At 35.5% G+C, this 72,089-nt stretch overlaps 2 protein-coding genes and 1 long non-coding RNA gene across 3 annotated transcripts; 2 read left to right on the top strand and 1 right to left on the bottom strand.

Moving 5' to 3' along the window:
- Positions 1-15,214: 15,214 nt before the first annotated feature.
- On the top strand, positions 15,215-19,342 carry TIP1 (Ankyrin repeat family protein with DHHC zinc finger domain-containing protein). Its single transcript, XM_078969008.1, has 13 exons — positions 15,215-15,658; positions 16,186-16,326; positions 16,420-16,532; positions 16,618-16,697; positions 16,782-16,945; positions 17,023-17,161; positions 17,317-17,416; positions 17,512-17,569; positions 17,663-17,740; positions 17,853-17,951; positions 18,027-18,105; positions 18,559-18,707; positions 18,793-19,342. The coding sequence occupies exons 1-13, from the start codon at positions 15,383-15,385 to the stop codon at positions 19,171-19,173; spliced, it is 1,857 nt and encodes a 618-aa protein (XP_078825134.1). The 5' UTR covers positions 15,215-15,382; the 3' UTR covers positions 19,174-19,342.
- A 4,039-nt stretch (positions 19,343-23,381) lies between these two features.
- LOC145011045 (protein PHOX1-like) lies at positions 23,382-26,544 on the bottom strand. Its single transcript, XM_078969667.1, has 2 exons — positions 23,899-26,544; positions 23,382-23,802 (listed from the first exon to the last, which is right to left on the bottom strand). The coding sequence occupies exons 1-2, from the start codon at positions 25,781-25,783 to the stop codon at positions 23,654-23,656; spliced, it is 2,034 nt and encodes a 677-aa protein (XP_078825793.1). The 5' UTR covers positions 25,784-26,544; the 3' UTR covers positions 23,382-23,653.
- Positions 26,545-37,618: 11,074 nt separating this feature from the next.
- LOC145012317 (uncharacterized) lies at positions 37,619-41,197 on the top strand. Its single transcript, XR_013664445.1, has 3 exons — positions 37,619-37,696; positions 37,824-37,901; positions 40,083-41,197. It is a non-coding gene; the product is annotated as an uncharacterized LOC145012317 (long non-coding RNA).
- Positions 41,198-72,089: the final 30,892 nt, after the last annotated feature.

Genomic DNA, 72,089 nt, shown 5'->3' with positions numbered 1-72,089 from the left:
GGGCTTTATGACTCTAGAACCCAAGAAGGGTCCAGATCTGAAGTTACAACTTCAGATCTAGCTCATATCCCACATTATCATCTCAACCAAACCATAAAAACCCTTGATCTCAACCAAAAGAGGTCTAAAAGAAGAATGAAGTAAAGGTGACGACTTGATACCTCTAAATGATGCTATCTGAGGTAGATTCCTGATTTCCCACACCTCCTTGCCCCTAGCATTTTGTCCTCCAAGCTCTTCTTCTCAAAAGATCTCCTCTCGAAAACTTTAGACACACAAGGATGAAGCACCAAATGAATTAGGGTTTTATGAGCTCTCAATGGACTGCAAAGAGGCCAAAGGAGGCTTATGCTTCCTTAAATAGGGTGCAAAACCATGGCATTTAGGGTTTCATCTGCCAGCTCCTACTCGTCGAGTCCCTTCATGGAATCGACGAGTAGGTCACTAAATATGTGTCCCCAACCCGATGCTACTCGGCGAGTAGGACAAGCCACTTGTCGAGTAGACCTCAAAAACAAAGAAATTCATACTTAAACAATACCTGAGAATCGGGGCGTTACACTAGTTGTCTTTATAACTCTTGTATGTATTTATATGTATGTTTGGGCAAGGCCCATTATGAATATCGGGCAGGGTTTGATAAATACCGGGTGGGGCCCGTATGTATATATGGTATGTGATATTTTGGGGAACTCACTAAGCTTTGTGCTTATGGTTTTATGTTTATAGTTTTAGGTACTTTTCGTTCCAAAGGGAAGAGCTTAACGTGATTACATTACATCCGCCGGTATTAAGCTTTTTTGAGATGATTTGTACTCTGATAATTATTTTATACATTTTCATACTCTGATGGGTTGTGAAATAAATGATTAGTGGTTTTGTTTGACTTAAAAACAAAAAAAAATTCTTAGTAATTTTTGGGATGTTACAAACTCTTCATTCATATACAAAAGCTCAATTTTTGAGCCTTGAATTCACTCTAAAGAGCTATATAGGCAACTAATAACTAGCAACAACAATGTTAACTACAACTACAAAATTTATTGCTTAATTCAGTTCATACATATATAGTCATACTTATCTTGAACACAAACCCAACCCATATGATTTAAACCGATGAACACCCTTAGCCACAATGATGAGACCTTTAGCGACCCTAATTTGACAACTAATATGACGTCATATCACGAAGGGTGGGCGAACTGTTTTACCACCAAAAATCTCATCCCATACAATCTGAGTCTTTTACTTTTATTTATGTGGGATGAAAATTAGGCCATTTAAAGTCTTTTTTAAGTTTGATTACTTATCACATTGTTTTGGGAAGTCAAGATCAAGAAGAAAGAGTACCAAACTATGATTTTCTATAACTATGAATACTCATTCTAGTTTCATCGATACATCATGCCAACCCTTATATGATCATGGTGGTTGTTTGAGAAAATATTATACGTTTGTTTCTATTATGGTGAAAATATAATGACATGATGTTGTTTTTATTAAATAAATCTAATCATGTTGCTATTTTGTGTAAAATAACAAATAAACAGTAACTAAAATAGCCAAAATACGGACCGTCGTATTGTAGATAAGGAAATGCTTCAAAAAAAACTTGTTCATTACCCAAGTAGTGAAATCTATCCAATGTGTCATTGCAGAAAGATATTTACTAGGAGAAGATTCAGAGGAGGACCAAACAGCGTATGATAAAGACATCCTGATTTTTAAATTTAGAATTTTATATCACAAAATGTTTTTGGCTAGTTCCCAATAATTCATAGAGTCATAAAATTTTGGCTAAATAACAACCTTCTTGGATCACGAACCTGCAAAAATTTAACCAAATCCAGTCATTGTTCTAAACAAAAAAATGTAACATCTAATTATTCATGTATTCGTTTTAACCCTTGAGCTGTGCTTTAATTGCAAGTTTAGTTCCCAGTGGCAATTTTGTAATTTTGGAGTCAACTGGAGTACGTGGGGCGTACACCTTCGTACGCTGAGGTACTCGGGTTCGCATTAGTACACAGGACATACGCAACCAGGGTGCAAACATTAAATTTTAGGGTTTGGACCCTATTTAAACGCATTTATGGTCGCATGCACCTTTTTATCTTCAGCCTCATTCCTCATTTCAATACCCTAAAGAGTGTTAGTGCATTGTAAAGCTTATAAAGCCATTTTTGGTGCCATTTGGAGCTTTTGGAGTAGAAGGAAGAGCATTAAGGTGGTGGTGTTTCACTCAAGGCTTTGGATCAATCATCTTGTTCCCCTTGTGCACCTTGTGGAGGTAAAAAGCTTTAACCTTGATGTAGAAATCTTATGGATCTAGTTTTAGCTCAAAGTTGTTCCCCCCCTTTTGTCCCAAACTTGGTCCTTATGAGTAGAAGGTACTCCAAGACATTTGATTTGTCCTTTTAGAGGTTTTGAGGGGTGTTAAGTCATAAAGTTGGGTTTTTTGTCATTAGTTTCTCTCCATGCAAGTACTGGATGGTCTTAATGAGTTAAGAGACTAGGGTTTTTGGAGTTAAGGTCTTAATAGCCATGCTAAACCATAAAGTTGGAAACTTTATGGTTAAGAACATCTTTTGTTTCCTAGATCTAAAATTTGGACGTGAGTGCTTAAGGAATTAAGCAGTTAATAAGAGGGGTGGTGAGTAGCAGCGTATGTTGAGTGTACCGAGGCGTACGCTACATGTATGAGGTCAACTCCTCGATCCTTGGTAAACTGTGAAGTACATCCCGCATACATAAGGAGTATGCCCCACGTACTGACTGAGTTCACCCGGTTGAATCGGTTGACTTTGATAAGATTTTCCAGGGTTTGACCTAGGGGTGTTTTTAGGTATTTTGGCCTATAAGCTGAGTTTGTGTTATTGAATCTATTAAGGTGATTGGTAGAGTTGATCTCAGAGCGGCGTGCTATCCAGTTTTCTTATTTATCTGTGAGGTGATTTTTCTCACTATATCCAGGGGTCAAAGGCACCAATGTCGACACATTATTTGCTATGTGGTATGCTAGTTGTCTTTGTAACATCCCAAAATCCAATACCAAAAATTTCATTTTTAAATTTAATCATTCATAAAAAAAATTATTGAAAACACCATTGAGTCATCCCATGTCATAAAAACCATAAGTCATATGTCTCAAAACAAGGCATAGTAATGTCAGAGTGCAAATCCCAAGAGCATCATACTGCGGAAAATAGTGGTGTGATGCGCTGCAATCATGCTGACTCCTTTCCTTTCGAAGAAGAAGTACCTGAAACCAAAACTAAAAACCGTAATCACAAAGCTTAGTGAATTCCCCCATCATACCACATACTATACAATAAACATACTACCAGGCATATCTGGGTACCTGGCCTACCCTGCTGAGCATATATGGGTGCTTAACCTACCCTTGTCAGGCATACCGAGGTGCCCAACCTACCCCTGTCAAGCATATCTGGATGCTCGACCTACCCTGCAAGACATATCTGGGCGCTCGACCTACCCTACGGTTTATTTCAACCGGTTATGGGGACTATTTCACCCCTATCACAACCACATAATAACATAGCATAACATAATGTTAGGTATATCTGGGTGCTCGACCTACCCTGTCGGTCCTTACAATCGATAATGAGGTCTATCCCACCCCTCCTACCACTATCACATAATATCATAACATACTAGCACTTAACTCATAATAGATAGTGGCATACCAGACAATTATCACAAAGACAATCATCTTAACTATAATCAACTACTAGTGGGCCGCATTGGTGCCTTCGACCCACTTCTACTGGAAGGTAACTCACCCACTTCTACTGGAAGGTAACTCACCTAAAAATTTCCTTTAATTACCCTTTTCATACTAATAACCCCTTAAGGGTCAAGTTGGTTACAGTCAAAATCGAAGTCAACACTCTTGTCAAAATCAACATCTGGTCAAAATCAACATCTGGTCAAGTCAACATTTGGTTGACTCAACTCGCCGAGTTGATCCCTCAACCCGTCGAATTCCCTAAATCAAAGAACCCCGAAATCACGATCCAACTTGTCGAGTTACCCTCTAACTTGTTGAGTTCTTCCTTATGATAGAATCGAGACTTTTCACTTCAACTCGTCGAGTCCTTCCTTGAACTTGTCGAGTTTGCCAATCTTCAAAACCCTGAAAACTTAGCCAACTCACCGAGTCATCTCCTAGACGCATTGAGTTTGCTCAGTAACCAGAAAAGGTTAGGGCAACGATCCAACTCGTCGAGTTGCATGAACAACTCGTCGAGTTCCCCATAGTCTATATCCATTAAGTCACTTTCTGTTGGGCTCAACGCTTCCAAACCATAGATATGGTCCCATAGGGTCACTATTGATGGGTTTTGGTCATAAGACATCCTATGTGCTCATACAAACCCTAATGCTTGGATCTAGGTTTCTCTATTGTACATGCTTTGAATCCAAGACTATAACCCCTAATACTAGCATTCAAGTAATCATATTAATATGTAATTAGGTTTAAGAACATACCTTGATTGTTATAGAATAATAACAATCGGTCCTAATTCCTCCTTGAATTGACTTTGGAATGCTTAGAGTCACAAGTGTCACACCTCTAATGGCTTACAAACACCAAGAGCAAATGGAGAAGGTATAAAGAGAGAGGAGAGAGGTAGGAATTCGTCCTTAGGACTTCTTGGGAACAAGTACACGAATTCTAAGGCCTTAGGGTCTTTATATAGGTGTAGAGATAGGGTTTCAGTCATTATCCTTATCTAGTTGCTTATCCACAAAGCAACCATAAGATAAGCCTTGAAAACCCTTATCCTTTATCCTTTGGATGATTTCAAGGATCCTTATCTCCTTGAATTCGTTCAACCCATATTTAGGATAACCATTACCATATTTTGTAACTATCACATAATTACAATTCAGCCCCTCTAGTTTAATTAATTACACTTGATCACAAAATTAATTCCTAATTAATTATTGACCAATATTAATTAAGCAAATATGATCTCTCCTTTAATATATTATTCTTATAACATATTAATAAATCATAATAACCTCTCTCTCTTTATTTATTTCTCCAATCAAGTTGCTTTGGTGAAGGCAACCTAAAAGGACCATGCACCATCGGGTCAAGTACATACCAAAATAGTTATGGACTTAGACACTAATCCAACAACTATATCCCATAAATTTGCTAAATTTACATCCATGTATGGGTTATTTGGCTCAAAAGACCCTAAAATGTGGTTCACAAGTTGCATGGGACTCCCATGGCCATAAAGTTGGCACCTTTATGCCATGGAGTCCCTCAATGGCTCTAGATTTGAAGGTTCTTTCCACAGGGGACATCTGAATCCCAAAGGCCACCATTATTGAACCAAAACATGGAGAAAAGGCCATAAAACTAGATCTAAACACTCAATAAGCAAGGTAAGAGCTTTATACCTCAGGTAAACCAGAAATGAAGCTCTACTTCTGGATATACTCTTCTCCTTAACTTCCTTGCTCATTCCTTAAGTCTCTTCTTCTTCAAAACTAGGATCCGGGCATTACAGTCTTTGTGATAATTGTATGAAAGACCAGGATCTGGCCCCTGACACATGTATGTAAGACCGGGATTTGGCCATCAACATTGCAAGGAAAGACCATGGGGGTAACATAGGGTACTTGTATGTAAGACCAGGATTTGGATTTCGGCATTGCAAGGAAAGACCATGGGGTAGCCCATGACACTTATATGTTTGTGTATGTGGTATTTTGGGGAAATCACTAAGCTTTATTCTTACAATTTATGTTTATGGTTTCAGGTACTTCTGATTGGAAAGGGAAGGGCCCGACGTGATGACACTGTTGGGTTTTGTATACTACAACATCCTATGGTGCACATACAACCCTAAATGCCTTGGATCTATGTTTTCTCTAATTATACATGTAATGGTATTTCCAAAGCATTAAGCCTATAACTAGCATGCAATTGATATAAACAATATGAAATACTAGTTAGGATGACATACCTATTATGTAGTTTGAAACCTTGTTGTATTTGGCCTTAAGAGCTTAGCACCAAAAGTATGAATGCCTCAAATGGCTCACAACTCACCTAGGACAAAGGTGGCTCTTGAGAGAGAATCTCCATGCACCAAAAACACCTCATGAAATCCAAGAATACGTGTGTAGTCATTTTTTGGCTAATGAGTACATATTTATATGTTGGATTCCAAGGGTTATGGGTATAACCCAAATCCATACCCATGGGTATTATGATCCATGGTTCATGTGGTCCAAATTTTTATGTGTCCATTCATAAACTTGGTCCAACATGGATCATAAGTATAACACATATAAATATAACTAATTACCATAGTTAGTCCCCATAGATTTAATTAGTCACTTTTTATCACTAAATTAATTCCAAATTAATTATTGATCAGTACTAATTAAAACATATGATTTCATATTAATATATTAGAACTTATAATATATTAATAAATCATATATAACCTTCTCTCAAAAGTCCATCCTAACAAATTGTCCTCGTGTTATGCAACCAAAATGGACCATGCTACTCTCAGGTCGAGTACATACCAATAATATTTATTGGCTTAGACATCTAATCCAATAGTCTCCCACTTGGATAAGTCTAAAACTATTATTGCAAGTATGACTCCAAAATCCCGACTAGCAATCGTAGCTTTTAAAAGTCGTTGTCGAACTCTGACCTAGTCAATGACGCGTCCATTAGATAAGGGATCATATATTCCTCCATTCTAGATATCATATCGACTAAGATATGGATTATAATCATTTTCTCTGTCCATCTATTGTTTCCCGATTTCTGATTTATGACGACCGACTAATTGAACAAATCAGATCAGTCCAGGCCCGGCCCGACCGAGCACTTAAGGTTGTCATCACTAAATTATCGAGGGGCCCACATATATCATTTTTATCCGCATAGGGTAAAAGGAACGGATAAACTTCGACCAAAATGCTTGCTTGTACTTACTCATCAAATTACACACAACGATATGGTTTATAAAACCAAGTTATTGGTGCATTTACATATGTCAATGTGCAATCGACACACAACTACAACTCACACGTCTCTGTTTGAAGAATATAAGATATTATCATCTCATGATCACTCGTGATAAAATCCATAAAGTGATTCAAATAAGTGTGGGTTTAATCCAATACCCGAATCTTATTCCAGGAGCACTCATGAATATTGCAGCTATGTCTAGGCCACATAGACAAACTACAGACCCATTCATGACAGTCTTGCCTCAATACCTACTACCAAAGTATGATCGACCGTGGACGGTTTAAATAACCTAGTTATTCGGGAAGTTAAAACATGCAAAGTGAAACACAAGAATAATCAAATCCAATATGGTCTCAGAAGTTATAATATATAAATAAAAACACCTTTTATTTAATCACCATGTTGATTACACATTATTCATTGTATAATGTTTCGATTTATCAACCTAATTCTTAAATTAAAGCAATAGTTATGCCATGCTCCAAGCATGCACACCATGTTTGTATATGGTCCTTACTTTGTGAAATAGATCAATTGAAAAACATTTCAATGATGCTCATTTCACATTTCCAAATCCTTATGATAAATGTAAGAATACAATATTCTTTGCCATTTACTGAAACATGTTGGATTCTAAACTTATATGCAATGATTGTCTTGTAATGACTATGCACAAAAGTTACAAAGTCTCATCAACAGACATTACAAAGTATTCCAATGGAGAGCAATTCCATGAAAATGAAGTCTCATATACAAAGTACATTCCTTTGAACATACTTATTGCATTAAGTTTTTCTAAATTTCTCATATCCCAATATGGAAACATTCCATGTTTGCGATGTGACAACTCATTATTAATAGACCCATGTCTATTCATAATAATGTCAATATGGTCCATCCATTTATACTTCCAACTGTCCTTAAGCGACCAATCATTGGTGAACCTTATATTGTCCTTAATAGTTGCTCAACCACTTTAGTCATAACCGGTTCTAGTCCTCTTTATCTCTTAATGCCCTAGGCATTTGGAAAAATTTAGAACACGAGAATATTATAGCATATGCAATCGATCCTATACCCGAAGCATATGGGACACGATTCATAATGTCTAACATAAAAACATGATACTTGATCAGTCTTTTGCTATAATATTTCTATTTGCCATGTTCTCATAATTTTGATTATGAAGAGGGATGTCGTAATCATAATCAAATTTTGAGAATGCAATTAATATTTCCATATATATAATTTCCTTATGTTGAACCATTCCAACATAACATTCATATATATATATATATATATATATATATATATATATATATATATATATATATATATACACACACACACACACACACACACACACACATATATATATATATATATATATATATATATATAACTAAACGTGATTAAAATCTCAACCTAAGCTTTTAGAATTGAAATGAAGTATAATTTCCTCTCCTTTAACTATAGGAAAACATTTTTTCAAACTCTGCAACTTGCAAATTGAAACTTTTATTTTCTATAATTAACATAGCTAATTTGCAACATTTACCATAATTGATTATGCTCCCACTAACGTAATAATTACATCCTTGTTAGCATAACACTTATGATCCCACTAGCTTTGACATGTACTTAGAAATCAGATGGACTTCTAGAAATCAACACTTTGTTGACTTTCTTAGCAAAGTTCAAACTTCTAATACGAGATGCTTCGATAAGACTTTATCTAAGCTTCCAAAAATCATGCACATTTCCTTAGATAGCTCACATGTGTGTCTAAACAATTATGAAAAAGGGATGTCGTAATCATAATGTTTAGACCTTTTTGCCATTTCTCACAATTCGAACTATAAAGAGTGATGTCGTAAGCATAAACGAATTTGAGAAATGCAAATATCACAATTGCTAACTATTCAAAATCTACTTAGTGAAAGCGTTTCCTCACCATCATTTTCATGAATCGTAGAGAAACCTTATAACTCTTAGGTTTTATGGTGTATGTGTTCCTATCCATGTGAAATTTTCATAACCATAATCACAAGACAAGGTTAGTGCCAATCCAAGCTCATACGAGTTGAACTTGTTCAATCTTAATTTTTTGCCACCTGGAAACACAAGGGCCTACCATTGCTTCCAGGTTGTTATGCAAATAATTAAGAACTCATAGAACTCACAAACATAGTCAACTTTAACTGGAATGGGCACAGAAACAAGAATATGTCAACACGATAGGTTACAAACCTCAAGTCGTGTGCTAGTGATAAACAACAAGTTTTATTCTTGATTAGCTCTTGAGACCTTCTTCAACATCATTAAGACTCCCACTGAATCCATGACATATGAGAGTCTCTTGTCAAGAACCATTCCTTGACAAACAAATACTCAAGAGTTATTGCAGATTCTTATCAAGAAAAACACTTCACACTATTGGTCTTAGTTAGTCTTTGTTTTATCCAAAACATCACAACTTACCAATTTCAAATGTACAAGAGTAGAAAACATTTACTCTACATTTGATAAGTGTATTAAACCTTTATTAAGATTATGTTACTCAATGTTACAATCTTGGAGTGTTACTCTAAGACTTAATTTTGGAACGAAGTATGATTCATCTTTTGATTTAACCATTTCAACGATTCATGATTCCTCTTATTAGTTAAAAAAATGCACTAAGATGTCCTTAGATGATCAATTGGGATATAGTTTTTCATAATCATTAAGATGATCATAAAATATGATACTGAAGTACTCTCCCATCTTTTCAAATTGGAGAAACTTTTATCTTTCTGCCTAATTTGATTCTTCTCATTCGTCCTGTCATACATTGAAACTTTTCCAATATTTCAGAATTATACTTAAAATTGTAAGCACAACCATATTTACTAAACTTTAGTAAATCATGATGAATAGCCTTATCGTTCTTTGTGGTGGACCTGATCAACGCACAACCAAGTGCACCCGATCTCATAGTCCTTTACTTAACACACATACACATGTGAACAATGAATTAGTCTTAATTTCCCAAAGATGAAAATTCTCATTCATCATATAATACAAGTTACATGATTCCAAGTTTTTATCCAACTGAAACTTGGGTGATGAGAACCTTTCCTTAGTTGGTAAATTATGACACTACCACAAATGAAAGAATCAAATCCATTTTCCAATATTGCTATCAATGGAATCATATAAACAATAATTTTTTCACAAATATCATTGTAAGGAAACTTAAAATAAAAAACTTTTCTTTATTTGTGAAATATTTTGTGGAAAAACTTATCCTTACAATGGAAATACATATGAAAAACATGTTGTTATCTATTCCTAAGCAATCTATCATAACTCTTAAGCAGCAACTCAAAATTATGATCATTGAACCATGCGATCAAAATCCATCTCTTCACAATCAGAATCAACTTACTCTTTCTTTAAGCTTGCTTTGATTCTCTAAAACATCAAAATGTAATTACATTACATCATGTATTAAGAATCTCCAAATAGGAACTTAATAGAGTTAGAAAGTGGACTTTACCTGAAGCAAAGTTAAACTTTTGACTTTACCATCCTTATGATCTTTCAGGTAAATAGGGCAACTTCACAACCAATGCCCCTTCTTTTGGAAATAGAAATATATGGACACTTTAAAATGGTACACGAGACTATCTCAGACTTAGCATTTCTCTTTACCATTAGGTCAAATGACTTGACCATGGTCGATCCCTTTCCATTGGGAAGATAAAGCTTTTTTGGACTTCTAATGTTACCATTGTTAATGTCCATGGAAGTTTGGGAAGTAGATCTTCCAATCAAATTTGCTTTACCAGTGCTCCAAATCATTGCTGATTCAGCAGCAACAAGCAAACAGGTAAGATCGATAAGGGTCGTGTCGTGATCTGTCATCAGGGAGTGACTAAAGAACCCAGTCAACAACCAACTTCCTCGAGACTTTGACACCCAACTCTCCTAGCTTGTCAATATGTGACTTCATCTCCTAGATGTGAGCACATATAGACATTGCTTGCCAATAGGGATTGAGTGACCTTGAACTTTTCAAGAACTTGTGGGTTAGGGAGAATAATTGGAGGAGGTGGAGGAAATGAAGTATGATTTCCAGTCCCATTAATACGCAACAAAGGGATTAATCTTCCACCTTGATCGTCATATGGGATATCATCTTCATTAAGAAAGCTTTATCCAAAAGGATATGGAAGACCATAGTTGTCTGAACTAGACATCTATGAGGGAGAAATTTAAGCAAGTTGATTTAAGTCCTTAATATAACACCCAATATGAAATATTAAGGCTAGTACCCAACACAATATTTTATAGCTTGGAAAAGGGATGCCATCATCCAAGCTACAAAATATTTGAAGGTAAGTACATGACGATTTACCAATTTCCACCATGAAAAACGAAAAAGAATTTTAGGTTTTAAGTGAATTGAAACTGCTAGATCATTTGAGATTCATTGAACTATTCAATGGCATGTTTAAATCTCGATTGTACCCTTCAAGTTTGTGACTGGGATGCCGAGGATCACAAACAAGGAGTGAAAAACCATGCAAGTTAGCTTGGTACACCTAATGTTACAACCACCTAATCAATGTGCCTGTTAACCACACACATTCTATTGATCTATGATTAACATCAAGCTACCCTTTGCCACGCATTGTCAGTCCCACATTAGTATGCCAGTTAACCACACACGCTCCACTAACGACTTAACAAGGTGTAAAGTGCAATTTCATGGGTTAGCACCATATTCATATTTTCCTAAAGTAACTAAGATTTGGAATTTAATAAAGTTTAGTTACTTTATGTTTATCATTATACTTTTAATGAAGGGATATAGAGTTCTATCCTACCCGTTTGGCTAACGACCCTCCACCAGTCAAGGAAGCGGTGGGTGAGAGTGGACACCCATTAAACTGCCATTTTATAGGCAGTAACCTTATACCCTCCTTATAGATCGACTTCGTGAATGAAGCCTACTAACGGTAAGACTGACTTTGTTCTTATATATATATATATATATATATATATATATATATATATATATATATATATATATATATATATATATTAAACCTATAATATTATAATAGTATAAGGGTAGAATTTTAAAATTTAAAATTCTAGGGTTTAATTTGGAATTAAAGTATTCATGAGGGGAGAGTTTACAAATTCCAAAACTTGAGGGCAAGTTTTGAACAATTCAAAAACTTTTGGTTTCCATAACTTATGAGTTTAATATGGTTTTTATGGAAGACTTTTCAAATTCCATAACTTGAAGACAAGTTATGGAAGACATAAAACATTTTATGATGACATTAAAAATAGAGACTCTTCCATTTTCATAACCTATGAGACTTAATGTGTTTTTAAATGAAAAACTCTTCATTTTCCATAACTTGAGGACAAGTTATGGACTTCATAAAAACCATTAAGATCAAATTACCAATTAACACAATAATCAAGTAATTTTTCTATGAACAAGATCAAACTCATAAGCAAGGATAATTCATATCAACAATTTTCAAGAACTTAGCTAATCAAAGGAACTAACATAAATCTTGAAACTTTGACAATTATCCTTTATTTGGATGAGAATAAACATTACGCTAACATCAAAATCAAATTTTATGAACAAAAACACTTTGTGGTAATGATTCTAATCCAAACAAGCCAAAAAACTCAAAAATCTGCATCCAGGATAGCCAACTCGTCGAGTGCATGAGCTGACTTGTCGAGTTGGTCAAATATATAGGCGGAATCGACGAGTCACTCATCCAACTCGGCGAGTCCAAGGCTAAAAACATGCGACTCGGCGAGTTAAGCATTGGACTCGGCGAGTTTTGCTGTCAGAGTGCAGAAAATTCGATTTTTTAGCTTTGAAAACCAATAAAAACATCAAATTTAATAGAAAAAAACCCATGGCTCTTATACCACTATTGAGTTTTGTATACTACAACATCCTATGGTGCACATACAACCATAAATGCCTTGGATCTATGTTTTCTCTAATTATACATGTAATGGTATTTTCAAAGCATTAAGCCTATAATTAGCATGCAATTGACATAAACAATATGAAATACTAGTTAGGATGACATACCTTTTATGTAGCTTGAAACCTTGTATTTGGCCTTAAGAGCTTAGCACCAAAAGTATGAATGCCTCAAATGGCTCACAACTCACCTAGGACAAAGGTGGCTCTTAAGAGAGAATCTCCATGCACCAAAAACACCGCATGAAATCCAAGAATACGTGTGTAGTCATTATTTGGCTAATGAGTACATATTTATATGTTGGATTCCAAGGGTTATAGGTATAACCCAAATCCATACCCATGGGTATTATGATCCATGGTTCATGTGGTCCAAATTTTTATGTGTCCATTCATAAACTTGGTCCAACATGGATCATAAGTATAACACATATAAATATAACTAATTACCATAATTAGTCCCCATAGATTTAATTAATCACTTTTTATCACTAAATTAATTCCAAATTAATTCTTGATCAATACTAATTAAATCATATGATTTCATATTAATATATTAGAACTTATAATATATTAATAAATCATATATAACCTTCTCTCAAGAGCCTATCCTAACAAATTGTCCTGGTGTTATGCAACCCAAATGGACCATGCTATTCTCGGGTCGAGTATATACCAAGAATAGTTATGAGCTTAGACATTTAATCCAACAAACAAAACATCCTCCCATCATGGTTTCCGCATTTGAAATAATTTGTACTATGATGTTTTAATACTATGACTTGATATGTGTTTTGAACAACTAATGAAAGATTTGATTGACTTTTAAATGAAAATTTTTATTATGATTTTCGGGACGTTACAAAAAATCACTCATTCGGGAGTAACACCCATTTGAGGTGGATCCTTTTGCGCTTTTAACATGGGACAAGTTCACTTTGCATGATTTTGCAAGGTAGTATTGTCGTTTTTGCCAAAAAAAATCATTGCACGTTTTACACTGAGTTTTTTACATACCGCTAAACATTTCACATAAATCAAAATATTCCCTAACATCCTTTGCTTGAGGCGTCGGTATAAATTTCATGACAACATTGTTCGATTCTCGAACGTAAAAATATCTATATCTTGATGTCATTTTTCACTGAAATCGAACTTTAGAATGAAAATATAAGAAAATAAGTTTAAATATTGAATACTAATATCTAACATCTATTTATATGTGTTCGGAAGGTAATGATAGTAAAAAAAAACCATACGACACAGTTAGCAAAGTTCACTAATGGTTTTATATATTTAAAAAAAAAAATTGTAGCTCTATCGTAGCTCCTACGGAAAGAATTTGGATCTGGATATAATACATATCGATTTTTTATTTGCAGTCTAATATGATATTAGGTTTGGAATATGAATCTTTGAGGGATCAAATTTATCCGATATAATTTAGATAAATTCATTCTATGGATACAATCAACTTTTTTTTTACCTGTATCTCGTTTTTGAAGTGCATCTCTACTTATGCACATGTTCAATAAGTATATCCACACACTTCCATCCTCTTTGGAATCAATAATATATCATTCATGCAATTTCTTTGTGCAAAAGGACGTGCAACTCTATCTTTGAACACAACAATCTATATTAAGATTGAGATGTTAGTGTTCTTCTCAACTCCACCATTGTTTAGAACTTGGTTGACAAGGATATGTTAGAACTTCTATATTAATAGGTACCATTCAATGAGTTGTCGATGTAGGCTAAGACATATTTGTCGTCAAACACACGCATAAAGATTTGATAGAACCTTGAAGTGGAACTCGTCATTAATGGCCATGGTTATGACCTTATTGGCTACTTGGCTTACATTGTTCATGACTCTTGACCTTATACAACCACCGAGTTTTGTTCCTTAGTTGAGTATTACTAAAGTCTAAAACACACAAATGAGATGGTAATCCGCTAAGCGGTTTAATAGTCATTTGGTTGCATAAATTAGTTATATTTTAAAAGATTGTTACATAAAAACATGGTTCAGTAAATAACCTATTAACCCGTTTTTTATTAATTGGGACTTGGGAGTTTATAGATTTATATAACATGTATAAAAGTTTATTCTAGAATGTATTATTTATTTATTTTTTTGAGATAAAAAGTCAAACCTCAATTCATAGGCGAGATAGAGGAAAAAAAGAAGGTTGACTCCTTCCCCCCTCTTGCCCCTTCCTGGAAAAACCCTAATCCGCAAGAAACCATCGTGTCATTATTCTAACATTCAATTTGATCTGATTGTAATTCATATCGACAACCTGTAAGTGTAAACATAAACGATGTCATCGGAGATCGAGGTTGTTGACGAAGTCCATGAATCTAGAGATCGTGATGCTGCCACCGGGAACGGGAATGGAACGACAGAGGGAGGAGTAGATGAAGACAGTTTGAGGGACGATGTTTATACTGCAGCTGCGTACGGTGATTTGGAGAAGCTTCAGAGATTGGTGGAGTCGGAAGGTTGCTCCGTTTCACAGCCGGATAACCACGGGTATTACGCTTTGCAATGGGCAGCCCTCAATAATCGTGCTGCTGCTGCCCAATACATCATTCAGGTTTTTCTTAACACTCACTAATCACAATTTTTTCTTTGTTCTACCTAGATGTATATTAGATGATTCATATACTTATGTTTTGCTTCATCATCTACTTCATTCCTAAGAGTACATAACTCTATCTGCCACATCTGAGATCCTTATGATAAACAGCAGTTATTGTGCGTTGTTAAGGTTCAGATTTGGAAACGATTCCTCTCTCTTTCCAAACAATACGCTTCGACTTTAGATATCAAACAAGTTGCTGCCTTTTGTTGGAGCCCTCACATATATCAAAAAAAAGTTATCTGAACAGAACTGACTATAACCAACATGTTTGAAACACTGAGTTGCTGAAGCCTGAATGTGTTCATGTTGAGAGAGTATATCTTGTATTAGACCAAAACCTCCAATCCACCATATATGTAACATTTAGAGTTGAGTGCTCAACTGTGAATCCAACCATTACATATATGGATTGAGGTTTATTGATATGAAGTAATTCATGTGGTAGTTATTTTGTCTTTTACTTTTTATAAAATCTGCAGCATGGTGGAGATATAAATGCTACAGATCTCACTGGACAAACAGCATTACACTGGAGTGCTGTCCGAGGAGCTATACAAGTTGCAGAGCTTTTACTCCAAGAAGGTGCTCAGATTAATGCTGCTGATATGTATGGATATCAGGTTTGTATCTTCTTATCACATTATTCAAAAACAAAAAATAAATCTTACTCCTAAATCCTAATCATTTACTAAAATTTGGGTTTTTTCTTACAGACAACTCATGTTGCTGCTCAATATGGTCAAACAGCCTTGCTTTATCACATTGTCACAAAGTGGAATGCAGACCCTGATCTTCCTGATAATGATGGAAGAAGCCCCTTGCATTGGTACACTTAATTGGATGCTTTACATTGCTTTACATTTAACATTTCTTCTGACACTTGATACGAGGGTATTTGCATCATTTTGCAGGGCTGCATATAAAGGCTTTGCAGACTGTATTCGGCTTCTTCTATTTCTCGATGCATACAGAGGTCGCCAAGACAAAGAAGGTATGATTATTATAGCAAATGAAAGTTATTTTTTTGTATTAACTTTTTTTTTTTAATTAAATAAATTATATTATATTATTATAGGATGCACACCTCTTCATTGGGCTGCTATAAGGGGAAACTTAGAGGCATGTACAGTTCTTGTCCAAGCAGGAAAGAAAGAGGATTTAATGGTGACTGATAACACAGGTCTCACACCAGCACAGCTCGCGTCTGATAAAAACCATAGACAAGTTGCTTTTTTCCTTGTAAGGGTATTTTTGTAAATACACATTTTTTTATTCTTACTATTTTAATAACATTTTTTAAATTCTGATTTTATTAGGGTAATGCTAGGAGGATGTTGGATAAACGTTGGGATGGAAACAGTACAATAGGGAAACTTTCAAAACTAGGATTAGCACCAGCTCTTTTGTGTGTAATATTTGTGCTAATTTTGACCTATATTAATTCCGTTATTATGGGTATATTTCTAATCTTTTAATAGTTAATACTATATATATATATATATATATATATATATATATATATATATATATATATATATATATATATATATATATATTTCATATTTATAACTCAAGGTCAGTTTTTATAATTTATTTTTATAAATTTGCAGCTCCAAATTTACCTAAAATGACAGCTGTTTCTGCATTAATTGCATGGATTGCTGTACTATTGGCAAGTGCAGGATTGGTATTGTTTTATCGGTGTAGTTGGTATGTCTTATATTTAGTTTAAATATTTATCTTTTTTATTTTTTGGATATTCATTTTAATATTTCGACTTATGGGTGGTTTATTGGTTTTTGTAGCAAAGATCCAGGTTATGTTAAAACAAACAGACATGATTCACAAAATATGAAAGATGATGTAAGTCATTTGTTGATTTTTGTTATATAACTAAATTCTTTATTATTATTGGATGTTTTTTTTTTAATTATTATTTCTTTTCTTTTTGTTTAGGAGCCTTTACTGAAGATTGAGCTTGGTGATCCTGCTTTGTTAGCTGGTAACTGGTCTCAACTTTGTGCAACTTGTAAGGTAAATGCTGCAGTATAAAAATTAAAAAAATAACCACATACTTCTATTAATTTCTTTACTATTTTTTATTTTTAATATAAGTTTTTTTTTTTTTTGTTGACTTATTTATTAGATTGTACGACCTGTTCGCTCGAAGCATTGTTCAACATGTGACCGATGTGTTGAGCAATTTGACCATCATTGCCCCTGGGTGTCTAATTGCATTGGCAAGGTTTGTTTTTGTTCATATTTCCATTTTTCTAATAATATAAATAAAATTTCATAACAATAGTTTTTCATGAAACAGAGAAATAAAAGGGATTTCTTGGGCTTTCTAGTTCTTGAAGTTTTTGCCATGCTCATAACTGGCACAGTTGCTCTTACAAGTATTGCTCTTTCATTTCTTAGTCTTTGGTTTGATGATGGAATCGGAATTCAAGATTCCATTCCATGGGTATGTTTGATTTGATGATGGAATCGGAATTCTCAATGCATTGGAAAATCCTTCAATTTCCACGTTTGATGGATTTCACAACATGTATACGGGAGACCAGAAGGAATTCGATTCCATTCTTCCTTTTTTTTTTACTAAAAGACCAAAATACCCTCGTTACGTAAACATTAAAATGAAAAATTCAATCATACTTTTTCTCAACAAACCAAAAATATCTTATAATATAAATAAAACCACCATTTGAGTTCTATTCCATTTCCTGCGTACCAAACGCGTATCAGATTCCAATTCCTTTGTCAAATTCCAATTCCTTTGTCAGATTCTGATTCCTTTGTCGGATTCCATTCCTTGGAAAAACATTCTACAAATTAATGGTTTATTGCAGGGGTTTTAAGCGACCCAATGGCTCCATCTACTTTTGGAGCATGGCTAAACCATGCTGGCAACCAACACATGGGTGCTTTAATATTCATAATTTCAGATGGTTTTCTCCTCATGGGTGTTGCAGCCTTAACATCTATGCAAATCTCTCAGGTACATTTTTCTGATTTTCATTCTCAAATTCTACAAAATTCATACAAAACAAGTATCAATTTTGAATTTTTCATCATGTTTCCAGGTTGGTAGAAATATAACCACAAATGAAATGGCAAACATGATGCGATATAGCTACTTAAGAGGACCCGGGGGTCGATTCAGAAACCCGTATGATCATGGATGCAAGAAAAACTGTTGGGATTTATTTGTGAATGGTTACAATGAAGACATAGAGTTGATTGAAGAAGTAGCTCATCGATCGGATGAGATTAATATGATGCCTATGACAAGAAATTTGGATCAACAAAACGGGAATGGAAACGAGCATTCCATTGATGTGAATAACAACATGAATTCACATGTTCATTCTTCTAATTGTTCGCATGGGAATCAAGGGAAAAGTAAAACCGATTCTGGCCCGTTAGGGTTGGGGTTAGGGTTAGGGCGGAATTCGCGGGCGTGATTTTTATATATTGGTTTGGAGACATATGGATATGCTGTATCATTATTTGATGTTATTTATGTTCATAAGATACAATCCAAGTTTTGTAGATTGATTCATTTGCATTTGTGCCTTTTTTTAAATTTGTACAGAGACTAGTTATATTGAAAAATTACGTGGGTTTCGTTTCTGATGTTAGAAGTAGGTATTTGTTGATATGTTGTACATGTATAGTTTTTGAAAGTATGTGGTATTCACATAGCAACGAGGTGGACGAGAATCAACATATATGAAACAACTTGGTTCCCATCTTTTTGGAGTTGAATTGCATCAACTTTTAGTTCATAAAGAGTGAGAAAGCATTTTTGTCGTCTTAATAAAGCATAAGCTTTTAGCCAAAGAATGACTAATTCATTAAAACATAAAATTTACATTCCAATTCTTCGAATTCCTTTAAAATCTGCGAACCAAACATGTTTAAGGTGTTTGGTACACATAATTTTTTTTTTTGAAAGGAATGAAATTTACATTCTAGTTATTTATCAACAAAGCACAATTTTCATTAGAATTTCATCAAAATTCTTCGAAATCCGTGAACTGAAACCTTGAGACTTCATTAGAACTAACCTCCTCGTCATACAATCATACAATATCATCATAACATAGTAGACTCTAGATAGGGTCATCGATTATTTTATTCAAGATAGAAACATGATGTGAAATAAATCACCAATCACAATCACCCCAGAAACTCCAAGCCCGTTCCAACCGTCACAAGACACTATGAAGACACTCCATTTGTTCACCCACTCAATTTATCCTTTGGTGAAGCATTAGTTGTCGATGCAACATACGAGATTATGGGTAACAAGGATAAGGTGAAAGTACAATGTTCGAATAGATGCCAATAAGCCAAACCATTGAAGTCACATACGACAATCTTATAACAAAAAAAAAAAAAAAAAAAAAAAAAAAAAATGAGCAAATTGGATCCACCATGAACATCCGTAAGGCATGGCTATTAGGATCATAAAGAAAACTTTGAACATTATATGATAACTTATATGAAAAGACTATAGCCTAGATAGATTAGGATCCGTCTTGACAATTTGTAAAGGCATAGCCACCAAGATCAACGATGATTGAAACTTTGAGCCCACCACAGGAATCCGTAAAGACCGAACCATTGATATTACTGATAAAAGAACTCTTTTGAACCCACCACGACACTATGTAAAGGAACAAGCCATTATGAATGATGATTAAGGGCGTTTCGAAGCCACCATGAGTGTATATAAATGTTTAGCTAGCGTGACAAACGATAGGTCTTCGAATAAAGTCACCATCAAGATTCGAAAGATAGAGTCACCGTAATCAAGGATAAAGGGACCACTCTAAGCTACCGAGATTAGAGGATCCGTAAATGATACTTTTTATAGTCTACATGTTGGATTAATGCGTCTAATGTCCTAATTAATTGGTGTAATGTTGAAGAATAAAAACAAAGTCCTTTTTAGGTTGCCCTCATAAGGAAATGACTTGGATTGATTATAAAAGAGAGAGATAAATGATTTGTTAATATGTTATATAATTAATATATTAATTAAAAATAGTAATAATTAATTAAGATTAATTCAGAATTAATTTGGAATTAATTATGGATTAATTAAAATTAGTTAAAGTTGCAAGGACTGAGTTGTAATTGTTCAATAGTTGAACAAAAGAGGGGATCTAGAACCACCCTATATGATGGACGATTTTAAGGTTTTTGGAAGCCTCCAACTGATAAAAGGAAAAATAGATAATTATTGAATTATAATACTATTATTTTGAATTCAAATCGTAGGTTTTTAGGATTATCAGACAGCTATATAAAGGGGCATACCTCTTGTGTTTTCGTCCTAACCATAACCACAAGAGAAATCCAAAAATTTTCCATCCTCTCCTTCAATCTTAGGGTTAATTGAGTTTTTGGTGTAACACATTAGAGGCTACCATACTTTTGGAGCTAGTTTTCCAAAGACTTCAAAGAGTTTTGATTAGCTTGATTCGATTCAAGTAAAGGTATGTAGTTCTACTCTTGATTTCGATATCATAGGGTTTATAGTTTTTGTTTCATAAGTATTTTGATATTAATTGAGAAAAAACATAGATCCAATTAGGCTGTATGTACCCTTAAAAGTTAAGTGAAATTACACATGTAAAGCATAATTGTAACCTAAAAACCCTAATAAATGTTACAATAAGTACCTTTATTAAGAAGAGGGAAAACGACTAGCCCTAAGGAAACTAATTAAAAATTGAGATTTGCTACGAGTAGCAACTCCTAGAAAATCTTACCATTTTTTTAAGTCGATTAGGAGTTGTATTTTTTCCATGTCTAGCACTATTTCCATGAAGTCTTGGTCTATATCTAAAAACAATGTTGTAAAACTCGGCTAATTCGGGCGAGTACTCGACCGAGTACTCGGACTCGGCCTCGACCTCTTATTGAGACAAATTAAGCTAACTTAGTCAAATAACTCGGAAATCGATAAAACTTAGACCAAATCGGTTAACTCGGGCAAGTACTCTGTCAAATGTTCAAAATTGTCTTAAAAAAAGAAAAAATCAAGAATTTCAAGATTAATATGTATAATACATTTAATGATTTATTATTTAACATACATATGCGATTATTACTACATATATATCTTAAATTTTCAGTAATTATTTACGTTTTTCAGTAATTATTTACGAAGTGAGACATTGTGTGTATTATAGTTTTTGATTCACATGTATCTAATTTTGTTATATATTTCCATCGATTTATGATTTTGACATATATAATTTCCCTAATAATATTGCTACATGAATTACCAAATCCGAGTATTCCCCGAGTATTCCCGAGTACTTGTTACTCAACGGTCGGCCGAACGAGTACCGAATAACGAGTTCTACAACATTGTCTAAAAGGTACAAGTTATTACTGACATTTTATTATTTAATTATATAAATAAAATCTCCCAAAGGAAGAGTGACTCCTTCGGAAACCATATACACGACTTCGGGGATTCGTACCTTTTTGTTTGGGATCATGAGATGCTCATGATTATCTTTTTAGAGAAGTTTTCCTCGGATGATTTGTTGCTTTGGTTGTGAGATTCCTGATAGGCTTGACACGTTGGAAAATTTCAGATGAGATGACAGTGTGTGAAGAGTTATGGATGATTAGAATCGCTTTAAAAGAGAAATTTTTTTGGAAACTAGAAACATCCGATAATTGTTTTTCATGAGAAGATAATATGTCATTGTTGCTAAGGAGGTCTGAAAACATCTCTCTCTCTAACACCCTGTTCCCGAGTTCAATTTAAAGAGAGAAAAGAAAGGAAATTGGTGGAAGTGAGAGGAAAGTAAGAGAAATTGGTGTTCCCGAGTTTCATTAAAGGAGGGAAGTGCAAGGAAATGGAGGGATCACTTTCCCTCCTAACTTTCCTTCCGATTTGGAAGGATTTGAAGAGAAACAACAAAATGTTTAACTTTCCTTTCATTTCTCTCCAACTCGGGAACACAAAACACAAATTTCTTTTCCTTTCTCTTCTCTTCTTTTCTCTCCTTACTTTCTTTTATCTTCTCTTCTTTTCTCTGCTACAACTCGGGAACGGGGTGTAAATCCTCATATCACGAAGCAATTCATCCGGAATTTGCAACCCCATGGTCCCACAATGCATAAATATCCACATCAAATTTCACAAGTCTTAAACCACTGTCTAAACTCTTCCTATGAACACAAATACTACAACCTTGTGCTTTTCAACATACTTACAATTTCACTACATTCTACAAAATCATTGAATTCAATCCTCATCACATTGGTCAATAAATATACTAACGAATTTTTGTCAAAACAACCCGCGTAGTCCAAGGTGAAAACAGGTAGGAGGTGAACTCTATTTTCAAATCTAAGAGGAACGAAACAATAAACATAAAGCTCCATAAAAATGGAACAAAACCCAAACTTGAGTTAAATTTTGCTTTCAAATTTCACACGATTGGAACAAAAAATCATATAGATACATAAAAATGTAACATAAATAAAACTTGAGTCATTAAACCTTTTTGAAGATGTTTAAAGTACATAGGTGGAAGTAGGACACATATGAACCTTGGTTACTATTCAATCTCATTGACCCATAGTAGATTTATGTCCAAAATATACCAAGGGAAAAAAGCATTAATGATTCCAAACATCCAACAAACGATTCTCTGTATATAATATTTGTATTGATAAAGAATGAAGGAACATATACTCATGTCATTTCATGTCCAAATGAATCCATATCACAACCCAAAAAAAAAAAAAAAAAAAAAAAAACAAGACTCCATATGAAGATAAACAAGAAGCCACACTTTGTTACACTCCAAAAAGGGAGAGAAAAAAAATGTGTGTAAGGTTATAAAAGCATTATAAGAGGAAAAAAATGTGTATAAGGTTATAATAGCATTATATAAACCATAGATTTCAAGCATGTTCCAAGGCATGAAAAATCTTAGAAACTCTTCTTCTAAGCAACGGCTCTAATCTGAAAGAAGCAACACCCGTTTGCCACATTTTCGCTTCATACATATCATTCCATGCCTCCACAATCTCATCAATATCAAATCCCACACCTAAAAACCATAAAGAACGAAATTAAAAACCAAGATTTCTTCAAATTATGAATATCAAAAACCAAAAAAAGTTGAAAAAGAAAATCAAGAACAAACCTTCTGGTGTGGAAACATTAGAACAATGATTCTTTATCATGACACCAATATCATTACGCGAAGCTCCTGCTACTTCAAATTTCTCAACACCCATCTCCAAAGATTCATGCCAAACAGGATTTCCAATCTTATATTCCATTATTGATCTTTCATAAAGCATCCTCCCCCATAATATGTTCATCTGTGACCTCATATTTGCAGCCCTTTCAGCCACTTCATCTTCTTTAACATCTTCAACAAATTTACCCAAATCCGATTTCTGAAACTCTAACTTTGGCTTCGAACCTCCATTAACACGCTCCCTTTCCATTTCCTCCCATATTTTCATACCCTTTTCCATATTCTCTTCAGCCTCATTGTAAAGATTCACTGTTTCTGTTGAATCCCATGATTCAAGATTCACATTCTTGACAACAACATAACACCATGAAAGTTTTGCAAGTTCAAATTGTTGTTGACTTAAAGCAAGAAAACCCTCGTAGAAATCAGGTTTAATTTTGATAGCTTCTTTGTATCTCTCACCAGCTTTCAAGTACTCCATTTGTGCCCAATCATACGAATCTTTGATCTCTGAAAGTGAATCATCATCTTCCTTAAAGTCTACCCTTTTTCGTGCTCTTGACATATGAACATTTCCCCAATTAAAAAAAGCCAAAGATACCATTTCTTGAAACTTATCGGCTGCCATTTGAAAATATTCTTGAGCTTTTTCACTTGTGACAGTTTCCTCCATAGCTTCTGAGTATAGCTTGATTCCAAGCTCATGAAGATCCATATATGAATCCGTGTTGAACCCGGTGTAATTCTTGAAAAGATGAGCAAATTCAAGAATCCAATCATCGATACAAGCAGAAGAATTTAAAAGCTTTTGTTTTTGTTCTAATCTTCTGACATGGTCAAAGAATGGATCTTGACCAGGGTTGACTTCAAATATGTAGAGTCTAATTGCATTCCTTTGATCTGAATTTGACGATTCTGCCCATCGGAGTTCTTCATTTGTGGTAATTGTCACCATATCACCTTCTTCATCTTTGTATTTCATAAGAACTGCCTTTGAAATGGGAAACCTTTCATCTACAATCTCTCTTAGTTTTATAATATCACAATTAAATGGAATTTTCGCCCACCTAATATCTTCCCCATAGACTAATTTCACAACCCTTTTCGGTTCTTCTTTGCTACTTGTGTTTATCTTCTCCTCCACCACTATCTTGTCTTCCATCTTTTTATCATCCCTTTCAAAATCTTTTAACTCTTCTTTCTTTTCATCAATCCGATCAAGTTTTGTGCTTTTCTTTTTCTTTTTATGTATCTTTTCCTTCAATGGCTCCAAGATTCGAATAGAATCGATATCTAGTTCACTTTTGTGATCTTTTTCAAGAATCGACTTATCTTCCATACGGGATTTTACCCTATCTATGATCTCCACTGCCATGAGATTATTGGGCTCTAAATCTAACACCATATTAACATCTCTTAAAGCCAAATCGAGTCGATTTAAAGCCTCGTAACATCTAGCACGTTTCAAGAGTGCTTTAGTGTATTTTGGTGTGACTTCAAGTGCCAAATTGCATTCATGAATGGCTCTAGGAAAATCAGCAATACCCATTTGCATATAGCATGCGGCAATGTTACTATGAAGATAAGAAACATCTAAATGGTTTCCCGGAAGTAATTTGAGGGCTTTTTGGTACTTTAATATCGCTCCTTCATAATCTTTATTTTGAAACGATTTGTTTCCTTCATCTTTAAGTTCTTGTGCCATCGAAATGAAAATGGTAGTGTCTTTATCGTAGATCTTTGTGGTATTACCATCGTCAAGTTTGCTTTGATCCGGATTAACATTGTTTGATCCTACTTTCTTGTTTTTTCTTGATTTTCCCATTGTGGAACAAAGAAATTGAATTTCTTCTATTTGAATCTCTTTTGGAAAAATGATTTCGAGACTTAAAACATTGAAATTTTCGAATTGGATCAAGAATAACAAGTCTAACCCTAAAGATCAAATTTCAAGAACTACGAACCGAGTTCTTGAAATTAGAGGTAACTAATATGAGAACTCGCAGACCCCAAGTCCTAACCAAGATCAATCAATTAGCTTTCTTAGATTATATCTCATCGAACCCACAAACGAATTTCACCTAGGACACCTTCAGTGTGTGTAAGTTACGAATCTCATAGCTAAAAACCAAGAATGGCAATGGAATCAAAGCAACAAATATAAGGAAACTGAAACTAAAGACCCAAGTTTTGTTTTTCTCTCTGAATCAGGATTTGATGGAGTGAATTGGGGATTAACAGAGACGAATCCCGATTCAGAAAAAGAGAGATGCTGATCTTTTAAGCAAGTAGAAGCAAAATTCTCTCTTGTGAATCAAAATTCTTGAATAAATTGTGAGAAATTCGAAAGAAACTGCTGCGAAATTAAGAAAAACTTATCTGGGTTGGGATAAAAACGTGATCTTTGGTTGCAAGAACCTCAGAATTTGCAGAGACTCCCCGGCAAAAACAATTTTAGAAAAGATTGAGCTTCTAACGTTTGTGGATCCATTTACTACTATTATTAATTTGTTAGGTAATCTAATTTAATACTGTAATCTTTTTCTTTTTCTTTTTCTTTTTCTTTTCCTTTTCCTTTTTCCTTTTCAGAATCATAAACCCATGGCCTGCAAAAGTAAATTGGAAAAGCTCGGTATCTCCAATGGAGGGGGATAAAACGATTATTGTTTTTTTTTTAAAAAGGATTTATGTGATAAAAAAATAGTAATGAAATGTTTATTTTGTAACGAAGTGTTTGGCATATTAAATTAACAGAACATTATAAACGAGTTCTTTAACTTTTGATTAAAAATTTCAGAAATATTGTCATCGGGATCAACATGTTAATTGTCATCATACAATAAATGAGATGACAAACAAACAACAAGCTGTGTCGTTAAGTTTTTTTGAATGGTAAAACTAATTCTTTTAAAGACTACATCCGAAAATCAAGAGGATATAACATTACTATGCATGATTCGTTGTACTCTTTTAAGAAGCTCTACCGCATCTGGTGCGAGGAAACCAAACGTATCAAATGCAAATGGTATGAACACGTGTTGATTTTCTATGCACGATTTCTCATGTTTGGTGACTGTGCCTGTAACTGCTTTTAAAGCAGCATGTCCCGCTGTGAAACCCCCAGCCCTCAGGCCCACGAGAGGGGATACCCCTGTAAGATCCACACATGCGTGTTGCCCCCCGACCCATCTAAAAATCAAAATGTTAGAGGGTTTGAGGGTTGACCTTCTTTCTGTCAGGTCAGTTAAGAAATTAACAGGTGCCTCTTTCTTAGCGGAAACCCCGATACGCTTAAATATGTCAAATAAAACATCCTTAACCATATCGTGTCTGTATTTGAACCCCGAGAGTTCTTTACAGTGAACTGCATGCTCTCCAAACGAGTCCAAACATGCCTTGCGACACACAGGACATATATCGTCAGCTGGGAATAGGGGAATCATGAATCGATATTTGAGAATAGTACGATACTCCACGGGAGACATGTGTTGGCCAAGCCCATCTATAGGGATAGCCAGAAGAAAATATTGAGCATGTGGTGCACGTAAGCACTGGAAAACCGCTTTCTGCCGACCTGTCATGTCGAGATGCACTTCCATATCTTGGACAATTTTACGAAAAAGGGCACTCGCCAGTGTATTCTCGGATTTAGGGGGGCGGTGTCTTTAGTAGTAAAAATGTTAAAGTCAAAATCTGGAAGCTTGTTGCGAAGGGATGCCAAGGCACAATCATAATCATAATCCATACCATGTATACTGCTATCCCGTAAGATGTGGTCTTGCAATACCCAAGACTGGGCCCTTGAGGCAACAAAAGCATAAGAGGTAGCCTCTACTGCCGAGTATAAACCCAAACCCCCAATCCTAATGGGTAAGGAAGCAATTCGCCATTGTATGTCACCAAAGAAAGGGCCCCCACAAACCACAATGTCCTCAATCGCCCCACACAATCCATTGTCAAAGAATATTGCCTCCTCCTCCATGTGAACGGGTTGGCACGTCCTCAACCCAAAGAAAAGCTTAGCAATACCCATACAAGACCGAAGTAGAAGGAGCTCACTCTGGGGTTTAGACAATTATGGAAGAAGACGCATCAAATTCACAGCATTTTCGGCTCTCTTTATGGCTAAGCTGCGAATGAAACTAGCATCTATACTAACAGTACCCCCAAGAAGTTTCACCCCCAAAGGCGACCTCCCGATGTCCGCTGGAAATAGCCCTTCCTGTAACTTCCTACCATCACACGAGGGCCAAAAGAGCTCGGATATCTTGATATTCAGCTGAAGGCCCAATTTTGGACCAATCACCGTAATGATGTCCAATGCTTTGGCCACCTCCTCCGAATCTCCGATTAGTGTGCCATCATCCAAGTACGATGCATGGAGAAGAAGCTTGCAATTGTCTCTAATCTTATGCAAGAGTGGGTGCAACACAATGGAAAAGAGAATGTAACACCCATAATCAGAAAGACCAAAAAAGGAAAGGAAAACCCTAAGTCAAAGGGGTCAACTCGTCGAGTCCAGGGTGGAACTCGACGAGTCCGAGTGGGATCCGGGTCGAAGAGTAACTGACCGACTCGACGAGTCGGAAAGTGGACTCGGCGAGTCCGGTCTGGATTGGGAAACCCTAAGTTCGGGACTTGGTGCCCTATTTAAAGCACCTTAAGTCCTCTCCTTAGTCCCCCTTGTCGGCCAGAAGCTGCTATACACGATTTCAAACCCTAGTTGAGTGAGAGAAGGAAGGAAGTGGGCTTGGGGCTTTTGCAAGAGGAAGGTTTGGAGGATTGGACCACTAAGGAGCTGGAGGATCCAACCCTTTTGTTGTAAGCATCAGTTTGAAGGTAATAATCTGTCACTTTGCCTTTGTTGCTTCTAGATCTTCTCATGGATGATGTTTTGGGGCCATTTTGGTATGATATGGAGCCTTTTTGAGTCAGAAGTCCAGATCTGAGGTTGCTACTTCAGATCTAGGTGTGTCTTGGCCTAGAGATCCATAAAGTATCAATTTTTGGTGTGTTGGTTAAGCATGTTTGCCACAAACCCTAGCCCTAGAGTGTTTTAAGCCCATATCTCTTTGGTTTCACGTAAAGTTTGCAACTTTACGTGAGGAATAGACTTAGGAAGAGTGGATCTATGAGTTGGAGCCCCTGCATGACTCGAAAAGCCACTGTACTCGCCGAGTTGGATGAAGGTGGGCATGGACTCGACGAGTTGGAAGAACAACTCGGCGAGTCTGTTGAAGGTTGTCATAGACCTGGGGAGTCTGTTCTTGGACTCGGCGAGTCAGATCGCGAAACACTAACCCCTTCCGGTTAAGGCTCAGATCAGTGAGTTGAATGGTGACCCAGTGAGTTGGGTAGAATGGGACTCAGAGATCATTGAACTCGACGAGTCTTGGGGTGACTCGGTGAGTTTGGTCGCATTATGAGGGTTCTGAGTACATGTACTCGACGAGTCAAAGGACTGAATCGGCGAGTAGAGTCAGCTAGAAAGATTGACTTTGACCAGAGTTGACTTAGTTTAGCTTCTAGAGTTCAGTTGGAACTAAGTGATATATGTATTGATATTGGTAGCTCGAGGAGCTAGTGGAGCAGCAGTTCAGAGAATTGTCGGTCAGCAGCAAGAGGGTTATCAGCAAGTTCAACAGTGCAGGTGAGTTTCCCTTTGTGTGAATGGGTCTATGGCCACAATGCCAACCCATGTAGTTATGAGTAGGAAGACCTGGGGGTTAGCCCTAGGCATTGTTTGCTAGTATGATATTCCGGACCAAGGTCCGATGTCGGGTGGGTGCCCAAGGATTTGTTTGCATGATAGAGTATACTTTTTGTCTGTGTGATGCATGTATGTGCCTGGTAGGAAGGTGGGTGTGGGTGAGGTCCCGTATCTCACCAATAGCAGAGTATGGATGGTGTTCCGTATCTCATTAGTAGCAGAGCATGGGCGAGGCCCGAGATAGGCATGGGGTGAGTGTGGGCGTGGGCTCGTATCTCACTTACCGTAGGAGCTTGGACGGGTTCCATGACTCACTAGTGACAGGACAGGGGCGAGGCCCAAGACAGGTGAGGCCTAAGGACAAGAATGCAATAGGGTATGTTCAATTATGTGTTATATGCTATTTTGTACTATATGTGGTTAGCGGGCGGGGCCCAGAGACAGGTGGGGCCTAAAAGAAACATATCTGTATCCAAGCGGGACTCGAAACCAGGCGGGGCCGTTGTAGCGGGCGGGGCCCGAGGTAGGGGGCGAGGCCCGAAATAGCGGGCGTGGCCCAGTATATGCTGTATATGTTTATGCATGGTATGTGGTAGGTTGGGGAACTCACTAAGCTTCGTGCTTACGATTTTCAGTTTTGGTTTCAGGTACTTCCGGTAGCGGAGGGAAGAGCTCGGGGTGATCGCATGACACACACCATTAATTAGTCAGCCTGGGATGTTTAACTCTGATAATGAAATATGTTTTGGAATTAACACTCTGAATTTATGTTATGACTTATGCTATGTTATTATGAATATGGCTTTGATAATGATTTAAAGAAAAAATTTTGGTATGGATTTTTGGGACGTTACAGAGAAGTGGTCCCAAGGGGTCTCCTTGTTGAACCCTAGTAGAAGATCAAATATGTGTGTTGCCTAGATATAACCTTGCTGCTTGAGCATAAAGGAATTATACCCACAAGGAAATAGAGGGACACCTCAATCTGACCTCATGAAGTAATATGGATCTGTCAACAACGTTAAAGGCATTAAAGAAGTCCACGGTAAGCATGGAGAGAGATTTGTCATCGTGGCACTCACTCAACAACCTATTGGCGCTATGTAAAATGGCCTCAGCGCCACCCGACACCCCGACTCTGAACTGAAAATCATTGAGATATTTGGCCATTTCTTTACCAACCCCTTTCATGGCCAACTTGGAAACCAAACGTCTCCATATAGTACCTACTGTAATAGGTCGTATTCCCTTGTCAGGTTTTAAGATCAGCTTGAGAGGAGTAGAGGCAACAAATTCTGCCAAGCTCGAAGGGCATCTTCCCCCTAGCCATAGATTAACCACAGAAGTAATAGCACGTATGAGGTCTTTGTCTATAGCCGAACCTTCTCCATAAAGGGCATCTAAAATGTGTTGAGCTCTCAACTCGTCCCTCCCACACGAGGTACCTTTAGGGAAGGATTTAATTCCTCCAAGGACATTGTCAACATCCACTACCAGGGGAGGTTCTGAAAATATGGTGTCGGGCATGGAAGGTCGTGGATTGTATGGATGCTTATCCTCCAATGCCTTCGTGGTATCACCCCCAAATGGAGCAACCCCAGAAGAACATAAAACTTTCACTGCTGCTGTAAAATGTCCATCGGTAACCTTACGAAGACATTGTCTGACATTGGTGTTGCCCGGTGTTCTTTTCTCCTGAATGTACTCTTCTTTTTTATCTTGTTGCTCCAGTCTTGCATTGTCAACTAAGTTTTTAACTAGCTTGGCGATACCGTCTTCAGTCCCCCAAGTAGCTAAAGCGCTCAAGATATTACGATGTTGCAAAGACTTCCTGTTGCCAGACCTAGTTTCTTGCATATTCTTGGGCCTGAACACCTGAAGAGCACACCTAGGAAGAATTAACAAAGCAACCCACGCTTCAACGAATCCAGGATGAGCAACCACCTTGGAAAGGGCTGCTTTCAAAGCCTGAGAGAAAGCCATACGACAGTTATGAGGGATGCTTTTGACAGTGGTGATAGGCAGCTTAAAAACATGATCAAGTAGATGAGCATCCATCACTAACCCATCATTGAGGTCGGCTTCCGGTTCATTGGGTAGCGGCTTTGGAATGCCAACAATATGCATGCTCATGTCATCAGCCCCGTCAATAAACTTAATCAAGCCACCCAGGTGGTGACATGAATGAATCAGGGCATGAAGCTTCATGCAATCCTCACATATCCATTGAACAAACTCCTTCAAAGTTGCTGCCACAGACATAAACAATCCAATGCCAAAAGTAATAGCCTCCCATAACACAACTCTGCATTCATCTGTATGGAGGTGTAAGCTCTTGAGATTAGATATCATACGGGAAATCCCTTTACTTCCAACAATACCATTTGGGCTACAGTGAAACCCCCGAAAAGGACACGACCAAGCCCCGCTCTCAAAGGAATGAGAGGACGCCATAAACCAACAAATAAAGTTCTTTAACAAAAATAATCTATTTTTTCTAAATTTTGCGAAATAACATTTTTCACTAGAACCTGAGTATTCCAGACTTCGTAGTAAGGATGTAACTAGTTTCAGAATCGAACCGAATTGGACTAGAACCAAAATAAACGAAGACGGATTAAGGAGTAAACAGTGAACTGAAAGACGGACCAAATACCACTAATCGGTTCCAACTGGTTCCGGTATGGTTCTGCTACGAAGTGTGCTATCTAAGAAGGTCTTCGGTACTGAAATTGGTTTGAACCGGACCAGAACCAAAATAATTAAAAACCAAAATGACGGATTGAAAGAATAAAAAACCCAGACTGAATACCACTAACTGGTTCGGTTTTACGATCAAAAGTTCGACCATACTTCATAGTGTTGTTCCGAAGTACTATATTCGGCTAAATAAAGCTTAAATTTTATTGTTGTTGATTTATTATTGTAAATCCAATTCTACTTAAGAAAAATATTACTTTTGAAAGATTATCTATAGCATCTACTCACCAAACATTGTAATTAACTAAACTATTACTTTTGAAAGTTTATCTCGCATATCATTTTATACCCACATATCATTCCAACAACTCAGGGTTTTTGCGGCGTGGTTTGATTCAGTTTAAAGTTGAAACCATAAACCGCATTGCATATGTGATTTGAGATTTCTAGAAATCACAACCGTATCATACAATGCGATTTGATGCGGACGATTATGCAGTTTTTGTGTGATTTGATACGGGCGGGTTAATATCTGTAAATCTATGAGTAAGATGGTAGAAATGAAAGAAGTAGGGTATATAGAATTAAAAGTTAAATATAAATGAAGTGAGAAACAAAGGAAGAACAAGATAGGAGCCATTGAAGACAAACAAAAGTGAACAGTGGACACGAAAAAAAAACCAAAGCCACTAAGTGTCGGTAAAAAAAAGCCCAACTTGACATTGACATTATAAAGTATGAGTTTGGAATATTTGTGAGAAAATGACCGAAATGAAAGCATGCATTGATAAAAAGAAAGCAAAATTCTCGTACAACTATCTTGAATTTCAGGTTATAAAAAAAAGATATATGATGTTGTATGTATGATCATTTGATCATTTCTATTAGACTACTCTCAATAGTGACTAGAACCAATTCAACCATTTATTTATTTATTTATTTTAAATATCATTTTCTGTTGTCTATTATATAAAACATAAGAAGAAAGTTTTATATAGACGTAGCGGGTAAACGTGCAATAAGCTGTGCTGCAACCTCTTTTTGGATGACAAAATTAATTCTTTTAAAAACATATATAGATCTTGGAGTCATAACATTACTATGTATGATCCGTTGGACTCTATTGAGTAGCTCCACAACTTTTGGCGCAAGGAAACCGAAAGTATCAAATGCAAATGATATAAACATGTATTGATTTTCCATGCATATACCCAACCAACCAACCAAAATATTTTTTTATCAACTATATTAACAACTCAAACCAATCCAACGTTTTATTTTTATAAAATAATTAAAGCTAAACAAAAATATATGAATATTGATATTTATTTGTAGAGAAAAATTAGAAAAGGAGTCACCAATAAGAGTAATCTTAAAGCATCTCTAATTGTAAGTCTATGTTATCACTTAAAGTTATTTACAAATCATAATTCTATTAACTTTAACTTCTAATTCTCTTTCAAAAAAAAAAAAAAAACAACTTTAACATCTAATTAAATAATGCATCCAGTGGTTAACCTCTTTTAATAATTTTTTTTATAAAAACAAATTAACTAATTTATTCAAATCTATTTCAACCATGCTATAAAACCCCTCCTTATTTGACACGTGGTATTTAGTTTTTTTAGAAATATTACCATACAATTTTTCAAAAGAAATATATTAAATCACATCATTCGGAAAAATTAATACAGAAAAATTATCACGTCAAAGTCATAAAAAAGATTAAAAAAATTATATAATCGTTATAATTTTATATTCCATAAATAAAATGTCATTAAATATTTAATAAAAGTAATTAATTAGTAAATAAATAAAAAATAATTAAAATTAAAATATATTAAAGAAGGTAAAATGAAATATGATTAAAGTATTAAAGTTAATATACAAACCATATAAATATATTGACCACTAATTATATATTGAGTGGTTAATACGAAAAACAAATAATATATATGCGTGAACGACAATACAATAAGTAGTCAATTAAAAAGTCAATAATAATATGCTAGAAAACAATTCCATATTGGAGATGTTCAAATGTTGTTTTTATGTTTTGTTTAACACTTATGTGACAATAACATTGGCGGTTTGTTAAACAAAGGTAAATGTTAGTATAGTCATAAGTAAAAGCTACTTAAGTTTTCTACATGAACTTAAAAAATAGAGAGTAAAAACAAATATTAACATATGTATAACATAACAAAAATTGATGTCAAAATGGACTGCATAATGTGAAGTGCACCCCAAATTGTTAGTGTAAATCGCCTATGATATGTGTCGGCTCATTCGGTGGCGCAACCCTCAATGCTCACAAACTGACCATATGTCAACATCTTAGCAACCAACATACAAAAAATCCACAATCCCCTCTCGGACTGAAAAATTGTGGTACATCCATGCCCTTCACAAGTGTAATGATGAAACTCCCTAGATGGATATCATCGGTCCCTTGGCTGCCCCAGTACTGAATATGGGTTCACATAATCAGTAAGACATTGGATATGGGTTCACATAACTATAAACCAATATGTGATTCTAAAAAAGTAGGGGTATCAATCAAATCATGTTTGGGTTGGCGAGTTAGCAAGTCAGAAACCTCAACCTAGGTAGAACCCATATAAATAATCATGGTGTATTGTTAAACCCTAATCTGGATATGTCAAAGCCAGACAGGACTCACCTAACTAGTTTAATTATATGTGTTTGTGGATAAAAATCAGGTTCTTAGGTCAAAAATGGGTTCGCATGTCAGAGAACTACGAATTGCATGTCTCGATGTGTGTGTGTTGCAGATAAGATGGTCTCAATGAAGTGTGTTGTTGTGTATAGCTGTATAGTGTGAATTCATGTTCAAGATTTAGGGCAAAATGCAAATACATCAAATCTGAGAAAATAATTAAAGAAATATTAAAAACTAATTTTTAAACTTAGTACAATATACAAGTTAGCAGGTTGACCTGCTATCCCAAGCACTAACACGAACATGACCAGTATAATAAACAAGTTACGCATATTGCAGGTTGTAGGGTGGCGGGTCTTCAAAACTCAACTCAAACTCGTTTATTTGCGTGTCAAATTCATGTTATCTAGAGAATTGCAATCCCTATGAAAAATATCAACCACCCTAATAATTATCCTATATAGACATTCTGAATGACTGCAAATCAAAAACCCACCCCTAAAAACCAATACACATCCCCTAAATTGATGGGGATGTATACTTATAGAAATTGTTGGAAAACACAAACATATTACATTACATGTCATTATAGGTGGCAAATAATTATGTAATGTAATCATACCAAGTTGGGTAACGAGTTCCATCGACCATTTCATGTGAATTTATAATAACGATGCTAAAAGTTAGTGATACAAACTATTTATCGACCATCATTAGGCCTACGCTTGAGAAGCAAGGATATCAAAATCATAATGTGTAATAATATGTGATGGCCTAGTCTGTGGTGGTGGTGATGGGAATTTCATGGTATTTCATTTCATCTGCTTATGTGAAACACTGCTTACTAGGTTAGTTTTAAAATAATTATAAAATCATTTTATTTTTATTTTTAAAATGTTTTAATCTTAGAATATGGGTAAAATATTGTCCCAAAATAGTTTTCAAATACTTAGATGATAGTAATGCGAAATTTAGGTCCTAAAGTCTCAACTAGAGTTGTAAACGAACCGAATGAACACGAACGATGCTTGTTCATATTCATTCATTTAAGTTAGCCGAACAAATGAACAAACACGAATGGATAAACGAACATGTTTCCTTGTTCACATTCGTTCATTTAACAAATTGCATTGTTTATGTTTGTTCGTTTGTGTTCGTGAACATGCTAAACGAACATAAACGAATGAACATAAATGAACGAAGAATATACAAACATAATTCAAAGGTATATGAACATATAATATAGTAATGCAATCAAATACAATTAAGTATATATGAACATTAAAAGAACTTATATGAACGAACATAAACAAATGTAAACGAACAACATAAACGAACGTTCACGAACATAAATTGAACGAACACGATCATTGTTCATGTTCGTTCGTTTAACTAAACGAACGAGAATTTGTGTTCATGTTCGTTCATTTATTAAATAAACTAACATAAGCGAACTTGTGGCTGAACGGTTAACGAACAGTTTGAAAAAACGAGGAAGTATAAAAATTAATATTATAACATAGTTTGAGTTTTAACCAAACAACCTATAACCTTAATGAAATTTCCTAGCTACCTTTTAAGCACCATAAATCTTCTAACTAAGCACAAGTCAAAATAAGTTAGGAAATGGAAATGCCTAGTGAGAATACACGAGGTTGGTTTATTTTCATCAAATAACGATAACAATCACTACACTCGAATCAAATCTCCAAAATAATATAAAACCAAAACCAAGAGTTTAATAACCCATAATACAACAGAAGACGTAAATACTTGAATTTCAATAACAAGGTCTTAATCACTCAAATTCTATAGCAAAAAGGATTTAGTATTTCATAATCTAAATCAAAGGGTTAAATAATTCATAATCCCAAATAAAGGTTTGATCTTTCAATAAGCTAAAGCATAAGGAATACCAATTCATAATCTCAATAAATACAATCAATGAAAATTTGTACTGATGAAACATATGCATAAAGCACCGCCTTCAATTTTTTCCAAAAAGATATATTAAAAGACTCAATAAGTTAAAATGGGATAATTCTACAAACACCAATAATGATAATGCATATGCATTTATCCCAACCATAGTCAATCTCATTGCATTATATAAGTGTTTTAAATATTGGGATTTTAACCCACTCAACTGAAAACATTAAAATGCATGCTATGCAAGACCGAAAACGGCAGGTGAGACCCCACACTTCTTCGGACAGAAATCTGATTTCGGTCGGCACCAGAATCTCGCAACGAGGACCCACATTTGCACCGAAAAATCCTCTTGTGGACCACTTTTTGGTCGAAACCACTTAGTTTAAGGCCCAATAATCCGAAAACTACCCTTATATATGTTTTCAATCGTTAACCTAATTCATTTCTCAATTTCACAACTGTGAACACTCTCATTTTGATCTCAAAATTCATCAGAATCCTCTCAATTATCATACGAAATCTTCAAATATTCAACCGAAATCCTTAAAATCTTCATAAGATCCTCAAGAACATTCATCTCATCTTCAAATCTTCATAATTTCACCAAGAATGCCAAGAACCCCAAGAACACACCGACCCCCCCCCCCCCCCCCCCCCCCCAATGCACACCCGAAAACACATAGCAACACTCCAAATAATTCCAAATAATATTTGTAAGTATTTCTTACATAATTAGGGTGTTGTCTAACACTTTTATTATTATTTAATTCAGTATTCAATCTATTATTTAAATTAGTATCTTATTAATTTAAATACGACGTCCGATATAATTATTTTTAGGATACGACTATCTTCACGAACGTTAGCCCGAGGAGCGCCACTACAGTTTCGCTATCCAAACACGAACACGCACTAGAGGTGAGTTCATACCCCTACATTTTCAGTATTTTTTTAATGTTTTTAGGGGGGAATACAATTAAAACACAAGGACTCTTGTGTTAATATTTAAACGATTTCAAAACCGTTTCAAACCACTTGCAATTGTTCAAACTGATTTATTGCTACATTTTATCAATATATATTTATATATATAAATAAGGTTCAACAGATGTAGAATTGTCAATTTCTTCCTAAATCATGTTCCTTGTTTGGTTATGGGTTTAGGATAGAATGTTGGGTCAAAAATATAGTTTATGGTTATGGGTTTAGGATATAATGTTGGGTCAAAAATATAGTTTATACTTTACTTTTCTAGGAAAATATATTTTTATGTCTAGGACCGTAAACAACTTGGTATTTACGGCTGTATGTGTGTTTACGACCGTGAACAGGTTTACGGTCGTAAACCAGTGTACGACCATCTGTCTCATATATATAGGGTGAGGAGTGTTTGAGAGAAAGGGCTAGAGAAGGAGAGCATTTTGTAGAGAGAGAAACTAGAGAGAAGATTAGTGTGTGTGAGAGAATCTAATGTGTATGGAGCATCACTCATATCTTTGAATTCATCATAGATTCAAGTTATTCTTCTTCTACTTCTTTTCTATTTTGATCTGACATCATCCTGTTTGATTGGGATTCCGCACCATCAAACGGATCTGATTGATACACAAGTAGATTAGGGACTTACAAGTGGTATCAAAGCTTGGATTGTATCAATAAATTTTGTCAGATCTGGAGCTCATTTGATCTTATTTTTGAAGGATTTATGCGTTTTTGGATAGATCTTGGCAAAATAGGGGGGGGGGGGGGGGTTCTATGTGTTTCTCATTAAAACGAGTTTTTAGCAAAAATGGTGAAAAACGCCGTTTTTTTCGCGATCTGTTGAAGGGTTTACAACCGGAGTTTATGGCTCGGAGTATACGGCATATGTGCGCCTTGGCTTGGACGACTTGGTAGTTTTCGGCTCAGCGGCTTCAAGCTGTTCCTGCATGCACATTTAAAAAATTGGAAGCAAAATTGAGGGTGCCGGGGATCGAACTTGGGTCCTCTGATTGATCAAACAAATGCCTTAACCAGTTGAACCAACTTGCATTACGTTCCTTTCCTTCAAAATTTAATTCAAAAGGCTTCTCAATTTCGATTCCCACTTCACATTTTTGACATTTTTAACCCCAAAATCAATTTCCTTTATTTTTAAATTACTTTTTCAACCCAAAAATTTTAGTTTTTAATTTTTGACTTTTTACTTAAAATTTTGACTTTGACTTTAAAGTTTGACCTTTGACTTTAAACTTTGACTTTTTCGTTTAACTTTCAAATTTAGCTTTATGGTTTGACTTTTAAGTTTGACTTTTTAAATTTGATTTTTAAGGTTGTCTTTCTCGGTTTATACTCAAAGGGCATTTTTGGTAAACAATGAATTCTTCAAACACCAAAGTCAATGAAATTTCATGTTCTCAAACATGCATTGATAATGTTAAAATTTTACTTGAGCATATCGGATTATTACGTAGAGAGAACGAGGACCTAAAATACGATGGATATGAACTCACGAAAGGATAGAAACCTGTAAAAGCTCAACTAAAAGCCAAAAGAAAAGATTTTAGAAAACTACAAGAAGAATATAGCAATAAATGTGCAAACTATAGATATGTGAGAGAACAACTTGCTGAGTTTACTGCTGAACTTGACACATTGAAAAATAAGTTTGAAAATATAGACTTTAATTTCAGACAATTTGATGTGTCAAGTGAAGTAGTTGCATCCATGATAGAACATAGTTTAAAATTCAAAGATAACCAACAAAAGGGTCTAGGATATGATAAAGTGCCTCCTCCTTTTAATCACACCTATGAGTATAACCATTTGACCAAAGAAGAAATGGACAGAGAGGCACATCTCATATATGGCAAACCTGCTATATTTGTGTCGGCAAGTGGTCCTCAAATTGAAAATACTAATGCTTCTACTTCCTATGCAGATCCACCACCAAGTCATTGCAAGTAGGTAGCTGAAGAGAGTGTGTCTGATAATAATTTTGTGTCAAAGTCTGATGAGTCAATTGTTTTGATATATTAATTGATATCTTTGGTAATTCTGTTGTGATTGTGCGAGAAAGTGTTGAGCTGAACGATTCTAATACTTATACTTCATGTGCAGGTAAAGTAGCAGAAGATGAGAACAAGGAGAAAACTATTGAACAATCCAATGACTCCTTGAACTCTGAATCTGCTGCTTCTAACTCAGTTAGTTTTGATCAACCTGCTATTGGAAAATACAAGCCACCAAAACAAGAGACACCGACGACTTGCTGCAATTGTGCTTGTGGGAACAATAAGAATTGAGGCAAGGACATGCCACCAGGGGCAGGAAGAAACAACTTCCCAGTGAAGAAAAAGACTTGCTTTCATTGTGGAACACCTGGACACATTGCCTAAAATTGTCCTAATCGAGCATATGTTCCCTACTATGCACAAGAGTGGCAAAACGCACCAAGAGGGAGATACCCAAAAGAATCCCTTCAAGGTCAAAATCCTGAAATGGCAACTGGAATGCCAACAAGGCCAAGAATCCAAATCCCAAGACCAAGAAGTTCAAGAAGGGAATGCCAGTCAAGAAGTCCAATCCAAGAGATGCTCCAGCGAAACCAAGACTGGCTAGGTCAAAGTCATCTCAAAGGCCGACTTCAAGTTCAAAATCAAGTGCCGAGGAACCCATCCGATCGAACAAGAAATGGGTTAAACCCAACTACAAATGGGTACCAAAGGTTTAATCTCCCAAATCTTCTAATGATTCTAATATTTCTACATATTCTGTTTGTGATAAGCAGGATATGTCATGGGAGAGAGTACCTTGCAAGGATGACAAAGATCGACCCAATTTTAAAATGGACTGGGTCCCAAAGACCAACTGATCCCGCTCTGTGTCGGAGCAGCTATGCAGGCATATCATCAGACTTTGGTTTGTTGGTAGTGGTTGTTCCAGTTACATGATAGGGGACATCTCTCAATTTTCCAACATTTAGAATTTTGTTCGAGAGTATGTGTCCTTTGCGGGAAAGGAAAGAAAGGAAGAAATGAGAGGATCACATAGGGTTTGTGCTTAATGACTTAAAGAATTTTCAGATTTGTTCTGAGATTATGTGTGCTGTTCTTAGATCTTCTGGATGCAAATTCAACCGGTGACTTATAGTTTGATTTTTCTTCTTGATACTCCTGAGTTTATCTTACACTGTTTCATTTTGAAGTCAATTATTTTCTTTATTATAGTTTTTCTCTGGTAGGTATTGTTTGGGAAGTGATATCAAGCATGTGATAACGGGCAGTCTAAAACATGTATAAAGGACTGAATCTGAATTGTCTAGACTCTGTGATCAATGTGCGGGTAGGCACGAAGGATTTGACAGTGTGGATTTAGATAGGATTGTTTGGACTAACCATACGACGCTTGGGTAGATTGAGCAGTGAGATAAACATGAGAAACCACAGGGTACACTAAATTAATACACATCTAGAACCGTGGCTTAACTTTTCCTTGATGTACGGACTTATGTCCTTAATTATGGTTCTGATAGGGCGACTGGGGGTTCTGATAAAGTAGGTGTGTAGAAATTATTTTCTTGATTTCTATCTGTCAGTCATATGTTGCTTCCTCTGCGTGATTAGAAGAGATCCGACCTAGATTGCAACATATGCAACTCCAATTCTATGCACCTCCTTATCTATGAAATTCTTTCTATCTGTTAGCCAAATGATGTCCCCTCTGCGTGATCGGAAGATCCGACCTGGGACACAACATATGCAACATTCTACCTTTCAATCCCTCTATCTCTGTTAATCATATGTTGTCTCCTTTGCGTGATTGAAAGAGATCCGATATGGGACACATCATATGCATCTATCTCTGAATCTGTCTTCCTCCTTAATAATTTTTACTCACCTAAAGTAAGGAGTTCTTTGGAAGTTCTTGATAACCAGTATATATTGGGAAGTGGGAAACACGTTCTAATGCAACTAAACTTGAACCATTTAGAGGTTGTTTGTAGATCTCGCTGCTTAACTTAAGTGGACAACAATACCCGTGGTCGTCGTCAGCTAAATGGTATATTTGTCAATATTCTTCGTGTTTAAGTGGACCACAATACCGACAATTGACCAGATCTATTCATGAAGGTCAATGTTCTGATAACCAAAGTTAAGACTATCTCACAACCTTGATCCTAATTATTTGTGTTTTTGTTAAATTTGTTCATAGTTTTCCTCTATGCACAAATTTAGGGGGAGAATAAAATAAAAATAAAAACAAAACAAAAATCTGAAAATTTAAAAATCAAACAAAAATCAGAAAATTAAAAAGCCAACAATAGTTTTATTTCTGTTTTATTTCTTGTTCAGAAAATATAAAAAAATCCAAAATTTTTGTTTTAAGTTTTCTTTTAGTTTTGTTTTGTCTTGAAAAGTGAATTCAGATGTAGATGAGACTCATGGAGACTGTATCGTGATTTTCTAAGCCGAAGCTTCATTCATGAGCATCGATGAATTCTCATTCGAAGGAGCAAGAAATGAAGATTATTCTTTTAACATTCAATTTATCAACCCCAGAAGCAAGGTGAAGCTGTAATTGAAGATTATGTGACAGATTGCATTGAAGCCTCATCAATTAATCTGCTGCTCTCTATAAACCTGCTGAAGTGATCCAGAAGATTCGTTCTCTCTATTGTTCTCTCTGAAGATTCTCAAGCTGAAAGCGCTATCTTTCAAGAATCAGTACAAGAAGCCTCCTCACCCAATGTGCCTTAAATATCAAAATTTGAAGAAATTCCCAACTGCTCAAGATGAAGTCATTCATTGGAGATTTATCAAGTTCATCTTGAAGTTGTGAAAAATTTGAAGATTAATGCTGAAGCCAAGCTCCCAATGAAGATTAACAAGAAAAGCCAGCTACTTTTAAGGGGGCGTTTGTTGGGTCAGTTAGAAAAGAAAGCTATAAACGAAGGGGGAGATTGTTGGGTCAAAAATATGGTTTATACTTTACTTTTCTAGGAAAATGTATTTTTCTGTCTAGGACTGTAAACAACTTGGTGTTTACGGCAATATGTGTGTTTACAGTTGTGTTTACGGCCATGAAGAAGTTTACGGCCGTAAACCAGTGTACGACCATCTATCTCATATATATAGGGTGAGGAGTGCTTGAGAGAAAGGGGCTAAAGAAGGAGAGCATTTGTAGAGAGAGAAATTAGAGAGAAGATTAGTGTGTGTGATAGAATCTAATGTGTATGGAGCATCACTCATATCTTTGAATACATCATAGATTCAAGTTATTATTCTTCTCCTTCTCTTCTATTTTGATCTGGCATCATCCGTTTGATTGAGATTCTGCACCATCAAAAGGATCTGATTGATACACAAGCAGATTGGGGACTTACATAGAATTATTTATTCGACTGTCTTTTCACTCTTAATTATATATATATATATATATATATATATATATATATATATATATATATTGAGAATATATATTAGTATAAAAATATATTTCATTATATTGTTAACCCTTTTGTAACATGTCGAGAAAAAGGGTAATTTTCACCAATCTTTTATTACCGCCTTATACACACTGTTAGATTGCAAATGTTTCACTTCATTACAAAGCATACATTTAAACTATAATAGGTATAGTTTGTGAACCACTACACTATTTTGCTAAACTCAACAAACCAAACAGAACATACATTTAAACTATAATAGGTATAGTTTGGGAATCACTACACTATTTAACAAGTTCAAGAACACTATACGGAAACAAGTATATAAACTATAATAGGTACAATTTATGGAACACTACTTTATTGCACTATTTCAAGGATACACTACTAAATAATTATTTAAGTATAATTATTTTACATTACAATGTACACTACTACAAGGTAATACATACAATTTCAAGTACAAGAGAACACTATAACACTACATGTAAACTAGTTAATACAAGGTTGTGAGGCACTACTTCATTGTACCCATCAGGGTACAGGTTCAAGTCCTATAAATTATAACCAGAGTCTCCTAGAGAGAGAGAGCGTGAATTTGTGTATAGATCTATACGAGATTGACAATTCCACACCTGATCTGCTTGCAACAGCTAGGTTGGCATGCCTGGGGTAACAAATGTCATAACATTTCGACGCCTGAAGAACATCGTAGAGGCTACTAGTCATTTTAGCATGGTTATATGAAACTCACAATAATATAAACTAAACATTGTTTATGGGATTAACATTACTTCAATGGTTTTATTTTAGATAATGAAACTACAATACAATATTTTACACTACAACCGGTGGGTTCCAGGCATTCATACAAAAGGTTTTCATACAAATACTACTACGATACACTACTTCCCTAGTACTGAGTATACTAGTACAACATACAATTTAGGGAAACATTCATGATATGGTTTTATTCATTAATAAGACTACAATATACTATTGCAGAGTATAGTAACAAACATACATTTTGGTCTTAAGGCCTAAGACTACATTTCATTTACTAAAGAAAATATTGGATTTTCTAGAGGAACATACTAACATTTTTCAAAGAACAAAGACAAGCTTTCCATCACAAAAACATACTTATGAACTCACCAACTTAAATGTTGATACACTTTCAAAATCACTTGTATTCTCAGGGAACCAGTAGACAGGTACACTACAAGTTTTTGAGAAGACGGAGCATTCATGGTGTCTCGTCTATAGTTTTTGCTATATATTTTGGTGTTATACAAACAATGTTACAAACTCAATGTAAACACTATATTATCAATTCAATGGTTGTTGGTACTTTGGTAACTATATTTCAATTATTGTGATACTGTACATGACGCCTACACCCCCGAACGTTTCCGTCGTTCCGGTTTGGGGGTGTGACAATTGTCAAGTTGAATAATTTTGGACTCCTTATTGTCATGAAATTTTTTCTCAATAGTGTTCCAAACTTGATATGTAGAAGCTTTGTTTTTGAAGATAGTGTGAAGAAGAGATAAAGAAAGAGTACCATAAATACATGATTTGACGATTGAATCAAGTCGATCCCATTTAGTTTCATCTTTGACAGGAGTTGTTTCATTTGGTGGTTTAAGATGATCAGCTACATCATAGCCTATAGAGTGAATCTCAAAAGCTCATCCAGATGTCATAATTCATCTGATCTAGGTCGAGAACTAAAGGGACAACATGCTTAATGTTGATGGTAGAAGTAGGTTTTTCGACAATCTTGGAAGAAGAAGAAGAAGAAAAAGAAGAAGAAGAAGAAGAAGAATCTACATTAGGCTTGATGACGAGAAGAAAAGGAGAATATCGACAGGAGAGGGAAAGGATTGGCTAGGGTTTAGAGGATTTTTATCTCTGATACCATGTAAATAATGATGGGTTTTGGTCCTAAGAACATCCTGTGTGCTCATACAAACCCTAATGCTTGGATCTAGGTTTCTCTATCGTACATGCAAGTTATCCAAGACTATAAACCGTAATTCTAGCATTCAAATAATCATATTAACATGAGAATAGGTTTATAATGTTACCTTGATTGTTATGTAGCAATAACAATCCCAAATCTCCTTGTATTGACTTTGGAAGGCTTAGAGTCACAAGTGTCACTCCTCTAATGGTTCACAAACACCATAAGCAAGAGGAGAGGCTATAGATAAAGAAGGAGAGGTATAAAATTCGTCCCAAAGAAGCCTTGGGAAGGTATGGACGAATTCATGAGCCAAAGGGGTGTTTATATAGGTGTAGAGATAGGGTTTCAGTCCTTATCCTTGTCTAGTTGCTTGCCCTTAATTATAGTAAAACAATTTTACAACCCTTACGACTTTGTAAGATATAACTCTTGTTTTCTATAATTAATATTGCCAACTTGCAAAACTTTCCATAATAATCATACAATCATAACTTTTATGCTCCCACTAGCTTCGACATGTATTCAAAACATCTTAACTTCCAGAAAAACAATACCTATTGAATTTCTTAAGTCCATGTTTCTAATAATTAATGCTTTGATAATCTTTTATCAAGGCCTCTTAAGCTTATACACCTTTGCCTTAGATAGTTCATATGTGTGTCTAAACAATTAAGACTAATTGCCAAACCTCATAATTCAAATTATGGAAAGGGATACCGTAACCATAATCGAATTCGAGAATGCAATTTTACAATCACTATCTTCTTAAAATCTTTCTTAGTGAAAGCATTTCCTCACAATCATTTTCATGAAGGAGGAAATCTTATGACACTTAGATTTTAATGGTTTATATGTTCCCATCCATGTGAATTTGTCAAAACCAAAGTTTACGACAAATTCAAACTCATATGGACCGAACTCTCTTAATCTTGATTTCTTGCCTTATGGTAGCACAGCTGCCCACCACGTCTTCCAAGTAGTTAAGCATCTCACCTTTTCCTATCAATATACCTTTCATTGATTAAGGTGCTTTGCCTTTTATGCGTTCAAAATGAGAACTCATAGAACTCACATGCATAATTAACTCAATTGGAAACAACACAGAAACAAAATAATGTCAACACGATAGGTTGTAAACCTCAACTCGTGTGCTAGTGATGATCGATAAGGTTTATTTGATTTGTTCTTGAAACCTTTCAAGACCATTAAGACTCCCACTGACTCCTTGACATATACGATTCTCTTGTCAATAAATATTTCTTGACAACCAAATATTCAAGAGTTAGTGTAGCTTTTATCAAAACACTTCATAAATTCGTCCTAGTTGGCCTTTGTCTTATCCAAGACATCACAACTTTCCACATTTTATGAATGTTATAAACCTTCTTAATACTTGTCACTCATTGTCACAATCTTAACTTTAAGACTTGTTATTGGAACGAAGTATGATTGACCTTTTAATTTTCCATTTCTTCAATTCTTGATTCCTCTTCTTAAACATACAATTGTACTAAGACTCACTTAGAGGATCAATTGAGATATGGTTCTTAATCATAAAGACCTATCATAAAGCATAAAAGGTAATCTTCCTTCTTCTTAGAATGGAGAAACTTTTATCTTTCTGCCTACTTGATTCTTATTCGTTTTGCTATTGATTTAAACCTTTTTAATCAATTCTGAATTATACTTAATCTTATAAGTATAATCATATTTACTAAACCTTTAGTAAATCATGACGAATATCTTTGTTTCTCTTATGGTGGACTTGATCAACACACAACTTTATGTGCTCGATCTCCTAGTCCTTTCACTTGACACTTTGTCAACGAATTAGTCTAATTTCCAAATATGAAATTTCTCATTCATCATGCAACCAAGTTGCGTGATTCCAGATTTCTGTCTAATTGAAATTTGGGCGATGAGAAACTCTCCCTATTTGGTAAATTCTCGACATTTCCATAATCACCATAAATAAGAATCATATCCATTTGTTGTAGAAATATGCAAACATCAATTTTCATAACGATTTCATTGCAAGGAAGTGAACAAATAAATAAATAAGTCAAACAAAATTTATTTTATTTATAAAAGCAGCGGGAAACATTTGTCCTTACAATGCAAAATCCATTGAAAACTATGTATTTCAAAAGGAAAATTTCTAACAACTCTATCATAACTATCTAAGCTCAAAATCTAATCTTCAAGTCCATGAGATCAAGATCTATTTCTTGTGATTAGATTCATCTTGCTCTTTCACCAAGCTTCCTTTCTTTTCACCGATCCTACAAAAACATTCAAATGCAATCTTATCACATCATGTATTTTGAATCAATGAATAGGAACTTAACGAAGTTAGATAGTGGATTTTACCTGAAGCTCAGCCATACTCCTTGACTTTCCCATCTTTGGAATTTTCAGGCTCGTGGGGCAGACTTCTATCCAACTCCCTTTCTCGTGGCAGAAAACGCAGGTCGCTTCTCTTAGAACGTCCGCGGAAGCATGGTCGGTTGACTTTCCCAACAAATATGCTCCATTGCTTCGCCAAATCATTTCTGATTCAGCAGCAATGAGCATGTAAGTTAGGTCAATGAGGTTGTCGTCATGATCCATCATATAATACTTTCTTTTGAACTCATTATATGATTCACGGAGTGATTGCAGAACCTAGTTCACAGCCAACTCATCGGGAAATGACACACCCAACATAATCAACCTATCGATGTGTGATTTCATTCCTAGAATGTGGGCACACACGGATTTACCATCTTCATGTTTCATTTCCAATAGGGTCTTAGTGATATTGAACCTTTCAATTCTTCGATCTTGTGGGTTAGGGAGAACAACTGGAGGAGGTGGAGGAAGTGAAGCATGATTTCTTGTTCCTCGATCGAATCATGGAATACCATCTTCATGTGGAATGCTTGTTCCACGAGAATTGGGAAGACCATAGTTGTCGAACTTTGACATCTACAAAATGGGAGAAACAAATTCAAGTTAGTTGATTGATTGATTGAGTACTTAGTAAATCACCCAAATGAGATACTAAGGCTAGGACCCAACACAATACGCTTCAACCTAGAAAAGGGATGTCGTAATCTAGTTGCAGAATATTTGAAGGTAAGTGAATGACGATTCACTAATTTCCACCATGAAAAACGAAAAACAAATTTAAGTTTTAAATATATGAAAACTCCTAGATCCTTTGAGATTCATTGAACATTTCAATGGCATGTTTAAATCTCGATATGCCCCTCTTGTTTGTGACTGGGATGCCGAGGATCACAAAGCGGGTGTGAATAACCATGCAAAGTTACATGGTGCCCTCACATGTTACAGTCACCTATTCGATGTGCCGGTAAACCACACACGCTCCACCGAACTATGACAAACATTGAGTCACCCTTTGCTACCTTCGTTTAGAACCATTTAGTGTGCCGGTAAACCACACACGCTCCACTAACGTCTTCGCAAGGGTACAAAGTGTAATTTCATGGAATTGCATCAATTCACTTTTGCCTAAGTAACTAAGATTGAGAATTTGTAAAACATTTAGTTACTTTTGTACTTCATTATACGTATAATGGAAGGTTTTGTCCTATCCTACCCGTTCGGCTAACGACCCTCCACTAGTCAAGAGTGCGGTGGGTAAGAGTGGATACCCATTCAATCGCCATTTTATAGGCAATTTCCTTAAACACCCCTTATAGACCAGCTTCGTGAATGAGGCCTACTAACGGTTAGAATGACTTTTTCTTATATATATATATATATATATATATATATATATATATATATATATATATATATATATATATATATATATATATAATGTTAGACTTTTAATGTTATATATAGTATAGGGTGTGTTTTACACTTTTAAAATACTAGGTGGTCAAATATAACAATTATACTTTTAATTGTAAACCAAAATTTTTATGGATTTATTAAACTTCTTTTAATTATACACCTTAATTAATTAATAAAACCAAAGTTTTTATGGATTTATTAAACTTCTTTTAATTATACACCTTAATTAATTAATAAAACCATAAGGGTGTGATTTGAACTTTTCAAAACAATACTAGGGTTTTAGAATTTAACATTCCTAAATTAAACTTTTAATCAGCTTTTAAATTCCAAAACTTGAGGGTAAGTTTTGAAACATTTCAAAACATTAGGATTTAGAATTAAATATGCATCAAAATTAAACTTTTAATCAAAATTTAAATTCCAAAACTTGAGGGCAAGTTTTGAAACTTTTCAAAACAATTTAGTTTTAATTTCTCTTAAATTTTTTTCAAATTTATGACATGTAAATTAAAATTTTAAATATTAAAACTCTTGATTTAATAATTATCTTGAATTAGACTATTAATTTAATTATTAAATCATAAGGGATTATCTAAATCATGAGGATAAATACCATTTATACATTTAAGATATCCTAATCCTTTAATTATCTCTCTAGATTTCGAAATTATGGTTAGGATAATGCAAAATCTATAATTACCATATATAACAATTAGAAGATAATTACAACATATGGGATAATCCAAATCCCTAAAATTTAGGATCTTATCTTAGAGAGGAGGCTAATTTCGAAAATCAAGGGATTAAAACAAACCCTAGATTTCGAAATTTAAGGGTTTTAGGAAAGGATTTGAAGATCTTATTCAAACTCTTGCAAATTAGGGTTTGTAGACCGTAATCTCGAAAATTATAGCCTCCTAAGGTTTATTGGCGATAAACCCTAATATGTCAAGTTCATACAATTGAATAAACTAATTGAAAACAAAATAACCAATGGTTCTGATACTACTGATGGGTTTTATACAAATAATCCTATGTGCTCATACAAATCCTAATGCTTGGATCTAGGTTTCTCTATTGTACATGCAAGTTATCCAAGACTATAAACCCTAATTCTAGCATTCAAATAATCATATTAACATGAGAATAGGTTTATGATGTTACCTTGATTGTTATGTAGCAATAACAATCCCAAATCTCCTTGTATTGACTTTGGAAGGCTTAGAGTCATAAGTGTCACTCCTCTAATGGTTCACAAACACCATAAGCAAGAGGAGAGGCTATAGAGAAAGAAGGAGAGGTATAAAATTCGTCCCTGAGAAGCCTTGGGAAGGTATGGACGAATTCATGAGCCAAAGGGGTGTTTATATAGGTGTAGAGATAGGGTTTTAGTCCTTATCCTTATCTAGTTGCTTGCCCACCAAGCAAACCATAAGATAAGCCTTGAATACTTATTATGGACGAATTCTAAGGCCTTATCACCTTAAATTCGTCCAACCTGTCCTTAGGATAATCCTTACCCTATTTTTTAACTATCACATAATTACAATTCAGACACTCGAGTTTAATTAATTACATTTGATCACAAAATTAATTCTTAATTAATTATTGACCAATATTAATTAAACAAATATGATTTCTCCTTTAATATATTATTCTTATAACATATTAATAAATCATAATAACCTCTCTCTCTCTCTCTCTATTATTTCTCCAGTCAAGTTGCTTTGGTGAAGGCAACCCAAAAGGACCATGTACAAGCGGGTCAAGTACTTACCAATTATTGTTACAAGCTTAGACACTAATCCAACAAATAAGTGTTTTCCCATGAACATATATCATTAATTGGAAACATATATATACATATACAATGTAATAAAAGCCACAATACAATGAGAAAAATACCTAGATATACAATACAATTACAATAAGTTCGTTAACATAATCTACCACATCATTATGAAAACACGACGTTTCAAATTCAAAAACTTATTCCTGAAATGTCAAAAGGTCGATTAAAATTATATAAACTTAAGTCAGTTAAAATTTATAAACTTAAGCTTGGACGTTATAAAATTCATTTAAATACCATAATCGGTAGATGCATGATTTCTATAACCAAACTTATTGCTATCAATATAATAAATCCATTCATATAAAAAATGATGTGGAAGAATTTTTTTTTGGGTAAATAGCACAAAAAACACTTTTTATACGGAAATTCGATTTTGACACCGTGTTTTTTTTGTGTTAATTTTGACACTGTGTTTTTTCAATTTGTTACAATTCTGACAACTTGACCGGTTAACCAGTTACATGCTGACGTGTCAGTTTTGATGATGTGACATGCTGACATGATATGCTGACGTGTCAAAATTGATTTTTTTTCACAAAAAACACTATGTTTTCAATTTTTTCGATTTTGACACTAAGTTTAATTTTTTATTTCAATTTTGACACTATGTTTTTTTTGTTCCAATCGAACATCATTTATCAAATTTTGTTCATTTTTGTCTATTTTCCATTTGAAACCGTATAAATATTTTTTTATTACATTTTAAACCGTATAAACGTATTTTTTTCGTTTAAAAATCACATTTTTATTTAAATACAAGGTGTTTTTTTTTTTTCTTACATTCAAAACATTAGTTATATCATGATAATCAAACTAACCATAAACTTCTAATAAGATGTAAAAATTTGATAGATTACAAACTTGATATCCGAGTTTTGATCAACTACACGCCTCCAAACCTCCAAACACATTTTAAAGTTGCATATGTAATATAAAATTCAAATATTTATATGGTTTCAAATAGAAAATTATCAACATTGAATAAGATTGGAAAAATGATGTTCGATCTGGAACAAAAAAAACATAGTGTCAAATTTGAAAGAAAAAATTAAATTTAGTGTGAAAATCGAAAAAAATATATATATGAAAACTTAGTGTTTTTTGTAAGAAAAAAACTCAATTTTGACATGTCAGCATATCACGTCATCAAAACTGACACATCATCATGTCATGTCAGTATGTAACCTGGTTAACGGTCAAGTAGTCAGAATTGTAACAAATTAGAAAACGCTGTCAAAATTGACACAAAAAAAAACACGGTATCAAAATCGAATTTTTATGTAAAAAAAATATTTTTGAACCATATACCCAATTTTTTTTCTTAAAAACGGATCATTCATGTTTTGTTTTGTTTTTTTTTTAAAAAAAAGCTTTTGTTTATTTATATATAAACTCAAATTCATTGTTATATACGTCGTGAAACAAGAGCATGGGACCCAACATTCATTGTTGCCCTCCACTCGCAGGCTTGTGAAAAAATTATTTTAGACTAAATTACAACTTCGGCACATGTGGTTTGGTGGATTTTTTTTTGAATTCGGTCATTCTTTTCAATATAAACACGAATAGTCCCTGATTGTTGTTTTTATCATACATTTGGTCCCTTCATTAAACACCGTCAGGTTATTCGAGTCAAATGGTGTCATGTGCTTTGTGCCTTTGCACATTGGCCATTGCACATGAAGGGTAAATATATATTTCTAAGTTCTTTATCTCCTAAATTGAATTGACTTGAACAAAATTGAATGAATTCGTTTAGATGTCTCTCTAATTTTTATAAAAAGTAAAAAAAAAAAAATACAATTCTTTTATCTTTTTGGGATATATAAATATTTAGAGAAATAATTTATGTTTTTTAAAATCTATTTGTATCAAAAACAAATTACCAAAAAAAGAAAACCTTAAAAATATTAATAAAGGGTAACTAAGGTTTTAAAACTAGGATTTACCATATAATCAAATGAATAATATTTTATAAATAAAACTTTTTTTAATGACAATGATAATAAAACAAACAAAAATCTAATAAGATGCTAGAATATAAGATTACAAGAAACCGTTTAGTAAAAAAGAACAACAATACTGCCAAACAAGGCCATCTAAATTCACTCTATACACATATAACTAAAACATTATTTTTAAAAAACATATTGTAATGTTTTGCCGATAATTATATTATAGAAAACATTTATGAATTCAAATAAATTAATCTGACAATTTTGTGATGTGTTACGATAATGAACGACTAGAAGATTTCAACCAACCCGCTTGGCAACAAAACAAATATAGTCGCTAAAACCAAACCTGGCTAAGAAAATGACAAAATAATACTGTAACCTTATAATATTTCTAAAATTGGTCTGATAAGTTCCTATGTTGTTTTAAGAGGACATAAAGTGAGTTTTGATTTGCTTATTTTGGTGCTGTTTGTTTTTTTTAAACAAAAATTCATAAAGTCTGCAGATCACATCTGCAACCCTCTGTAGTAGAAGAGGTGGACTAAACAACTGCAGATTGTAATAAAAAGCGTGTTTGTTTTTTAATAACTGCATGCTACTGAAGATATTAAAAAATTAAAATAAACTGATTTTATAATCCGAAAATAGTTTTTTAATACCGAAAATTTAATAATGTATAATATTTCGACAAAAATTTATGATATTTCAGCAAAAATAATGATATTTTAACAAAAAATAATGATATTTTAGCATAAATAATGATATTAATCAACAAATTATTATTAATCAATATAAAAAAAAAAAAGAAAAAAACTTCAACAAGAATAAAAAAAAAACAAAAACAAAATGTGAAATAAGATTTCATAAATATATAATCAATATTTTAGCAAGAAAAAAAGAAGAAGAAAAGGTTGGAAGAGGTAGGAAGAGGCCAAACAAGTGTTGCGCCAAGAAGAACATGCACGCATGTTTTTTAATCCGAAAACTTCTGAAAAACTAACAACTACGAGATGAAAAGTGTTGCGCCGCGCAACAATAAGAGGTCTGAAGAGTTTTTTTTTTTTTTTTTTTTTTTTTTTTTTTCAAAAAAAACAAACAATACCTTAATCTCTCTATCTGTCATAATCGGTTCTATGTACAACGTGGATTTTTTTAAACTAAAAATAATTAAACTAAATTTACCTCACCTCTTCATCCTATATTTACTAAGGAAAGAGAAACGGTTTTTGTATGTTTATCCTATTACACTATTGGTGTATAATTTTTTTGAGGTTTCATTTCTCATTGATATCATCCATGGATTCTAGTTTTACGTTTGTATAACAGGAACAATCAAAAACTACTTCGAAATTCCGGATTAAACCGGTTTAGTTTTGGCAATTTTTGGGTTATCTCCATTGATGACTTCTTGGTGTTCTTGGTTAATATTTCAAATTTCACTCAAATCTAAGTTATGTGTAACATTCAAAAATCACAATAAAAATTTTCAGTTTTAAATAAAACGAAATTATTGTTTTCAATAAAACACAAATCATAAGAACCCAAAAGCAAGTACAAATATTCCAAAATCAATTGTAACACTCCAAAAATTTAAAGAAATTTAAAATTTTCAAAATCAACCATTAACCAACATTGTTTGAAAAAGAATCATTGTTTCAAAAACATTATTTCAAAATAAGAGTTTTTCCAAGACCTAGTAATAAAAAACAGGAAGATGTGCATGATCACGTCTTTGCTTTCCCACGATCCTTAGAACTATACAAAACGATAAACTAAAAACCTGTAAACCAAATCTTAGTGAGTTTCCCACAAAGTACCAACACACCACAAAATAAACAAGCAAACAAATATGAGTAGCCAACCTGACTGGACCACCTTGCAGGGCTTACAACCTATCTGGACCGATCTACGAGCCTTCGGCTTAACCAGACTGCCTCGTAGGGCCTACAGCCTATCCGGACCGCTCTATGGGCCGCTAGCTTGACTGGACCGCCTCACAGGGACTACAACCTATCCGGTCGTCCCTGGGTGTCTTGACCTACAACACATAGTAGGACCGCCTTAACCTAAACACAATATGTTAACATATGTAATAGATAAACATAAACACAAAGCCAATAAATATAGATAACCATGCGGATCTACTAAATAGCTACAAACTAGCATAACACTATCGTAACCAGGATAAATAATCTAGCTTGCCAACATTGGTGCCTTTGACCCATGGGTATAGTAAGGAAAATTGACATCTCAGTCTGAATGCAAGCTGAATAAATCTCTGCTCTAAAAATCCGCTCAACGATGATCTAGCCAATACCAAAGACCTAATCTTAATTAACAGCTCAAAATACCCAAAGTACCCCTAGGTCAAACTTGGTCAAAACTCTATTCAAAGGTCAAAGACAACGGGTCAAATCAGTAAACTCTGTTGAGTATGTTGGGCGTACTTATCTTGTACGCTGGGAGTATACGGACCTTGATTGGGATCGGGCGGTTGACCCCATATGCAAGGCGTACACAAAATTTCGCACGACGTACTCACTGAAGTCCTTTCTTCCATAATAAAAGCTTAATGCGTTAAGCTCGTATGTTCCAATTGTAGACCCAAGGCCAAAATACCATTGAGAGTCATAAAGTTTCCAACTTTATGACTTTTCATGCCCAATAAGTGCTTTATACTAACAATCTTAACTTCTTAACACCTAAGGACCTTTTAGAGCATGCATGGGGAAGAACCAAACATCAAGATCTCATTTTTATGATTCAAGACCCCTCATTGGGTCTGAAAGGATGAATTATTTGGTTAAAAGCATGCCATGATCAAGAATCACCAAGGTTGATGCCAAAAATGCCCTAAATGAATGAATAAATAGATCTATAAGAAAAGATAATCAAGCTAGGAGCTTTTTACCTCCTGAAGGTTGCTAGCATGGATCCCAGATCCAAACTTCTTCCAAGCTCCAATGTCCTTCCACCACCTTCTTCTTCTTCTTCAAGAACACCACCAAAACACACAAATGAGCTCAAAATGTACTTTTCACACTTAGGGTTAGACAAAGGGACGATTATTAGGTGGAGGTAGATGATGGTGAAGGTCTTGGGGCCATAAAGGGGATTATATAGGGTGCAAACCCTCAAAACTAGGGTTTTGGTCTGAATAGCATTCTCACCGCGTACCTGCTAAGCATGCCAAGCATACACATGCGAGTCTCGTTCCTCATGCACGAGTACGCCATACGTACACCCTGAGTATGCATAATGTATGAACCAAAATGGCAATATTTAAAAAATTTAGGGTTAAAAATGAACCTTGTCAGAATGGGTGTTACAATTCTCCCCAATTTGAACTAGATTTCATCCTTGGAGTCCGATGTTGCAAATAACTCAGGATAATGCTCCCACATCTTCGTCTCTGGCTCCAAGATCTACTCAGAGCCTTTATGTTGTTGCTACTGAACCTTTACCAAAGGTATCTCCTTGTTGCATAGGACCTTCATCTTTCTCTCCACCACCTCTACCGGCCTTTCAATATAATTTAGGCACTCATCGACCTGAATATCATCCAAATGGACCACTGCCTCTTTGTCTAACATGCACTTCCGTAACTGTGAAACATGGAAAGTGCTGTGGATCTGACTGAGCTCACTTGGCAAATCTAGCCGGTAGGCCACCCTGCCTACCCAGGCGATCACACCGAATGGTCCAATATACCAAGGACCCAATTTCCCCCTTCTTCTTGAAGCATGTCACACCCTTCCAGAGTGATACCTTTAGTAGAACCATATCGCCGACCTGGAACTCCAACTCTGATTGATGTCAGCCGCCATAGCTCTTCTGTCGACTCTGAGTTATCTATAATCTCTGCATGATCTGATGGGTGAGATTTGTGGTCTGGAGGACTACCTCATTCCTTCCCATGACTCTGTTATAGACCTCCCCCCAACAAACTAGGGTACGACATCTCCGACCATACAAAAGCTCGAAAGACGGTGCACCAATGTTGGAGTGATAACTGTTGTTGTAGGAAAACTCCGTAAGAGGTAGGTAAGAATCCCAACTTCCACAAAAATCTATGACACAAGCCCACAACATATCCTCAAGTGTCTGGATGGTCCACTCACTCTGGCTGTCAGTATGTGGATGATTAGGAGTGCTGAAATACAGCCTCGTACCTAGTTCCTCATGGAAATTCTGCTAGAATCGTGAAGTGAACCGAACATCTTGATCTGATATAATGGAAACCGGAACCCCATGACGAGCAACAATCTCACGAACATACACATCGACCAATTTCTCAGCGGAGGAGCTCTCCCTGATGGCCAAAACGTGGGTATTCTTGGTCAATTGATCCACGATGAACCAAATAGCATCAAAACCCTTGGAAATCCTTGGTAGTTTGGTGATAAAATCCATGGTGATCTGTTCTCACTTCTACATGGAAAATTCTAGAGGCTGCAACTTGCCATGTGGCCTCTAGTGCTCGGCCTTGACCATCCTACAAGTCAAGCACCTCTCAATGTACCAAGCTATCTCCCTCTTGATACACGACCTCTAGTAACTTAGTCTCAAATCCCGATACATCATGCCAGCTCCCAGGTGTACCAAAAAGCAAGACTTCTGTGCCTCCGCCAAAACTGTTTGTTTGACCCCTCCAAAACCCGAAACCGAAACCCAAACCCGACCACACCGGGTTAAAAATCCCTGACTATCGGTGACAAATATGTCGATCTCGCCCCTAATCCTCTCCTGTTTCCAATTATACTTCTTGACTCCTTCTGCCTGTTCCCCTCTAATCAAATCCAAAAGTAGAAAATCAATGGATATCTTCATACATATATCCCCAGCCGAGGATCTAGTCGACTTGCATCTCAAAGAATCCGCGATCACATTCACTTTACCCCAGATGATAAACGATCTCAGAGTCATAATCCTTGAACATGTAAAGCCACCCGCGCTGCCTCATGTTTAGGTTTAACTAGTCCATGAGATACCTTAGACTCTTGTGATCCGTCTAGATGGTACACCGGTCCCTATAGAGATAATGCCTCCAAATCTTGAGGGAAAACACTATTGCTCCCAACTCCAGGTCATGAGTAGGATATCGTGCCTCATGCGGCTTCAGCTGCCGAGAAGCATACATGATCACTTACCCCCTTCACATAAGAATCGCCCCAAACATGTGATGGATGCATCACAAAATTCAATGAAATTCTTGAAACCCTTCAGAACGTTCAACACTGGGGCCTCACGTAACCTCTGTCGCAGTGTATCAAACACCGTCTATTGCTCAGGGCCCCAAGGGAAATCCACGCCCTTCCTCGTCAGACGAGTGAGGGGTACAAAAATCTTGTAGAAATCCTGAATAAGCATTGGATAATATCCTGTTAAACTCAAGAAACTCCTGATCTACGAGAGGGACTTCGGAATCTCCCACATCATCACATCCTCAATCTTGGCCGGATCAACCAAAATCTCATTTTGGTTAACGAGGTGCCCTGGGAATTGGACCTCTCATAACCAAATCTTACACTTTGAGAACTTGGCATATAGCCGTTCCCGCCTCAATACTCCCCAAAGCTATTGAAGCTTCTCTTCGTGCTGCTCTGTGGTCTTGGAATACACCAAGATATCATCAATAAAAACAATAACTGATCGATCGAGCATCGACTAGCACATCTGATTCATCAATTCTATAAACATCGTATGTGCAGTGCTGAGCCCAAATGGCATCACCATGAACCCGTAATGACCATAATGAGTCCAAAATGTGGTCTTCTCTACATCCTCCTCTCTAACCTTCACCTGATGATACCCCGACCTCATATCAATCTTAGAGAAACAAGATGCACCCTGCATCTGATTAAAGAGGTCATCAATCTGTGGAAAGGGATACTGGTTCTTCACTGTCAACTTTTTTAACTCCTTGTAATCAATGTACATCCAGTGTGAACCATCTTTCTTCTTGAAGAACAAAATTGATGCTCCCCACGGTGAACTGCTCGTTCTGATGAACTGCTTACCTAGCAGCTCCTGAAGCTGAGAGGATAACTCCTGCATCTCAGGCGGTGCTAAACGGTACGGCGCCTTGGCAATTAGAGCTGCACCTAGCACTAAGTCGATCCTAAATTCATCCTGCCTCTTGGGAGGCACATCGAGTAACTCCTCCGGAAACACATAAGCAAACTCCCTAACAACTGGCACATCTGAAACCGATGCCAGCTTCCCAACCCATGTATCAAGCACATAGATAAGATAACCCATACAAGATTGATGAATATACTGCCAAGCCCTAGCCACCGAACAAAACCTGAACCAATCTTGGTACCCTCTCCATAGATGACCAGTTCGAACTACCACTCACTGAACCTCCCGGTCTATCATAGTACTAAACCTGCTCAGCCAATCCATCCCTACTATCATGAAAACATCCCCCATTGGGATAGGAATCAACTCAATCGGATAAGATACCCTGAAGATCTCTAAGACACAACCCAGATACACTCTTCATGTAGAAATACCATGTTCGTTGATGATAGAGACTCACAATAGACACTCCAACTCACCAAGGTTCATTTCGAAATCCCTACTAAAAGACTAAGATACAAATGGCTGACTCTTGCCCGAGTCAAATAACACAAGAGCAGGCAAGAAATACACTAAGAATGTACCAATTAGAAATATAAACATAGGCATACCATAAAATAATTAATAGAATGATAAATGGAAACATACCAGTAATGACATTTGGTGCCGCCCTGGCCTCCTCTGCTATGAGATGAAAAGTGCAACATCAAGCCCTCGAGGGCTCCACTCTACCCTGGCACCCATCGTTGATCCTCAAAGTAGCTGGCGCTGGAGCCTGCTCAAGTCCTACAGTGAGCAAAGGATAGTTGGGCTTAATATGGAAAACTTGTTTATAGTGATAACAAATTCTGGTGGTTGGTGCAGGGATCTGCTGGCGATAATCCTTAGTGCAATTCCCTCCTTTCTATATTTGTGGCACCGGAAAGTAGTTTGACAAGGACCCTCATGAATCTTGTCGCACTTTCCACAAGTGCGGCCCCTCTTCAAGATGCAAAAAGATGAGAAAGAAAAGAAGAAGAAGATTAAACGGAAGAACAAGTGGGTTTGTTAAAAACAATCATCAAATGTTGTTGTGAAGTCGAAATTCATGAAGCAAATTTGGGTTCCAAAGCAAAAATCTCCAAATGTTGCCATGAATTTGAAGTCAAAACCCAAAAGTGTTGATGGTTCTTATGAAGATGTTATTGGATCGTTGAAGAACACGAAGAACGAGTGGTATAACACGCATCGTGGGTGGTATAATGTTCAAATTGGAGTGTAACACCCCGAAATTAGAAGACCCAGAAAAGAAAGTAAAACCTCAAAATTAGAAGGCGACTCGTTGAGTAGGTGGGGTGACTCGATGAGTAGGAGCACATTCTGGGTCGCGGGTTAAGTGACCTACTCGACGAGTCGGAGGAGTAACTCGGCGAGTTGTTCAGGGACTCAGGGTTTTGGAAACTCTAAATTCGGGACTTGACACCCTATTTAAGCATCTTATTCTCCTCCTCTTGGTTCCATTCCAAGCCCCCATTGTCCAGAACTTAACCCACACAACCCTAGATCATTTGGTGAGTGTGTGATCCATTCTTGAGTGTTTTGGTGTTCTTGGAGGCTAAAAGAAGAATAAGGAGATTGAAGGTTCAAGGAGGAACTTATAGATCCAGCAACACCATCTCATTTCCATCATTTTCTGGTAATCAAGTGTTCATCTTGACTTATAGCTTCTTAGATCTCTTTATGTCCACTTTATGAGAGTTTTGATCCATGGAGCTTGATCTATGGGATAAGGTGTTGGTTTTTGAGCATTCTAACACTCCTAAGTGTACATGCAACCCTAAATACCTTGGATCTATGTTTTCTCTATTATACATGCAAATATGAACTTTCCAAGGTATTCATCCTAACTAGCATAATAACATTGATTCATATGAATATATCAAGTTAGAATTACATACCTATTTGATGTAGATTGTCTTCATGAAGCTTGAGTACCTAGTGCCCCAAGTGTGACACCTCAAATGGTTCACACAACATCATATGCACTTAGAAAGACTTGAGCGAATATACACACTTCATGAAAATCGTCTAGCCCTTTCTATCACTCATAGTGGCCGATTTTGTCAACAATAAGATGCTTATATAGTTAGTGACAATTAGGGTAAACCCTAATTGTCATGACTTTCCATTTCCTTGGATCCATGGGTTCAAATATACCATGGAGCATCCATGGGGCATCTTATGGGTTTTAGCCCAACTTGACAATCCATGAAGCATTAGCCCACTATACACGTATGGATGATTTACACAATCAACCCATACATTTAATTAGTCTTCTTTTGATCACTTAATTAATCCTAGATTAATTCTTGATCAATACTAATTAAATAATCTTATTAATATATTAGAGCTTATAATATATTAACAAACCTTAAATGTTATTTCTCTCATTATAGTCTATCCAAATGCATGATGCCATGCAACCCAAATGGACCATGTTGGGTTGGGTCAAGTCTTACCAATTATAGTTATGGACTCAGACATTAATCCAACATAATGATGTCCCAAGCAAAGATCCTTTCAGATCTAGAGTCCCTAAGAGTGGTTAAGGCATAAAGGTGCAAGCTTTTTGCCATTGGAACCCTCATGCATGCTTTAAGGAGTTGTTATGGCCTTATAATCCTCAAAAGGCCATGCTTGGAAGAAAAGGCAGAGACTTTATGTGTCCTTATGGTAGGGGTATAAGTGTAGGAGGGGGACCGTATCTCATCACTAGCTGAGTGTGGATGGGGTCCCATATCTCATTAGTAGCATAATAGGGGTGGGGCCCAAGATAGGCAGGACCTTGAGACTAGCAGTTATAGTATAGTGAATGTGTTAGCATGTTTATATGTTATTGTTGTATGTGTGTAGCGTACGAGGCTCGAAGACAGACATGGCCTGGTAGAAACATATATGTATACCAAGCGGGGCTCGATTCCAGGGGAGGCTTGATGCCGGATTCATCCGATGTCGGGCGGGGTCTGATGTAGCAGGCTAGGACCAATGTTTCCTATATGTGATTAGGTATGGTATGTGGTTGATTGGGAAACTCACTAAGCTTCGTGCTTATAGTTTTTAGTTTTGGTTTCAGGTACTTCTGGTAGCGAAGGGAAGAGCTCGGGATGACTACATGGCACACACCAAGATATTTTAGCCTAGGATGTTTACTCTGATAAAAAGAACATGTTTTGAGATGATACTCTGATTTGATATAATGAGTTATGTTTATGATTGAGAATTATGGTTCTTATTAATGTTTTAAAATGAAATTTTCGGACCGTATTTTTAGGATGTTACATGGAGATTTTCTTGTCTCAACAAAAGAACCAAGTTCTTCTAAATTTGATTTGTTCGTTGAAAATGGAACTTGGATTCTAAAAAAGGTATCACAAATTCTCAAATGGATTCCAAAATATCCACGATTTTGATTTGTGCTTTTTGTTTTTCATTTTTGATCGATTTGTCTCATTGGGTCGAATTCATTTCAAACCCCTTTCATGATCCATTTAATTTTTTTTAAGATCAAACATCAAAATTAAAATCATTTTCTCAACTTCGAATTTCACTGTTCATTGATCCAACTTTCAAGCCCAATCATATAATCTTTTCTATTTATTTATTTAGTTCTTGAGCCCAAATCTTGATCTTAATATTCATGACGTCTTGATCCCATATTGAAATTATGAATATTGTTCATTTAATTTGAGTGCAATCTTCTACTCTAAACTGTTCTCATATCCAATTTGTTAACATGTTTTGTTCTCGTTGATCAAAGTCTATACTCCTCATTAGTGCCCATATGTCATTCGATCCAATATATTAATATGTTGAAATCAAAAATTGTTAAACTCACTGGTATCGCATTTGGTTCATTGTTGCTGTCATGTATCAATTGTTTCAGTTTCGTTTTGGAAAATTTCTTAAAAGCGATTGACCTTATTCATGATTCTGAGGTTGTGAATCGACTGGAGTTGTTTTTGGTTATTCTCTGTCAATAATGATCAAGTTGACCTAGAGAAATAGTCAAATTGATTTTTGGATTTAGATGAACATAACATAGAACATTATGAATGATGAATAGTTCGAATAAAGTGTTTGATTTGAAATTGTTCTAAAAAACTATCGATTTGTTGTTTGTCTACTGATGAATTGAAAGTCAAACTAGTTTCTGAGAGTCAAAATTGAAGTCATTTTTTGGAATCGATATTGATTTTAATGTTCAATGGAAGACTTGATTTGGGGTTTGGAGTCGATAGCATAAGAATGACTTTCAAATTGTGTTGATGTTGATTTTGGGAGTCGACAATCGTTAAGTTTGAAGAGGTTTGTTAATTGAGAATGAAATGAAATCAGAATATGAATGAATTATGAACATCGAGAGTGAATATAGTATTGTTTCAGCTCTATTATGCTTTCGAAAACAAAGAGTGTTTAGACAGAATACAATGGGAAAATTCTTATCTAACTCTAAGTATCAACTCCTATTTTTAGGAGAAATAGAAAGCATACAAAAACACAAAGGACTAAACATTACAGTTTCGAAACTAAAATGCCTTTGTAAATAACATTACATAATACTTCGAACATTACAAAACTTTTGACACCTTACAATCTTCTCCTTTGTAAGTAGTGTCGAAATCAGTTTATCAAAACTTGAGGAGCCACATGTAAGGTTCTTCAAATTTCCGCATACCGGTTCATCACCTTCTTCAATTTAGACTTATCCCCTTCATTGTTCTTCTTAGAATTATTCATCCACAAAATAAAGTTTATGTAATAAGCAGATGTGTATTTTTCAACATCACTCAATTGAAATAAGAATTTGGTTTGTTTTCCCTTCTTTCTCTTCCCCACAAAAACAATTCCAAATGGCTTCAAACAGATCTCTCCATCAACATACGTCTTCATATCAACTTAACTCTTTAACACTCATTGAGGAACATAGACTTCTTTTGCTATTGACAATGCTAACTCAACATCCGTCAATGCTAGACAATCATAGTAATTGTCTATGAGAATCTCGATATGGCCCAATCCCAGACGTAGTACTTCTTTACTTGTTCCTTGGAGTTTCAAAGCATCCATGTCTTTGAGAATAGTTGCAACTTGAATCATATCATCAAGTTTATCAGTGGAAAATCAACAATTGTGAATTCAACAACAACTTTATTCGCCCTTACAACATGATATCAAAAATTTTGTAACATGTTTCGAACATCACATCTTTCATTATGCTTATCACTTGAACAATCTTTACTAGTGACCGTACCTTATCGTGTTCTTTTCCCAACACAACATGAAATCTCAGCTTCATATGGATAAAATCATCTTTATCCTTGAATTTATCAACAATCTTGTACTTAGCTGTGAGAGATGTCATTTCATTGATTGGAAAATCAAGTTGATTCATATCAGTATTCTCAGTTGCATAACTTTTCCCCGACATCTTTTTGAAATCATGCATTTCATTGTATGAAACTCTCGCTTCGATATTTTCATAGCTATACAACTTCCTTGGATATCCTTTGTTCAAATTTGGAGGATCATTTTGTGTAAGTCTCAACAAACTCTAAATTTGTCGTTGTTTTTCCATCTCTACTTCTACCTCAGCTTTCCTCTCTTCCTTTGATTTTTCCACAACAATCCCTTTTCCTCTATCTCGATTCATTGTAGTTGGTATTGGTTTTGAGGAACTTCCTTAACCAATTGTCCCAATTACAATGCCTTTAGTAATAGGCCTTGTAGTAGTGGCAGTTGCTATCACTGGATCAGCCTTCGAAGGTTGATCCAGTGATAGCAACTGCCTCGTTTCATCTCAGCCGACTTCGAAACTAGCTCTTTTAGTTTACCTAACAACTGAGTTATGTTTGGAAAACTCTTAACATCATCCACAAATATCTTCTCAACTTTCGGACCAAGGGCTTCATATAGTTTTACGAACTTAGTAACCGCATCAGCTATAGTATAAACCTTTTGATTAAGAGAGGCATAATCTTGTTGTACCACTACAATCTCCTTGCTCATATCCTCCCTGAATTCTTGAAGTTTTAAATTGACATCTTCCCGAACTTTCTTGACATCTTGAATAAATAAGATGTGCCTTTCCTTCACGACAACCTTCAACTCCTTTAAATCAGAAGCAAAAGTTGATAACTGATTCTTCACTGTTGTCTTGTTGTTTCGATCAACATCTTGAATAGCTTCAAAAAGATGAATTTCTTGACGTTTAAGCAACAAATCAACCTCCAGACTAGATACTGAATATTTACCACCATCATCTTGAACTTATAACATGAAATTGAGTTTTCAGTTAAGGATTTTGAAATGTTTCCTTGTAAGAAGCATATTATCGGGAATATCCTCCTTCTCTTGATCATACTAAATGTTAGAAAATATTCCATCAAATACATCCACATCATCATCAGTTGGGGTTTGAACTTCTTCATGAATGACAGGTGGATCGGTGGATTGGGAAGAAAATAATGAAGTAATAGGTTGATCAAGAATATTATTGAATGTGGGTGAGTGGGTATCGATTGGAGTAGTAAAAATGGAGGTAATGAAGTGCAAGTGTCAATGGTGGAAGTTTCAAAGGTATAAGAAATAAAAAGAGATGTACCTTGAGCCTATGAAGTTTTGATAGTGGACACCAAAGGTAGAGAAAGAACAATCAGCTCTGGTGTAGAAACTTGTGAATAGACAATAGATGTGATAATAGGAACTGTCATTTCAACATTGGACCTCATTCGAGAAGTTGGCATAGGTGAGTCCAGAATCACTTCATCATCGGTAGTCTCATCAGTAATCACCAACTTTCAAAGTTTCTTATTCTGCTTCTTTGAAATATGTTTAACCATATCTTTTGCCTTACGTTTCTTTGATGCAGAAGATATTGGTTCTTGTACTTCCTAAAAAATAACCCCTTTTCGAGTAATTTGAGGTTTCACCGTATAAGCAGGAGATGATGGACGAGCCTTCTTTTTCAACTTCTTAAAAACACCAGTTCAATATGGTAGAATGGTTTCCTCAAGTTTCTTTGCATCAATTAGACGTGGTGAACTATCATCTTGCTTTTTTGACTTCTTGACATCCTTGGGAGATGATTTCGAAGAACTTTCTACATGCTTCTTTGAGCCTTTCTGTGATTTAGCCATTGAAAAAGATAACAGCATCCCAATTTTGACATCAGGATTGACAGTTTTCAAGTAATTGATCAACACTGGATTAGAAGGATCAATCTTTCGAAGCATCACATATGGAATGCGAGAAACTATAGGAAAAATATTCACATCGTACTCAACAGTTTTAGGAAAATTAAACAGTGGTAAAGAAGCAGTTTCTTCTTCTTAAGGAACTTCAATCCCATCCTTCTCATATGCAAACTTCAAAATAAGACTCCAGTAACAGGCACAAGAAATCCCATCCACAACATCCGTGTTCGCAACACTCTTCACAAATTTGTTCCATAACTGAGTTGCATAATCAATCTGAAGATCATAGTATAGCCCTGCGACCATCGCATATACCTCCAACCTGCCCTTGTCTAACCCCACAGTGCGACCAACAAGACAACAAAAATAAATTCCGAAAAAGAAATTCCATAAACAAGGTAATCCTGAATTTTTGAATTCACTAATTTTGGTAAGCTGTGGCTGATACCCCATTTCATTGAACATTTGCAAAATTTGCTCATTAGAAACCTTGTAAAAAGGAGCAACATTTAGAATTTCCAGAATCTGAGCAAAATTCTTTTTGGATAATCAAAACTTCTCATTCACCATAGAAAACGTTACATAATTCAATGTTTTGTTGTAGGTTGCTGTCGATCCAGCAAGATATAGCCAGGAGGTGGGTACAACAAAAGAATCAAACATCACCTTAGATAAAACAGATTGTTGAAGAGCGACGATCAAAACCTTCAACTGTTTAGGTTACACATAAACATCACTCTGAACTTGCAAGTTTGTACTCTGAATCTTCATCAAGGGTTGTGACGAGATGTCTTCAGTTGTTTGAGATAGATCAGCAACAATACCAAGAGTTGCCATAATTAAGGTTTACTGAACGATGAAGAAGACAAAGAACTCTTTTGCAATTTGGGGATATTCAGAAAGCATAACCGTGTAATGTACCCCTTAAACCCTTTTTATAGGTGACCATTGGTTTTGAATTTGAAGCGGGATCAACATTAATGACAGCTGATGTGGCACTTAGAAAATCGCACCTATACACCGATAATATAGCTATGCGTGATAAAGTGATGATCACGCTTCCTTGAAACTCAGAATGTCATACAAAATGTCACATCTGACATCCTGTGAACGTGATCCAAGAGAATGAGAACTGTCAGAATCCTTCGTGTTGGAGGTTAGGCTCTTTCACTCCTGGGTTGAAAAGCGAAGTCATATGCCAGACTTGCGAAATCATCAGCTTGAGTTGGTAATACTCAGAACCTCAAGGATTTCGTGAGTGTAGTGTGCCAATGAAAAAGATAAGAAGCAAAATAAGAAAAATCTGGATCTGTGATGTTAGAAAATTTAATTTCAACATAAAAGCAGTTAAATCCTGGGAAAAGATTAATTCATTAATCATTAAGAGAGATGATCAACTGCTTGTGTGGTTTCTTGTGAATTACAATCGAATACTTGTTGATAAGTATCAAAGGGCTTCTTTTTTATGGCTTCAAAGGTAGTTTAAAACTTCGTTACAATGCACTACAAAACATATGAGTGACAACTTGTAAATGAAATTACTTGTTTGACCAGTGTAGTCAGTGACAAGTAAGCTTTGGAAAAAACTTTTGTGAGTGAAAAAGAGAACAATAATACTCACACAAAAATCATATTCAAGAAAAACAAAATATTAGCTAGATCCTGTTGGGTAACAAACATTGTGGGATTCGAACATTTGATCAAGACCACTCAAAACAATAGAATATGATTTGGAGTATTAAAGATTGGTATAGAAACGAATGTTTCGTTAATTCTGGAACAAAGTTCCCCGTCAATTCCTTAATTTGGTTCGACATTTAGGGTTTCACTTTCATCACGGTCTCATGATATTAGATCATAAACACAGATTTTTGATATGTCTAGATCCTGATTGGTTTATACCGCAGGAAACTCTTAACTCAAATGAGAAGAGTAAGGTAGCTCAAGGACTAATGTGAATATAGCCTAATTGGGAAGAAATTTTCGAAATGAAAATTCCTCAAGGCTTCAAAAACACACATTGAGTCAAAGGAGGCTTGGGTCAACATACTGCAACATGCTTCTAGGGACATCCTAACTAGTGCAAAATTTTCGAAAATGTATCTGACCCTAGAACTGCAAGCATGAACCCTTTATGATATTCGCTAAAAGCCACATTAATAATGTGAAATACAAATACAAAAAAATAAGAACTTTTTTTGTATTTTTGTTTAAGAAAAGAAAATAAAAAAAATTTAAGAAAATCTTTGGAGTTTTTGATTTTTTGAAAATTAAAGACAACAAAAATAGAATATTTTTGTTCTTTTTGATTTTTCGAAAAGAAATTAAAAAAATTTCTAAAATAAGAAAAGTAAATTTACCAAACTTGGGAAGATTTTTCATTTAGCCACATATCATGATGTTGAAAGTGAAGCATGTCGAAGCATTGATTATGAACAGTAACCGTTGACTCCGACAAATGTCCTCCATTTGCGCCTGATTATTCTTTCGAACCAGATCCATGAACTGAACTTCCTTTGATCATTCCTAAACCTGCCAAAATTCTCACAAATGATTTTTCATATAAAGGTTTTCTGTAAAAATATCAGCAAGCTGATCAATGGTTTTACGATCCAAATTACAACCCCCAAGTCAGCATCAGAGAATGCTTAAATTAAGAATCTAGTTTTCGAAGGATACCATAATCCTAACGAAATGGTTCCCTTCAGATATCGAAAAATATTCTTGACTACTGTGAGATGTGGTTCTCTTAGATTTGATTGGTACCTGGCACAATTGCACACAAAAAACATGATATCAGGTCGTCTAGCCGTAAGGTAAAGTAACGAACCTATCCTACTGTACAACGTGATGTCTACAACAGGTTTGTCTAATGATGGACTAAGCTTTGTTCCAACCGCCATTGGTACTTTGAGCTTGGTGTTATTCTTCATGCCAAATTTCTCAAGAAGATTGCGAGTATACTTCTCTTGATTTATGAAAATTCCTTCCCTGCTCTGACGAATGTTTAAACCCAAGAAATTGTTTATCTTACCTATCATGCTCATTTCGAATTTGCTTTTCATCAAAATTTCAAATTCACTAGACAAGCCAGGGTCAGTTGAGCCAAAAATTATATCATCAACATAAATTTGAACAAGCATTAAATGACTTCCAACATTCTTTCGGAAAAGAGTGGGATCAACCGATCCTTGTTTAAATTTTGAAAGTTTCAAGAAGTTGGTCAAAGTTGCATACCAGGCTCGTGGTGCTTGTTTTAACCCACAAACAATTTTTTCTAGAATATAACAATGATCAGGATATTCTTCGTTAATAAAACCTGGAGGTTGTTACACATACACTGCCTCTTCAAGTTCACCATTAAGAAATGCACATTTGACATCCATTTGATAAACATCAAAGACTTTATGAGCTGCATAGGCTAAAAATATTCAAGCAGCCTCGAGTCTTGCGACAGGGGCAAAGGTTTCTTCGTAATCTATACCTTCTTGTTGCAAATAACCTTTTACTACAAGCCTAGCTTTGTTTCAAACAATATTACCATCCTTGTCTGTTTTATTTTTAAAAATCCATTTTAAATCGACAATCGAAACATCTTTTGGTTTAGGAATTAATCTCCAAACCTTGTTTCTTTAGAATTCAGCCAATTCTGATTGCATTGCAACTACCCAATCTGAGTGTTCCATTGTAGCCTTAACTGACTTTGGTTCAAGTTTAGAAATAAATATATTAAACGTGCAACACTCTTGATGAGTATTCAATACCTCATTCTTTGCACGTAGTTGAGCCCTAGTCAACACTCCTTCATGTGGATCTCCTATCACTTGTTATGTAGGATGACTTTTAACCCATTTTCCTATTGGTGGATATGATGGATCAAAATGTAATGGCGCATCTTTGAACATTTCTTCAGTTTTGGAACCTGCAACAGAAATGGTATCATTTAAATCATGAAAAGTTTCATCTTGATTATTATTCGACATATTAAGCCCCCCCCCCCCCCCCCCCCCCCGACAATTTCATTTTCATGTTTCTCCCCCCTCAACATTATCATCCATTCTTTGATTCTCCCCATCGAAAGAATGCTCCACATCAACATGAGACGTCGAATGCAAGTGCTCATATATGTGAACCTTCCTCAACAACACGGTGTTGTTGAAAGGAGAAACTGATCTCTTTGCGAAGCAACAAGAACGATGCTCATATATGTGAACCTTCCTCAATATCTTTGGGTTGAAGCTGTCTCAACTGCCTATTTTACACAAAATAGATCACTTATTCATCATCGATTCAACATTACTCCTTATGAGATTATCAATAACCGAAAACCTAATATCAAATTCTTTCATGTTTTTGGTTTCAGGTGTTTTATCATGAATCTCAAGGATAATCTTTCGCAATTTTATTCCAAAGATGACGAAGGAATTTTCTTGGGTTATTCTCATAATTCGGTTGCATATCGAGTATTGAATAGGCGAGCTCGGAAAATTGAAGAAACATTCAACTTAACTTTCGATGATTATTATATCAAACAAGTTGACAAGTGTTTTGAACAAAATCCAATTATTAATGAATCAAAAGATGAAATTGATAGTTATAATTCATCTGATTTTGATTATGATTTAATTTTTGCTGTTCCAGATAGGGCTGCTGATGCTGAAATCCATGCGATAGATAATCAAATTCCTGAATCAACAAAACGTTCTGATCTTTTAACGCTTACTCGAGATTCTGTAGCTCAAAATTCGACATCTCATTCTTCTGGAAATAACAAAATTATGCCAAATGATTAAGTGGAGGATTCTCACTTAAAAACGAATCAAGAACATGGTTCGTAAATTCAGAGCCGTTATCACTTTTAATCATTCGAACCTTCTTCTTCAAACTTGTTTCAGTTTTCTTGATAAAATCAATCATTACTTGAGAACCAATTCTACTAGGTATGGGAATCACCTTGAATCACCAGCTCTCCCCCACTTGGGGTCCTGATTCGCACCAACTGCTGCGCGCAGTCGATCACCGCCCCATTGGGGCTTAGCCAATCCATGCCGATAATAACCTTGTTCCCTTGCAAAGTTATGGGAACCACGTCTAGTAGGTAGCTCTCCTCGAATAATCTCAGCATACAATCTCGGAATACTGCTGATGCTCGCACCGATCGATCATCGACAATCTGTAACTCTAAAGGGTAATCCAACATGTCCGAAGACTGGGGAAAACTCTTGCTAAGCGCAAGAGAAACAAAAGATCGAGTGGCACCTGAATCAAACAACACCTGCAATGGAATATCGTTCACATGGAACGACCCTAAACATGCATATACAGAGCATATATCAATATCATAAACATCATATAAATAGATTAAAGGGAAAGAATCATACCCGTCACCACATCGGGTGCGGCGCGTGCCTCCTCGGTAGTCAACTGGAAGGCCCGACTCCTCACCACTGGAGCCTCCGCCTTACCCTGCCGGCCATCAGTAATCTGCAGGGTCGTTGGAGCTAGCGCCTTCACTGGCGCTGTTGCTGCTGCTATCAACTGGGGACAATTGGCCTTCTTGTGGCCCCTCTAATTGCAGTGGAAACACAACAACTTTGATGTCTGAAAAGTGGGTGTAGGGGGTGGTACAATCCTTGCTGAAGTGTCCCGTCTTGCCGCACTTGTAGCAGCCAGGCGATCCCATCTTGCATGCTTCCTCATGTGTCCTGCTGCATTTCTTGTGGCGGCTCAGTCCCGACTGGCCTTTTGGCCTGCCATCTAACCCCTTGGGC

This window comes from Lactuca saligna, chromosome 8 (assembly GCF_052625555.1).
Source record: "Lactuca saligna cultivar CGN05327 chromosome 8, ASM5262555v1, whole genome shotgun sequence".
Lineage (NCBI taxonomy): Eukaryota > Viridiplantae > Streptophyta > Magnoliopsida > Asterales > Asteraceae > Lactuca > Lactuca saligna.
This window is presented reverse-complemented; position numbering and strand designations above follow the sequence as displayed.

Coding starts and splice junctions, on each gene's coding strand:
- TIP1 (XM_078969008.1), top strand. CDS start 15,383: ATGTCATCGGAGATCGAGGTTGTTGACGAAGTCCATGAATCTAGAGAT. Junction 16,946..17,022: donor GACAAGTTGCTTTTTTCCTT/GTAAGGGTATTT, acceptor TGATTTTATTAG/GGTAATGCTAGGAGGATGTT. Junction 17,570..17,662: donor CACAAAATATGAAAGATGAT/GTAAGTCATTTG, acceptor CTTTTTGTTTAG/GAGCCTTTACTGAAGATTGA.
- LOC145011045 (XM_078969667.1), bottom strand. CDS start 25,783: ATGGGAAAATCAAGAAAAAACAAGAAAGTAGGATCAAACAATGTTAAT. Junction 23,803..23,898: donor TAATGTTTCCACACCAGAAG/GTTTGTTCTTGA, acceptor TATGGTTTTTAG/GTGTGGGATTTGATATTGAT.